At 33.4% G+C, this 72089-nt stretch overlaps 2 protein-coding genes and 1 non-coding gene across 7 annotated transcripts; 1 reads left to right on the top strand and 2 right to left on the bottom strand.

The window, feature by feature from the left end:
- Positions 1-2103: 2103 nt before the first annotated feature.
- Positions 2104-16510, bottom strand: LOC112754988 (histone-lysine N-methyltransferase, H3 lysine-9 specific SUVH4). Of its 2 annotated transcripts, XM_025802833.2 has the most exons (16): positions 16235-16510; positions 15500-16112; positions 15236-15310; positions 14629-14691; positions 14153-14207; positions 13858-13967; positions 13583-13756; positions 11436-11561; positions 8691-8789; positions 4823-4872; positions 4621-4709; positions 4126-4285; positions 3938-4043; positions 3661-3843; positions 3326-3559; positions 2104-2499 (listed from the first exon to the last, which is right to left on the bottom strand). In XM_025802833.2, exons 2-16 carry the CDS (start codon positions 16028-16030, stop codon positions 2386-2388), a joined length of 2169 nt encoding a protein of 722 aa, XP_025658618.1. In that variant the 5' UTR covers positions 16031-16112; positions 16235-16510; the 3' UTR covers positions 2104-2385. The 2 variants fall into 2 exon arrangements, with proteins under 2 accessions (XP_025658618.1, XP_072077310.1); XM_072221209.1 differs by lacking the exon at positions 11436-11561.
- A 40910-nt stretch (positions 16511-57420) lies between these two features.
- Positions 57421-67998, bottom strand: LOC112759082 (uncharacterized). Of its 4 annotated transcripts, none has more exons than XM_072221207.1 (4): positions 67770-67998; positions 67523-67682; positions 62580-63574; positions 57421-57962 (listed from the first exon to the last, which is right to left on the bottom strand). In XM_072221207.1, the coding sequence occupies exons 3-4, from the start codon at positions 63469-63471 to the stop codon at positions 57889-57891; spliced, it is 966 nt and encodes a 321-aa protein (XP_072077308.1). In that variant the 5' UTR covers positions 63472-63574; positions 67523-67682; positions 67770-67998; the 3' UTR covers positions 57421-57888. The 4 variants fall into 4 exon arrangements, 3 of the variants coding, with proteins under 3 accessions (XP_072077308.1, XP_072077307.1, XP_072077309.1); XM_072221208.1 differs by lacking the exon at positions 57421-57962 and adding an exon at positions 61277-61470; XM_072221206.1 differs by having other exon boundaries at positions 57421-63574.
- On the top strand, positions 62936-63042 carry LOC112761364 (small nucleolar RNA R71). The gene has a single exon (XR_003181762.1). It is a non-coding gene; the product is annotated as a small nucleolar RNA R71 (small nucleolar RNA).
- Positions 67999-72089: the final 4091 nt, after the last annotated feature.

Raw genomic sequence — 72089 nt, 5'->3', positions numbered from 1 at the left:
TTTTCCTTCCTTCTTGGTTGAGAAGCTCTTCCCCTTATCTCCCCCACCTTTAGCAGAACTAGGCTTGGAGGAAGACTTGGGTTTAGAGTCTCCCCTATGATACTCAATGAGTGATTCGACCACCACGATGGCCTCATCGACATCCTTAACATTCCTTCTTTGTAGTTCTTGCTTTGCCCAAGGTTGGAGTCCATCAATGAAGAAGAACAATGCATCCTCTGATGCTAAGTTGGGAATTTGAAGCGTGAGAGTAGTAAAGTCCTTTACGTAGTCGCTAATCGTACTCTTGTGCTTCAACTCCCTCAACTTCTTCCTTGCTTCATAAACCACATTCTCAGGGAAGAATTGTCTTTTAAATTCCCTTTTGAAATCTTCCCATGTGGCTATGTTGCAAGTACCCTTTTCCATATCTACGCACTTTCTCCTCCACCACAAAGTAGCATTATCAGAAAGGTAGAGAGCTGCAGTGCGTACCTTTATTGCTTCTTCGACCACCCCTTGGCCTTCGAAGTACCTCTCCATTTGCCATAGGAAGTTCTCCACCTCGCAAGCGTCCCTTACGCCCTTGAACTCCTTTGGCTTGGGGAGATCAATCTTTGTCGTCTCCCTTATAATGGTTGGTCGAGATTTTGCCTCCTCGAACCAAACTCGAACTTCCTCAAATATCTTTAAGGAATTCTCAAGCTTCTCTTCGATTTGGAGCATGCTTTCTTTGAAACCATCTAGTTCTTCTAACACGTGAGCCTCGAGGGTCTCCTTGTCATGTTCGATCCTTTGGAAGCGTTCATCCATAGAGGATAGAACATTTTCCAACATAGAAACTCTTTCTTCTAAGAAGTTAGAGTCCTTACCTCTAGGCTCACTTGAAGAACGGACCTTCTTGCCTCCCCATTGAGAAAGAATAGTATCCCTTCCCCTTTGAGACTCAACATGCTCCATGGTGATACTAGAAGTCATTCCCACAAGCGACTTGTGCTCCCTCTCGAACCTTGCTCGGATACCAAATTGTCACGGCCTTGGACACACTCCAACGCTACCGTGATGGCACTCGGACTTACTCAACCTCTTGAGCTAAGACCAAGTCAACCTAACCCTCAATACTTAGCAATAAAGCTAAGAATACAAGAGAACACAAGAGAAAGGAAGCTTTGGTGGAAGAACACTTTATTGCTCAAGTGTGGTTACAAATGATTCACACACACCCAAACTCTAACTCTCACCCCTATTTATAGCCATCCACCTCCTCAATGGATGGTTAGGATTAAATCTAATCAACGGTCCAAATTAATCATTCAGAACCTTCTTTACAAATATCTATCCTACCACAACTCTCTAAATGTTTCTAGATTATTCCATACCACTCTTTATACTTCTATATACATCTACACTCTTCTAGAATATTCTATGACCTTCCAGAGTCTTCTAGAACCTTCTAGAGTATTCCGGGACCTTCTAGGACATTCTAAAACGTTCCGGAACCATCTAGAGCATTCTCAAACACTCCAGAAAACTATACAAACGCTGTTAAATTTAACCTTCTAAAATTTACCGTGACACAAGGTTAGGTTGGACTAAAGTTAACTACAAGGGATAGGGGCTGAACCTGCCACCGTTTTTGAGTTTGAGTTGTGTCTTCAAGAATGTCGCTATATCTTCTTGGAGGTTCCACAAGAGGTAGTCAACCCAAGTTATGTGCCAACTTCTTTGACCTCTTGGAACCCACTCAACATTTTTATTTCATATTTATCTTAGTCTCATCAGATAACCCACATTTTTCTGCTTGATGATGACCTGATGCTTCCAAAAATATCGAAATGAAGGAAGGAAACAAAAAAGACTTGCATTTGACTTTCACTAGCTTTCATGAATAACAACATTAAGTCATCCAACCGATTTTTCCTAATGAAATCTGCCAGTGTACAGCATTAAGTATGAACACGGAAACCAAAGACCTAAATGCAAATTGCTATAAAATCTCAATTAAGCCCTATCATATCCCTTTACAAGATCAATCTTGAAGGCCGCCATATTTTTCACCAAAGATTGCAGTTGATTTTGAACTTTTGAAGCTTAAATCTTGAGATTTTATGTTCTGAAACTACATTTTACAATCATGAATGTAATTTTCCCTTTGATTCCTATTACTTGTAATATCCAGGCAGTACAATCAGAGCCTCAATGTCATTTACTGGGCCTGGGATTTACATAAAAAAATTTACACTGCCGTTGTCATTTTGCTACAATTTGAATCCGATTTTTCCTAATGAAATCTGGCAGCCCAGGTTTTGGGAGCCAGTTACACAAACATATATGGCATCCACACTAGTTTTTCAAAATATACCAACATACAACATTTTAGCACAACGGAGCATAAGCATACTAGCTTTAGAATAATCGCTTCCTGCAACCTGGAGCTCCACAATAGCATGTCACTTGTTTGACCTTTCCATCGGGACCCAATACACTATCAAGCTCATAACCATAGTCATACGTCAGCTCCTGCAACCAATTGGAGATTAAAAAATATGTCATTAATGGTACCAATTTGAACAGACTAGAATAATTTAAACTGCAGTATTGAATCTCCAACATCCATGTCGTCAAACTGAATGGTTCTGATAAACACAATTTACACATTGAAAAATAAGACATCCTTTTAGATGCTATCTCTGCTGACTATGGCTGGGGTAACTATGGGTAATTATGGTAGTGATGGTCCAAATGCTAGGATGAAGATGCCAAGCCTGGTCACTATTTTCCTTCTCAACTCTTTCACAGCTTCAGTATTCACAGTCCAATAGCATAATTGTTGTCATCTTTAATAACATGGATAAAATCACTCACAATACCCTCACAATACCCTCACAATAAACTTCAGATTATTACCGTTATCTGTTTTAACTACAACCAAAACTGACAACAATCATACTCAAATATGGATATAATTACTCACAATACCCTCATAGTAAACTTCAGATTAATACCATTATCAGTTCTAATAAAAACAATCAACAACTCGTGGTTAACATAGAACTGATTTTATAATAACTATAGTAAAACAATGTTTATGATTAATGTGGAACAGTTTTAGCTTCATACTAAAATAAATGAATGAAACATAAAAGTTAACAATTTTAACAATATAAAGTGTTTATCTAAATTGACCTGATTGTGTACAGTAGGGATATCATAAAATAATATCAGCTATCACCATTGTTATCAAGTTATTAAATAACAAGAAAAGCTACACCAGCATGCGGGCCGAAAAATCTTGGCAGGCGTGTGTTGGAAATAAGTTTGTAAAAATGGAGGAAAATGAATTTACCTGCAGTGGGGGTATGTTGTCAGCAGCAAACAGCACTACCCTTGCAAATTTCAAGTTATGGTGGGTGCTCAAGACACATTGAACAAACAAATTAGGCTCACAACAGTGGTTTATAAACCTGGCAATATTTCCAGTAGGTCCAGCATCGATACAGTATTCTGGTGCACCATCTGAACCATGGTCATCATATTTATCCAAAAGATTTGATGGAAATGTACCACTTTGCGATCGCCTCTGTCAAATTAAAAGTAGGCAAGAAGATAAGATCATAATACAGCTTAAGTGTCTGGAAAGTATAATTACATTAAAAGGTTCCATAGGATTCAATTTCCTACCTCTCTTCCACCAAGACCCTTGATTGTCTGTAAGCAATCTATCTCAAAAATATAATTATTCTCTAATACACTGTCCATATCTTCAGTCCTAGCAAGTATTCCTGTGTACTCACAAACTGGTGCACCAGCTGGTATAAAATCCCATGATCTAACAGCCCACCCTTTCTTTGCAGTACGGAAAACCTATTTGATGATTTGTTGAATGCACATATAAGAAGACCAGTACTTTAACAATTAATCATATCAAAGGATTAAGGAAACTAAAACAATATGCAACCTCCAGACGATATCGAATCCCTTTCTGCGAAGTCCGGTTCACACAAGTCTCATCACAGCCACAGTTGGGACCACATTCAAAGACAACATCTTTAGCTTCAACTAACCTGTCAGTCCAAATCAAAAGAAATAGATTCATATATAACACCAAACATAATTTAATTTGCATTTCACCGGTCTGGTACAAACCTGCCACCATTTTGAGCTACGTAGGGAAATTCAGAGCCATTACGCAATGCACATTCACATGTCGTAGAATCAATGCAGACACCCTTGCACTTGCATCCAGTGGCAGCCTTGGGAAACTTCACATTTTTTGCAACCTTAACAGAGTTGCAATACGTAAAACCTAGAGTATAAAAAAGTCAATTAAATTGTCATGAAGCAAAACCGAGCACTGAAAATGCTTATTTGCAGTCTGCAATGATGAATACTTGATAGAATTTTAGATAATTAACATATAAATTAGTTTCAGAGCATACTAAAATAAGATAAGAGGCAAGAAATTTTCAACAATATATACAGTTATACTTAAATACAAATAGGCATGACTAAAATTTCAAAGCAGAAGAATCATCCGATTGTGTCTGCCAAAATATATTCTCAACGTAAAATAAAGCAAAGAAAAAAATGTGTATAAGCATCAATTTGATAACCAAAAAATAAAAATTGATCTCGACTTGCCCGTTGGTGCAACAGGGGGATCATCAACCAAATTTGTAGCAGGAATTGGAATATTTTCTTGACCTCCAGTTATATCCTCACATACCAACCTAAGCAATGTATAAGTTGTTATATTATAAACAAGAATTCCATAACAAATCCCTTGCAAAATTGAAATAAAAAAGGCACAAAAAATATGTACTCAGTTTTCTCCTTAAATTACCCTCGTATTTCTGCAGTAGACTGTGGTACACGTCCACGAGTGAAATAAACCTAACATTGCACAGAAAAATATTGCTAAGGAGATATATTGTTAAGGAGATATATCCATTGCTAACATATTGCACAGAAAAAATGTACTCAGTTAAATACCAATGCTAAGGAGTTTACTAACATTGCACAGAAAAATATGTAGGCAGTTTAACTCTAAGGAGATAAATGTCAATACCAATCTATCCATTGCTAAGGAGTTTACTAAATACCTTCAGAAGGTCAACTTCCATGACGCACCAATAGAAACTTCCTGAAGAGCTAAGTAAAACAATCAAAATCAAGTACCTCAGTCCATACTGCAAATAGCCTGGTAAATTTACCATACTTTAAAAGGTGACCTTTTTCATTAATGTGTCTATAAAGGTGACTTATTTCATCAGGGTATAAAGAGAGCCAATCAAAGCTTCTAGCAAATATCTAGAGTGGTTATCCTCCAAATTCAGCCTTCCCCTTTTCCAATTTTCGTTAATTAAACTTTTCCTCATTCTCCGGATTGAACCTCAAGAAAAGGTTTAGAATATCAAACGCCAACCATGGCCCACTTGAGCTTGTTCTTTGTCTCTAAGAGTCTAACTAAATTTTCTCTTTAGGTGTTCGTGTCGCACTCAATTGGTCTTACCTCTGAATTATTACTATTCACTTCTTATTGCTGTTCCATATTCCAAAGGAGTGTCAAACACCATTGAAAGGATTGAGGGAATTTCTTTCGTGTGGAGCTTGGGATGCGGCGTTGGATCACGTGGAAAATTGGAAATTTTGTTGTCCTAAGATTGACGGTGGCATGGGTCATTGTCGGTAACGATATTACTTTGGTGGCAAAATGACTACAGTATGTTCCCGTAAAAATGCAATGTCTTTGGTATCAAGTTATCAAGAGCAAATATGGTACGAACAAGAGTAGGTAATGCTAATGTTGATACCCATTCTAGTCAATGGAAATTCATTTCACAAGGTTACACTACTTTTAGAAAGTTCTTTGCTTTATGGTAGGAGTCTAATTTTTAGACCATTTGATAGGAGAAACGTCTTGAAGCCTAGCCTTTCCTCGTCTCAATCATCTATCTTTATTGCATAATTCTCCTATTCAGTCCGTTTGCATTACACACGGTTTCTCTTTCCCTTGAGACATTCATTTCTTTCGTAACCTTAATGATAGGGAATGCTTTGAACCTTTGCCTCACTTACATCTCCTTGATATTTTTGTCCTCTAACCCTGACAAAAAGGCATGGTATCTTGACTCCTCTGATACCTTTAGTTGTAAATTCTTCTTCAAATTTCTTATGCATTCCTCAACACTCGTTTACATCTGGACAAACCCATTTGGAAGTTCAAACCTCCTCTAAAGTCAAATCTTTTATATGGACAATTCTGCTCAAGTGTTTGGGGTGGCGCTAGAAAGAGAGCCTAAGATTGAAAAACAAAGACTAGGAGACAAAGACCAAATTAAGTCTCTGCACTATGTTTGGTGTAAAGTGTATAAAATTGAATTATCTCTCAATATCCTTTTTTATTTAAGATAAATACAGAAACTGAAACAAACAAAATTAGTTAAATATCCCTTTTCCCTCTTCTTTCCTTTTTCCCATTCCCCAAGTTGCATCAACATCTCCTACACGGGAAAGGGTAGATGGCCTTGTAAATACTAACAGCTAAAACATCAATAAGCCTCTTGGTGATGCAACTCCCAAAACAGAAGCTGAACATTTTGGTTTATAGGTATGGAGCTACTTATTGATGCTTGCTGTCTTTCCATCTTCAATACTATCATGAGTATTTAAACTTCATCTAACATAATTAGGTAAAGTATTATTTCAAATAGAAAATAAAAAAATAATTTCTTTCTCTTGCTTCTATTTTTGATGACATGGTATATTGAATTTGCTTACAAATTCTTTTAGCATGAGCTTGAAAATTATAAGCAAGGACTTGTTCCACCCTTAATCCAATAGTTGCCACAATTTATTTTATCCTAATTTTCTAACTTTTAAGAGCTTCAAATGTTATTGCTGGATTAGAGTCAACTTGTTTCTTTGTGTAACCTATATTGATCTTGAAGAATTAAAAGAGCTAGGTTCTGGAACCTTTGGAATTGTTTATCTTGGAAAGTGGAGGGGAACTGAGGTTACAATTAAGAGGAATAAAAAAAGTAGTTGCATCTCCAATAGATTATCCAAGCAAAGAACGGATGGTAAGAGGATCTCTTCTCTGACTTGTCTTCCATGGCTAGGTCTGACCAACGTCTTGTCTCTCTTCACTGCCTTTGTCTCTATTAATTTTGTCTATCACGGCTACGGTATTGGTGGTGGCGGTGGTGGAGATGGAGGTTGCAAGAAAGGGAGGCATGGTTTGCGAGGAAAAGGAAAGGTGGGGTTATACTTGGAATTTGAAAAGTTGGATCAGGGTAATTTTAGAAATAAACATTATTAAAGTTTCAGTCTCCGTCGCCAAAAATTTGTCCCATGTGTCCTCACTTTCTAGAGGAACTGAAGGGAGTGAAATTTTGTCCCGGGACTAAAATTTTAACTCCAGACTCTGACTACCAAACAAAGTAATGAGTCTTAGTCCTCCAATCCCACTCCCAGTACCTCAAAACAAACGCTACCTAACAGAATTAATACTAATGAATTGTTGCAAGTTCAACAGCCACATAAGGATATCTACTTTGATGTGTTTGTTACACAAACGAGTAGCTTGGTGCACAAGCATCCCCATTAATGCAAGGTCCAAAGAAGGGCTGCATCAAAAAGGTGAAATGTATGCAACCTAACCTGAAATTACATCATTGCCCATTGGGTGTTCCCACAGCTTGAACCCGACATTGAGATCACTCAGAGACAACTCAACTCCTGATGTGTTTGTTATGTGTGGGGGAAATTCAAAGTCAAATTCACATCAATTTTTGCATTTCCCAAAAGCTGTATTCTTATAGAACAATTTGTTTAGCATAGCTGATGCATGTTGAGTGTGCCCTGGAGCCATAGAACAATTTCTTGTGTCTATTTTTTTAGGGTGTGGTAGAGAAAAGTGGCAAAATTTGTGTCAATCTGAAAATTTTGCCATAATTTGGACTTATTTGGTTGGAGTGAAATGCACGCACCTTCAATGGAAAAATTTTTACAAACATGATGTATGGGATAGAATTAGACGCCTAGTTTCTGGTTGGTGTAAAGATCATGATATTTAAAGGGGAAAGCAAGTAGAAAGATTGGAAAGCTATGCTTTATAGATAAATCTTGTGTTTTTTGCTTTTGCTTTGGTATAGGGGAAACCTTATCTCCCAGATTGTATAATCCTTCTCATCTTACTGAAATTATATATATAGCACACACAAAAAAAAAGTACACTAGAATTACAATTTACAACTAAAAAGATTGGGTCGTGACAATACTCTGCAAAAGGTATTCAAGCTACTAAAAAAGGAAAATAAACTAACTTGACTTTGGTGAAAATGAAATGAATAATGCACATGATATACATCAGCCGCAGAAAATTGCTAACTTGACTTTTAGCATTTTCTTTGCATGGAACATTGCAGGAAATAGTTGATCATGAAACCTCCAAGATGACAAGTTAGATATATTTTGCTAGTTGCTACACATTTTCAAGTTAGTTGCAAGTTGCACTAGATTATTAAATGATTAACTAAATGTCAATCTTCATAATGTATTTTAATGAATAGATTATGCTCATACAACACTATAAAAGATTCCGCAACCTACTTTATGTTTAATTGGCAGCATGCTCACAAAAACCACATCTTCAACCAAACCAAGAGATGTATCAAGTATCATGGCAAATGAGCAGAAAATAGTAGAACCTGATTTGTGGTCATTAATGGCTGCCCTTCAATTCTCTTAAGTTGAAATTTGTAGACTGTAAATCCAGATATTCCCTTCTCTGCCCAATACTTGATCACCTGACACAACAGGGCAGAAATTTTAAATTTCACCTATAAAATAGAATGCTAATTGATCTCCATCTTTCATGTCTCACTAGTTAAAATAATCAATTAATAGGCATATGTAAATGCCATTTAATTTAATACAATCATAAAAGTAAAGCATACAAGACATAAATTAGAAACTTTGAAATATGGCAAATATCAGAAGAATTTTAAAAAGGATGCACTCCTCTTGAAACTAAAGTTGCTTACAGATTAACTTAAAAATAAATTATGTAAAGAAAACAATTTTAAGAGATTTTCTTGGTAGGTTACTATTTAAATCTTATAGTATATAATTTATTTATCCAGTTGTTATATGGATCTTTCCTAAAGTATGGGCAATACAACAAATCATGTATATTATATGCACCTTATGATTTTACTCAATCTCAAATATAGTCTCTTTCCAACATGGCAAACCTGATTGGAACTAAAGTTTGTAGGTTCAAAGACCATATAAAGCTATCTCCCCTGATATGCATGTTAGGAGTGGGGCAAAATAAAAATCAAATCCAAATCAACTCTTACATTGTCATTTGTTTGTGTTTCTATTTAAAACCTCTTCTTGTATATTTTGAAGAATGTTAGGCCTGTCCTACAACCATGGTTAACTTCATCCTCTTGACTAGGTGTGATTATTTTTTGAAGTAGGAAACAGGAAAATTCATTCTGGCACTATATAACATACACTGTTTGAACTATTTGGTTGATGCACATTGCACACACCTTCAATGGCAAATTTTCTAACAACCAAGTTTTATTGGATAGGACTAGGCATCTAACATCTACTTTGGATAAAGCTCATGATCATTATAAAGGACTTGACCATTAAAATTTGTTAAGAAATCAGAAAGCTACGATTTATAAATTACTCTGTTAGTTGCCTTTTGCTCCCGTATAACAAAAACTCACCTCCTTCCTATACATTATTCTCTCCATCTTAACAAAATTATTCGTTTATAAAAAATAAAGGAATTTTTTGTGGTAAGTGGTAAGATGTGAAATTTAACTGCTTTTCGAAATTTCATTGATGTGTGCGGACTCATAAAATATATGAAACTGGTGCCCCCTAGATGTCCAATTATAGTTAAGTATATGGTTTTAAAAAATCATTTAAAACAACTTGATTTTGGATAAACCAAATTGATTCTACCCTTATTAACACTTACAATTAGTAGTGGGGGGAAAAACCCTAATACCATGTTTTTTGGAACTTACATTCACAATTTGAAAACGTCAGACATAAGTCAAAACACATTAGGATTGATGAATCAAGCAAGTGAAAAGATCAACAAAGCTTCTTGCCACAAAAACATTTCTAACAGTCAAAATGCACAAGATATCTACTATGCCAGAAAAAAAAAGCAAAGTATATATTTTGTTCCAAAGGTTTTCAGCATTTTTAAAATTTCCCTTAACATTTAATTTGATTCAATTTTATCCTTACCGTCATTTTTTCGACAGTTAACTCTGATCTAATATTTTCTTTTCCAATTTTACCTTCTTAAATCTAATCCTAAACCATAATCCCAATTCCCCCAAGACAGAACCATTCAACCTCCATAGCTCGACCTTCCATCCTCACCAACTGTTGCACCCTTCACCTCACCTCACCATTGCCATCGCAGCTGCTTCAACTCACTAGTCAACACTGCCATCACAACACCACCACCACCCGCACTCATCACTGCACCCATCATCATCGTCGTCTTCATCAACACCCCTCCCCACCCATCATCAGCGCCTCCTTCACTCTCGCTCACTGCCGCCTCTCCTCCCCAACCCAACAACTACCACCACTCATGCCTCACAACCTGACCCCACAAATACAACCACAACAACATTTATATCACCACCATCTCTCCCACCACCACCAACAGCAACAACATAACAGAACCAGAATCAAAATCAGTGACAAAAAATAAGAGATCAAAGACAGACTCCAAGCAGGGCAAAGATAAAGAGGGATAGAGAAAGCGGCAAATGGCGGCAAAGCAAACGCAGAGGCGAACATTGCTGGAGAAGACAAAGACACGAAAGTTGCAGCAGAGTCTAACTTTGTCGGAGGCAGTAGAGTCAAACAGAGGCAGAAGGCCAGAAGCTAGGTGAACAGTGTATGCAGAGGCAAATGACAGAGGTAGAAGCATTGGGAAGCTCGCCGTCATTTGTGCGACGGTGACAGAGGGGAGGAGAGGAAGTGATATGTTTATAGATATTTTAGTTCCTGAAATTTTAATAACATATAAGAGACTTGATCGTGGACGGTGCCTAATGGATAAGACTTTGTTGTTGTTGTTGTTGTTGTAGTTGTTTAAGGGATTTGATTATAAGAATTTTAAACTAAATGGAATTCAGTTGAAAAATATCTGTAAAATGTAAGAATTAAAATACCAATCATTATGTTTTAATTATAAGAACCTAATTGAACTTGAAATTCTTGCTAAATCTCAGGACAAACAAAGTTCGAGTGAAATTATACACCATTATATGTAATTAAACTTCTTAATATTTAAAGATGAGGTCATGAGGAACCAATATAATAGGCATGCTACATAAATGTTCACCAAAATAGTGACAAATTCTTACTCAAACAAATTAGTGAGATTCTTTAAGAGTTACCTTGTACAAGCCATCATATGTATAGATTTTAGTAGCACCATTTGAAGATTTACCGTTTGAAGATTTACCATTTGAAGATTTATGACCACGGATCACTCTAACAGGCACATCTTGCTCTATACAATTCTACAATGAAATACAAAAAAAAATGTCAACTTCGCATGAAAAGAACAATATAAACAAGAACAATGCAAATGATAACACACCACATACCACTCAACACACACACACAAAAGCAACCTAATGCATGAAGCTTCAACTTAGTGGGATTACACAAAGAGGATATCATCTATCCCCATATCCAATTTACCCATTGTGGTTGGAGGCTTTGCAATACTATTGGACGATAACTACGATGAACCCATCTTCGGGAGAAAAGAGCACCTTACCTCACAAGTTAAGGGGTATGTTCAATTATGAACTTTAGTCTTCATTTTCGAAAAAACAAACTCCTATACCTTCCCAGATGTGCAATTCAACCCACCTATTATTTTTACGACTAAATGATAAGGAAACTAGATTGCATTTAATATAATTTACATATCAGGGTGCACATGATTTAAATGAATTGTTAGGAAGTCCAAAGCATCAATTAATACCATTCTTTAAATTCAAAGGCAGAAGTGCACATAGCTTATAAGTCAACGGCTGAAGTGGCTTCTTCCCTTGAACTTCTACTAACATTCAGAATTCAAAATAGGGGAGGGGAGGGGGGGAAGAAATATGCAATATTGTTTAACTACCGGTCCCACCTAATGAGATTAGGATAGTTAAACCATGTGATTGTGGTATGGTATTGTTTTTGTTTTTCACCCTTGTTCTAAAATAAGGGCTCCCTTGCATCGCTAAAATTTTATAGTGTATTATACACAAGCATTGTTGCTTATACTAAAAGGCAGACTAGTGCAAAGCACCCTACATTATGCAGGGTCCGTGGAAAGGTCACACCCAAATCTAAAGGGTCTATACATGTAGCCACACCTGATACAAGCATCAATGATTGATTCCACAACTTGAACCTATGACCTTGAAAAAACTCAACTCTTGTTCCAAAGTTTCCTTCCAAAGTAGTCATAATGGAATGGACAAAAATAAAGAACAAAGTCATGAGGGAGAAATTTAGAGTAGAACCTATGGTTGAAAAGATGGTGGAATTTCACCTTTGATGATTGAGTTTGGAAAGTTTTGGAGAATAACAACAGAGCATCTAATCAAGAGGAGGATGGATGAGTTGGAACTTGGAATGGGTTGAGTTCAGACATGATTCATGATAAGGTGCATAAACGTTATTGAACCATGTAACCAATCCCACTTAGTAAAATAAGGCTTTGTAGTTGTTTCTATACAAATGCAATGAGCTTTCAATTTTCTAACTTCCCATTTATTTCCCAATAATGATAGACGAACAATTAAAAGAGTATAGTTAGGTAGCATTTGTTTGCAGAGATTGGGACTGTGGGACTGGAACTCAATATTGTGTTTGCTAGTCAAAGATTGAAACTAAAATTTCAATCTTGGGACATAAAATTTTAGTCCCTTCATTACTTCCAAAAAATAAGGACACAGGAAACTGAAACTTTTTTGAATAAACACTAAAACTTTAATAACATTTCTTCTCAAAAATACCCCAATTAACCTTTAAAATTCCAAATCTACCTTTAATTACCATATTTATCTTAAATTAAATATAATACTAAGACATAACTCAGTCTAGTAAATTTTACACCAAACACTACAGAAAATTAATTTAGTCTCTGTCTCTCAGTCTCAATCTTCTTTCCAAACGCAGCCTTATAGACACGGAGAAAAAGGTATCCGTGTGGGACATCCTTATCTGTTGGAGCTGTTTTTTTTTTATTTATTTATATTTTACTGTAGTGCTGGTTGATGTTTCCTTCAATTCCTTTCTTTTTTAGGGTAAAGGAGTAATTTCATTAAGTCGAGTAGGATAAAACCAACTGGGGATAAGAGTTCCCCTATACAAAAGCAAAGCAAACAAAACATTTATACAAGGTATAGCCTTCCATACCCTTCCTCTAACAAAGCCAAATAAAATAAATAAAATAATCAAATCAACCACATAGAAGAAACAAGAAATTACCATGGGTTAAATGTTCCAAGAGATTTTAAAAAAAAAAAAAGCACACCTTGAGTGCTAAGTTACCCCGCTCCAACTTTTGGTCTTTGATTTGGCGCTTATCACCTGTCAAGTTATGCCCACCTTGACCAGTATACACAACATCATCAGCATTATCAACATCATCTTCATACTGGCCCGACAAAACAATGGCCACGGCAATAGGGTATTCATAAATGCTGTTCTGTGGCAACCAAGAGGTGAAAACAAAACAAAACATAAGGTGTGTGTAACCTTCATATTCTACACACAAACAAAGAGAACAGCACAATGAAAATAAAGTACCACTTTGTCATGGGATTTGCCCATATAATCAATGCCATTTAACCAATGACTATGAAAACCAACAGCAACCATTTCACCTCGAGAAAAGAACTGATGTCCAGCTTCAATACCTGACATTAATAGAAAAGTTCAACCCATATCAAAATAAGGAAGTAATCACAATAGGAAATTATGATAATCAATGGCTTATAAGAAATAACTCCTGCCTGGTTTGATACATAGAAAATAAAAAATAACACTGTTATTATGGTAAATGACAAAAGACATGAAAACACAAGAAGACAAAGCCACAAACCTGGAAGGTCACCAATTCTTTTCTCAGGGTACAAAATCTCATTATTCGTCATCATCTGCCAAAAATCCCAATTTTCAAGGTAATGTCAAAAAATAAGATGTAGGATTGCACAGTAAAATGTAATCAATATCGTTTAATCATAACCAAGCATCGCTCCAACTTAGTAATAAAACCCAACATGATAAATCACTTGGAGAAAGGAAACAACTTTTGGCATCTATAATGCAGAAAGGGGGAAGAGGCACTAGAAATAAAAGAACTGGAACCATATAAGGCAACAATTTAAATAAAATGAAAAAACAAGAAACACAACTACTACAAACAAGAGACGTATAAAAGCTAACTCTAATGCCATGTTATTGATGAAATTAGGAAGGCATAATCTTATACTAGATCATCATGTTTCAATATAATGTCATTATACTTATAATTAAGATGTCAATAAAAAACAATCAAGTCACTGAATTCTGACTTACCATGGATAGTGCCTTTAGATCAGGTCGTTGATGAGTTTTCTTAACTTCAAGTGGTCCCCCTTTCTATACAGATAAACATGTCAAATTTATCACAATAAAAGAATTCAGTAAAGCATTCAGATTTAATTAAGTATACCAGGAATAGGACAATGATAAAGTAAACCCTCAAATTGATCCATGGAATTCTGATGTTTAAAAAATTACCATTCTCATTTTAGTGAGCGACACTTTATTTTGGTCAAATAAGTTTATTCCTGTTAGAAAAATCAGTCACTAGTATCATATTCAAATTATTCTCTAACATATTGAATTTAACTTAGAAAAATGCTAGGGGACCATCAGAAATTATTGTTTTTTTGCCATCACTTAGTCATCAACTCAATCCCTTTAGTCTAGTAATTCAACAACATATTTTATCCCATACTTTTAAACATTGATGGCTAATTAATGGCCAAAAACAATAAATTCTACTATCCCTCTAGCATTCCTCTTTAACTTAAAGGACTATTGTTATCATTGTTTGCAAACAACCTATGTCCGCCATGAAACCAGGGACTCAGATAGATAAGAGAATCCACAAGTAACAAGTGATTAACGAGAGTCCAACCTTCGATTTTGAAGACTTTGACTTCTTAGCAGCTTCAGATTCAGCCTTCGCTTTCCCACACCTCTTCTCTTCCTCCTGTAAATACCAAACAGATGCTCAAACAAGAGCTATTACCACTGACTATTCCTCTAACAAACTAAAATGAAAGCAGCTACAAGCAAATTATAATATTTCTACCGGAATTCACCATTTCCCACACAAATGCAAACAACAGAGAAGCAACAAAATCAGCAGCAGCAAAAATTCAGAACCAATAGAACTAACCTGAACAAAATGAAGGTAATGCTTGTTGTAGACCCTAATAGTCTCCTTCACCCTTAAGGCAGCTCCTTTATTTTCAGCAGAATTAGCCACAGCATTCTCAGAATCCCCTACTCCATTTTGATCCTGCATAAACGGCCGCCTCTTCGGCTTCTTCGCCGAGGAAGGAGCAACACCTCCCTCTCCCTCGCCAACACCCTCCTCGTTTCCGCTGTCATTGTTCCCCTTCTTTGGGGAAGCACCACCAACAACAACCTCTCCCTCTCCCAAGTACTCCCCATTCCTCACGCGCTTCTTGCTCCACTTCTTCGCCACTTTCACACGTTTCTCCTCTTTTTCTTTCTCTTCTTCTACTACCACCGCTCCACGGCGAGCTTGAAGCTCCTCCTCTGCCTTCTGCTTCGCCGCTTGGATTCTCGCACTGGCTCTGCGCTGCACCGACATGTCCTTCGCCACGTTCTTCTTCTCTCCCGTTTCGTCACTGTTCCTCGCCGGCATTTCAAAATCAGAGCTCTTTTCCGTCTTCGGAACCATCGAATATTGAGAATCAACGCCGCCGAGCACGATTGAGTTCTGAATAAGCGCAACTGCACCTTCAACCTGCAAGCATGCAAATCTGCAAGACAGAAATGAAAACGAGAAAAACTAAAATCAATACCGAAATGCAAGAAACTCAGAGCAGTGATCGAGAAGATAAACACCGAAACCATTGAAGATTTTACGAAATGAGCGAAAAACCTCGAAGTGTAGCTTGGATTAGAAGCTCCTAGGGTTTGGGGAGAAGGAAAGAGAGAATGCAGAGAGAGTGCTGTGAAGAGAGAGAGAAAACGAGAAGACGCAATGTTTCGTCCCGTGTTTTTAATAATAGGCTCCACTGTCCGAGAACTAGAGTGGACTGTGGACTCTTGAAATTCTTTTTGAAATTAATTTTATTTGTTTTTTTTTTTTTCTTTTGCTTATTTTTCTTTTGGATTCCCGCTTCGGACTTTGATTTCCCTCCTCGTAAGCGCACACGAATGGCAACGCGTGTTTGCAATATAGGATTCGGAAATAATAAGACAAAATGATTCAATATTTATTATTGTTATTGTTATATTTTTTGTTATTACAATATTACTTATTACTTTTTTTTTTTACCAAAAATAGGAGATTCAAATTCGCAACCTCTTAGAGCCCGTTTGGAAAGTAGCAGAAGCTACTTTTTTTGACTTTTAGATTATAAGAAGTCACAATCTGCATGTTTGGCACCATTTTAAAAAAAGCTTTTAGCTTCTCGAAAAGTTAATTTACAGCTTTTCAAAGAAGTAGAAATATATAACTTCTCTACTTCTTGATAAGTCATTCTATCACTTCCTTAAAAAAAATTAATTTCAAAACAAAAAAAATCTACTTTCCTTCTTGACTCTGTGAAAAATACTGACCCTTCATCACCACCATTTTCACGCAATGTCTGCTAGAAAGCACTGGCCTTCTACCATCATTCTCACACAATGTTCCAAACGTCCCCTTTTTCACCTAATGATTCATCTAATGGAAGTATTGATCCTCTACCACCATTTTCAGACAATATTGCATCTGAACAACTTACTGCATATATTCCTTCTAAATATTTTTTTTATCATTTTATCACTCTATTTTTTATTATTAAATTTGTATTTAACTGTGGTATGAAATTTTAGTTTTAATTTTATTTTTTTCGTGATTTTATAACTTGCTATTATTTTCATAGTTAATTATAGCAAGTTCTTGACCTTAATAAAGGAGAAGGGAGTTCTAATAGGAGTAAAATAAAAAATAAAAAACAGCAACAAAATATACATTGACACACATTTTATATTTATTTTTTTCACCTACCATATCATACACAATATCAGTGATTAGATTATGTAAAATCAACATTCAATATTGGAAAGTATTTGTTATCATAGTTATTTTAATATTTATTCTCTTATGTAAAAAAAAATATTTTTGAATTATTTATCCAAACGCTACAACTTTAAAATAAGTACTTTTATAACTAAAAATCCAAACACAAAATAACTTATTTATAAGCTGCTATTAATAAAAGTCTTTATGCTTTAACCTCTTTTTTTCAAAAGAACTTATTTAAGTTATTTACCCAAACTGGGCCTTAATTGAGTATGAAAATACTATACCATTTGAGCTATTACTTATTACATTTAGCGTAAAATAACAAAAATGCATCAGAATTATTTTATCACCGATAAAAATATTTTAAATTTTATTATTGGTAAAATTATTCGTAAATAATTTAAAAATATGCAAATATTCAGTCATGGTCAAAGACATGCTCTTTTAATAAAAAAAAATGTGACTGACTAACAGAACATTTTATATAATAAATGAGATTCTGATATTCTCTAATTGACACATTATTCTTTTTTTATTAATATAAAATATTTCAGTTTATAAAAGTGTATTTTTATTATATTTTTAAATAATTAAAGATATTTTTATTAATAAAAAATTTTAAAAATATTTTTGTTAATAACAAAATAATTCAAGTAAATTTTTATTAGTTTACCCTATTATATTATAGTAATCTTTTAGTTACTCCAATGTTCTTAGAAAATTATTGAAAATTTTGTTTTTTATATATTATTAGATAATAAAATTAATTGTACAAGCATTTAGCATATGAATAAACTTTTTTAAATATTTTATTTGAAAATATCGCATTTGAAATATACTTTAGATATTCATCTTTCTATCAAAAATATATTAATCTTAAATCATAAAATTAAATACATATTATTTGTTAAAAGTAAAAAAAATACATTAATCAACTTTCTTTATATGTTTCAATCTTAGAGATATTTATCCTTTTATTTTTATATTTTTAAAATATCAAAAAGTTATTTATTATTAATATTAGATATTTCTCTTTCTTCTTCTAAAATGAGAAAATTAATCAAATAAAAAAGTGAGAATTATCCTTAAACTAAGATAGTAAAACTCACATATGATAAAAATTATAAATTTAATAGTAATTAACTACTTATTTTAATATTTTACAATTCTTCTCATGTTAGAAAAATTTTTTTCTCTTTTTTTATATGTATGTCAGTATGTCACCAAACATTATTCAACCACACATTTTGCATTTGATTATGAAATTAACTTTTTCTGATCAAAACTAATTTTAATAGGAGAAACACTCATAAATAAATAATATACTTTACTATTTCAACAAATTGTTGAGATATTTTACTAATCTCTTTTATGATTTAGAATTGATTATTAAAATACATATATAATACAAAATTCTTAATTTGACTATCAGATATCAAAATTGAGAAAAAGAAAATTTACATGAATAAAATTCAACTAAGTGAATCAATTTTTTCTTATCAAATGCAGAAAATAAATTATTTGAATTTAAATAAGTTATACAAAAAAATAACTCAGCATTTATTTCTGTGAAATAGTTGTTAAACTCTTAAAATTATTTAAGAACCACTTGATAAAATAACTTAATTTAAAAACGGTACAAATTTGAGATTTTTTTATCAATTTTATATCTTAATCTTCTTTGTATTATAAATATATTATCTGTATTTAAAACATAAATATTGTAATGACTATCAGAAAATAATAAAATTTCGTTGAGCAAAAGAGGTCAACCAGCACAAAGTTAGGCCATATTTGAAGGTGGTCAAATCTTATGCGAAGAAAAAAAAAATAGTCAGGGTGAGAAAAGACTATTAAAAAGTATGTTTGAGTAATTAAATTATTTTAAATTTTTTTCAAAATGTGTTGTTAAAAAACTTCTGTATATACTATATAACCTTTGTATAATATGCACTGATATATGGCAAATTAAAAAAATATAATAATAAAAAAACTTGTGCTTAAAATATTTTTTACTTATAAACTAACTTAATTTTTATTTTAAAAATAAATAAGAGTCTCATTCAAATTAAAAACTAACCAATAAAATTTGAAAAGAGAAGCATTTTAGGAATTTTTTTTTTTTTTGGAGTAATTAACCTCCAACCCCTTTATTTTCAATACCTTTAATTAAAAATGTCTATATATTTATTAATGAATTAAAAATTTGATAGGGGAGGCAACAGTTTAAAAGAATAACCAAATTCTTGGAGGTAATATTTAATTTTGTCTCTAAATTTATATATGAGCTTCAACTTAATTTTTAAAATTTTAATTATTTTTATTTAATCTTCAAACTTTACGAATATGACTTATGTTAATTTTTAAAACATTTTTTAATATATAGACATTAACAGAATATTATTGTAAATAGTCAGATGTCACACTAGATTCTATAAAATAATGTCGTTTTAATTTTGACACTTAAATAATTTAAAAATAACACCTAAATAGTATTTATTGAAATTTTAATTATCTAATAAAATAAGTGATACCACGTCATGTTTAGATTATTTAAATATCAAAATTAAAACTATATTTTTACAAATTTTAACATAATATCTAACTATATATATCGCTTCATTAATGTTTTGTACTAAAAATCATCTCAAAAATTAATATCAGGTATATTTACAAAATTTAAAAACTATATAAAGATAATTAAAATCTTAAAAACTAAATTAAAGTTCATATGCAAATTCAGGAACTGAATATTAACTCCAAATTTTCATAATTAATTAAAATTTTGGGGGAGGCCACCGCTGTTTTACCAACACATAGTTTTGTCCATGATGTCAACTATCATTTATACTTTGTAATTATTACTTGGCCACTTTAATCAACGTCATGACATTTATAATTTATTGCTCACTTCTTTATGATAGTTGAGACAATTTAATAGCAATTCTCAATATATTTTTCATCACATATAAATTAAATATAAATTCAAAATATATCAAACCAAACAACATTAAATTTTTAAATAGAAATTCATGATATGCTTGCAGAAAATCTTTAGTTGATAACTCTTTTTTTAAATAAGTTTGTCTAATTTTATCTTCATTATCTATCTATTTTATCTATCTATTCTATTATATAAAAATCGAATTTTTACATTTAATGATGGAGTTGATGTGGCATGCTTTTGAGAGTGTTTTTCGATTTATTTCTTTTAACTTATTAAATACAAGTTATTACGATAAACTAACTATATTAATTAATTAATTTGATTAGATATTTAAATATCATTTAATTTATTATAATTTATGTTAATTTGATTTGGTAGTATTTTTTAATTTATTTATTTTAATATTCTGTTAATATTTTTTAATTTATTTCTTTTAATTTATTAAACCAAATTTATTGTGTGTACTAATTAATTAATTTGATTAATTTATTAGTCATTAAAATAATAAATCTATGAATAAAATAGGCAATTGAAATATTTTCAATTAATAATTGAATCAAATCAAATCATATCATATATATTGAGCTAAATTCAAATTATGTGAATTAAGGACTAAATTAAAATGAGATAATTTCTTACTTATTCAAGTTGAGTGCAATAAATATAAATTAATTTTGTTAGATAATCATAGTTGTCTAGTCTACTATATATAGATGGCCACACAAAATTATAAGAATCGTTATTTTTATCGCTCTTACTATTTCAACTCTTATTTTCTTCTTTTTTTTTTTCCTTTATGTATAATTTCTTTTATGTATAAATGTACCCAAAATGAGAAAGTACGGATGAGTATTTTATTGATTGTTTGTTTGATTAATATATCTCAATTTAGGCATTCTACTACTGTGGATGGAAGTTGACCTGTAGCAATTCAAAATGGCCAATGTATTTTTTTATAGTATTAGATAAAAGAATATTTGTTAAAATGAATATACCCATTGTAATGAATTTTTTTCAATTGTTATATTTTTAGGTCAGTCGTGTAAATTCTTTGAAGGCACAAAATAATAAAATAGGTTGACTTTAATATCATTAGAAGCTAAATTTAATAGTTCAAATAAGCACCACTAATTATGTTAAAAAGGTAATTTTATAATAATAATATGATTTACATATTAATTTTTTCGAGTAAATTCATTTCAAAATTAAATGTAGAAGTTAGACTCGATTACGCTAAAATTTTAAGGGTAATATAGAATTTGACAACAAAATTAACATTCATTAAGGAAATAAATTTATTTATGGCTATTTTCTAATTATAAATAATAACAAGACTTATGAACAAATATTAATGTCATCATTTTTATTAATTAAATCATAATATTAGGTAGTTGATAGTTTCATAGGCAGAAATTATTAAGTAATTACGTAAAAATTAGCAACGAATAAGCAATAAGGATAAAAAAAATCGATTATATAATACCGATTTCATAATTAAAATATGTCACATATCATATTCTCATATATTCTATTTATTATCTATTTTATTATATAAAAATTAGGTTTCTGCACTTAATGATGGAGTTAACGTGACATGCTTATAAGAATATTTAGCGATTTGTTTCTTTTAACTCATTAAATACAATTTATTATGATAAATTAACTATGTCAACTAACTGATTTGATTAGATATTTAAATATCACATAATTTATTATAATTTATATCAATTTAATTTGGTAGTATTTTTTAATTTATTTCTTTGAATGTTCTATTTGTATTTTTTAATTTATTAAATCAAATTAATTATACTAATTATCTGTATTAATTAACTAATTAGATTAATTAATTAATCATTAAAATAATAAATCTATGAATAAAATAGGTTCTCGAGATATTTTTTACTAATAATTAAATCAAATCAAATTATATTTATTGAGCTAAATTTAAATCATGTGAATTAAGGACTAAACTAAAATAAGATTATTTTTTACTCATTCAAATTGAACGCAATAAATAAAATTAATTTTGTTAGATAATCAAGGTCTTTTGGTCTTCTATATATAGATAGCCACACAAAATTATAAAAATCATCATATTTTTTAAGTTACTACACAAATATTATATTTTAGGTAATTGTATATTTTATATGTTATTTTGAAAATTATTATATAATTTTAAGATCATTTAATTATGTTTATTTTTTTAAAAGTATTGTTATTATTGGAGAGTAACTAATGTTTGTGATAGTCTAAAATTAAAAAATATAAATACAAAATATTAATATACTGAGTTTTTAAAGTATAAATCTTGAAGTAAATATATGTGATTATAATTAATGATCGTAATTAAAAGTCTTTATTTTATTTCAATTTGTTCAGGACGTGTTTATCTTAAATTTTATTTTTTTATTAATTAATATTTTTTTTACATTATTTAATTATCATTAATTTATATAAATTAAAATGTATAACTTTAAAAAATAGATACGTGTCTAAAAAATAAAAAAATATATTTTTTTTTTAGTAAAAAATTTATGTTGCTTTATTTTTTTTTGGCATCATATCTTACATTTTTACTATAATTAAAAGTTAGAGGTAAATTATTAAATATAAATTAGCAAAAAAATATAATACTTAATAAATTATCATAATCACATTTAAAGATATTTAAGTTATTTTCATATAATAAAAGTGATATGCTTCAAAAAATATTTGTATATAATTTACTAACAAATATATGAGATATTTATCATAATTTTTATTTTTAATAAAAATATCATTGTATTAAAGTGATACATTTTAAAGATGTATAAATGAGATTTTTATTAAAAAAATTTACAAGATAGTAAATACAATTTTATTTTAATTTTATCCTTAATATTTAGTTTTAATTTTTACCTTTAGAGTTTTAATATGTTTCAATTATACCATTAGAGTGAACAACATTAATTATAACTAATCAATTATATTATCCGATTTGACTAAAATTAAATAAATATTAAATTATTTAATAAATAATAAATAGAAAAATAAAATAAATGATTTAATTTGAATTATTTTTTTATTATTTTCTATATCTAGAAATCTTAATGTGCTTTTATGTGTTTTGATTAATAGTTCTCAAAGGAATTACTATTTTATTTACTAATATTTTAAATTTTTTATAATATTTTCATAAAATTTGATTAATAGGTTCTTCTTCACAATATTTTTCTTGAATTTTTTAACAAAAATATATCTTAATTTTTGTCTTTCATCGTTTGTATTTATTTATTATACTAATTTTTTTATAGAGTATTTTTATCAACTACATACATTATTTTTAGTCATTTTTTACTTTTTTTTAAATTATTTTATTACTTTATTTTAATTATTTATTTTATTTTCACTTCTCATATATTTATTGTATTTCACTTCATTTTAGTTTTAATTTCATAGTTAACTTTCAATTATATAAAAGTCAATAGTTTCTTTCAAAACATGGTTAAATATATTATCTATTATATACAATCATTGGGATAAACAAACAAATATAAATTGAATATATAATTTAATTTTAATTTAAACTAAAAACCAAATGAATTGTCAGAAAAATAGCAACTAATTTTATTTTTAATTTCTCTATAATTTATTTAAATATAAAAATCTCTCTATAACCACTAACATCGCCGATAACAAAATTATAAGTCTCTGTAAAATAAAAAAGTATATAAAATAAATAACATATATATAATTTTAAAATTATTAATCATAGACTATGGACAAATTTTTTTTAAAAAAAATCTTATGGATTAACATGTAATTTTTTTATATATTTTTTTTTAATTTTTCAGACTTATCAACTTTTAAATTTTCTATACATCACTTCTTAAAATATTATGATTTCACAAAATATAATATGTGGGGTAAATCACCTTTATAAACTATTTGCATACCAATTTTACGTATATTCCCCAAATTAAAAAAGGCTACGTGCATGTCTCAATTTATATATCTATGTAAATCAAATTTATGAAGTTCGAATGATGTGTTTTCGTAGTAAATCGAATCTATAAGATTCGAATTACTTGGATGCTATCTATGCTACTAAATCGAATGAAGGAGATTCAATTTAAAATTAGCTGGATTGCTACTAAGTGAGTATAAATCGAACCTTATTACTTCGATTTAGCATGGACCACATAAATCGAAATTTATAGATTCGATTTAGTAGGGGATGACATAATTCGAATTCTTTGAATTCAATTTACTTTCGAATCACAACGTAAATTAACCTAATATGTGATATTAATTATTGTTATATATATGAAAAAACATGACTTATTTATGCATTGTTTGGATTAGAAGAATTTGTAGGGAAATAAAATGGTGGAGAAGAAAATGGATGAAAAAATCAATTTTTTATTGTTTAGATCAACAAAGAAATTAAATGAAAAACACAAAAGTGTATGTGGAGATCATGTACATTTTTTCTCTTCAAAATTGTGAAGAAAACTGATACAGAAGTGCAAACATGGGTAAAAATACAGAGTTACCATTTGAATTATAATTTATATATAATATATAAAAATATTAATAAAATTTTACTCTATTATAATTTTTTCTCTTCTTACTTTTTCTTCTATCCAAGCAAAAGAAATTTTTTTCTCTATTTTCTTTTCATTTATTTTTGCTTTATCTAAACAACACACAAAAAAATATATTTTTTTATTTTCTTTCTTTCCATTTTTTTTCCTCTTATTTTTCATCTCATATCCAAACAATAGCTTAGTGTTTATCCATTTATCTTCTATTAATATTGTTATAACAGGGATACATATGACTTTATAAAAAATGATATAACCTAAACTCTGATTATCACAAAAACAGTCAAAATAGATATTTGCAGGGATCACTCGTGTTTTGGGATTAGATGTGGACTCGTGAAATCTTCACGACCTGCCACGCGAAAAAGGATAAGGACTAAGGATGGCAAACGGGCCGAAACCCGTCGGGGCTGGCCCGCATAACCCGCCAAAAAATGCGGGTTGGGCTAGAATTTTGAGACTGCCAAACTTAAAAAGCCCGCTTATCCCACACCGCTTAATCCATGGGTTTCGGCAGGGCAGAGACGGGGTGGGACAGGCTTTCCCGTTGGGCCAAGTTTTTATTTTATTAGGGCCATTTTTTTACAAATTTCTATGATGTTATTGATCTATGAGAGAATGAAGATGATAATTAAAAATGTTTTAAGTTATATCTTGGATTACGTTTTATGTTTGATTAATTATAAACTTGAAGATGTTTCATTATATATTTTGGATAATATTTATTTTGGTTTGAACAATGTTGATTTTATTATTTTGTTTCAAAAAAATTGGTTTATAATTATGTTTATTACATATTTATAATTATTAAAATTTTAATGTGTGTGAATTTAAAAATTATAATTTTTTTATGTGTTTAGAAATTATAAATTTATTGAAATTATTGTGAAATTATATATATTGTTTAATGTTTAATATTTAATGGTTTATAAAAAAAAGGAGATCCCGCCAACCCGTCCGCCTACCATTAGGCAGAATGGGGAAGAAATTCAAGACTGCCTTACTAGGTGGGGCGGGGATGGACCATCCCACTAGATGGCGGATTTTTTGGCGAGATAGGGCGGATTTTTCCATTTGCCACCCCTAATGAGGACACGGACATAAATACCCGCTCCATGAACCTATTAAATATACATAAATATAAAATTATTAATTTATCCTAATTTATATATACATAAATTCATTTCTTGAATTTAGTAACCCTAATTTCTGCTTCCAATTCAAATTTTTTCTTTTTCTTTCTGGCTCATTCTCAGCCTCGATCCTCTCTCTCTAGCTCACTTTCTCTGCCTCTTAAGTCCGTCACTACGTCGCTCAGTATCGTCTCAAAAAATTATGTTATGTTATTATGTTGGAACATATTTTTATGTTTTCTCCTTTTAAAATGTTATTTTTCATAACAAATATGTTATAAATTGTATTGAATTATATTAAATTGATTATTTTATGATTATTATATTATGTCTTTTTGTGTTATTTTTTTTTTTTAAGTTTTCAAAGAATATTCGTAGATACCCGAGAAGATCTGCGTTCCCTAAGGGATAATTAAACAGAAACTTGCAATGACGAAGAAGGAACGCGGATATTTTTTTTAAATATGAATGAGGGATGGGAAGTGGGCTTCTCACGCTCCCCTAAGTACTCATTATCATATCTAACTAGCAATGGAGATCCAATTTGAGTTGATTTAAGAGGGGACGCGTGGACTTTATCTACATTGGACCTTTAAGGTAATGAACTTAAGTTAGATTTGGGACCCTAACAATGGATTTTATTTGATCTTACTTGCATTGAGGTTTTACTAGGCCCAAATATATATTGAATTAATATTTTGAGTCATTTTTATAGTAAATACTATACTATTTAGCATTATAACACTTAGTATACATAAAAGTTGGATATATTTACAAGACATTTTTTAATTCAAATTAAAAAAATTAATTATCTCTTTTTTAGCTTTAAATATTATGTTCTAATGTAACGAAAAAACGAAAATAACAATAATTATTCGCATAATTAAAATAGATAATCTTAATATATACATGACACTATATATATCAAGGATTATTATATATGATATATAATTTTTTTTCTTTTCTATAACGACTATTTATATAATTTATTCAACAATTTTTTCATCTTAATATTTAATAAATTTAACATACAAAATATTATTTAACACACAAAATAAGTAATTTAAGTCATCATCTAAGACAATAAGTATAATAGTACAAATACTTATTTATTTATTAGTAGTAAAAAATATGTAAATAGTATAAATTGATATTTTTAGTATAAAAGCAATAATAAAAGTTAATTACATAATTAAAAAATTATGAAGAATTTCTTAAATGATAATAAAAAATAAGATCACTATTTTCATATATTACAAAGTTTATGAAAAAAATTTTGGATAATAAATTAATTCTCAATAATTATACATTAATTCTGTCAAAAAAATAAATAATCAATACATTGGATATTATTATTTACGTACTAATATAATATATATTATCGATTATTAAGTTTATAATTAATTTTTAACCCAATTTTTGGTAATTAAAATTTAAATGATTAAAATTATTAAATATTAAATATTTTGCATCTAACCAATTTATTTTTTTATTGAAATTAAAAAGAATGAGTTGTTAATCAATTCTAAATTTAAATTTAAATTTGAGTAAGAAAATAAAAAATATTTTAAATTTTATCTCGCCAACCAGAATTAATTTTAAGATAAGAAATTACTTTGTACATCGTATATATTATAGGGTAGTATGGTAATTTACTATTTTTTAATGATAAATAATGGTGTAAGAAATTAGAAGAAAATATATTTACAAGTTTAGGAAATATTAATTTATTTTTTAATAGATTAAATTATATATTGAATAACAAAAGTTATTATTGGTTTTTCTTCACACTAACTAATACTCAACGATGGTGTTTCGGTACACCATGTTACCAAGAAATATTAAATGATTTAATAACTTTTGAAAAATGATATAAGTTATGAATTTGAAAATTTAAAAATCATTTCATAAAATGTGAAGTTTTAACGAGTAACAATGTTGATCATATTGTTTGACTTCAAAAATGAATATGATACCAATGAATAAAATTGTCCCAAGTAAATTTTAATAAAGACAAAAGTTTATAAGTATTGCTATTAATAAAAAGTTAATCTATTTTAAAGAAAAATACAATTTTTTTCTATGGATTCCTAACTCGGCAAGTCGAGGACGACTAATCCACCACATATTGATGTTCTATTTATTAAGGGTCTGTCGCTAACTAATGAATTATTTATACACACAAGACAAGATTCAAACTCTAAATACTGACTTAACCGGACAAATAAGATGATCATTCAACCAATCCAAATTAATGAAAACAAATATTAATTATTTTTAATACTTTTAAGTTGTAAAATATTTATAATAATAATTACTATATATATTTTTTATTTACATTTTAATAAAAAAATTTATATAATTTTATGTATTATCCCATACAGAGTACGGGAATATACACTAGCTAGATCATAAATTAGAATCTTAGATCAGTCTCTAAGATTAGTTATTAAGATTTTTCTCTCTAAGATTAGTTATTAAGATTTTTCTATTGAATTCTAAGAATTTTTTATTGAAATAAACTAATCGAATGATCTCAAATTCTAATTGACACTTTTCTTTTAAAGTATTTTTTATTCTTATTTCTAAAAATAGTAAATATATCTAAATTAGTACATTGATCAAGTCATACTTAAAGTTCATAAGCAACATACTCCATAAAAATTAACACAAAAAGTGGAATTGCAGGTCTGGATTTATTCAATTTTAAGTGTATTAGAAGAATACAGAGTGTGTTGGGAAATGATTTTTATGAAGTGGAGGGATTCTTTGTGAATAGGTCTTCTTCCATTGAAGGCAAATACAACATGGGTGTCCCTAACTCATAAAGAAAGAGGGTCTAATGATGTGAAAGATTATCGTCCTATAAGTATGGTAAAATATAGTTTCATTAGTGCTATTTGGAGGAATTTTGTTTCGTTGAAAGTCGAATTGTTTTCTTGATTTGTTCTGAATGAGATGGTGAATACTAAAGAAAGACTTTGCAGATTAGGGGGTTATTAACCAGCTTAATAATTTGTGTGCTTTATGTCGTAAGTCTGTTGAGTATATTTTTCATTTGTTTTTTGGGTGTGAAATCACTTGGCAGGTATGGGGTGCTTGGCTATATGCTCTTGGAAGAAAGTACACTAAAGCAACATTTTGAGAACTGGACGACTGCTGCACAAAGAAAGGATGAGAGGAAGAGGTAGTTGATTGGATTTTTTGCTATAATCTGGACAATTTGGCTGAAAAAAATAATCGAGTATTTGAGAATAAAGACTAAGGAGTAGTGGAGATCACTAATAGGTCCTTTGTGCTCTCCAACGAGTGAATTGGTGGTGCATCATTTGATTGTTGATGGCAATACCGAAGATGACTAGGAATTGTTTTACCTTCTTTAGCTGCTAGTAAAATTTTATGTTCAGTTGTACTTATGCTTTTGGATTCTGTTTGCTCCATCTCGTGTGTTGAACTTTTTATTTCAAAAAAGAAAAAGTATGGTAAGATATTTTTATAAAATAATCTAAAAAATTCTTGCTAAAAGACTACAACTTTTGATGTTTGATTTAGTAGGAGAGGAGTGGATGGAGTATTAATAGCATGTGAGGTAATTCATTAAGTGAAAAAAAAAAAAAAAAGAATCCAGCATGGTTAATTAAGTTAGATTTTTAAAAAGCATATAACAAAATTGGATAAATTTTTGTGGAGCTTATCCTAAAGAATATGGGATATAGGGGTAAATGGAAGCATTGAATAATAATATGTCTGTCTACGATTTCCATGTCTATCTTGATAAATGAGATTACAACTAGACCGTTCAAGTTGCAAAATAAGTTAAGATAGGAAGGGCGAGTGTTAAATAGCTTGTTTGGGAGGTTATTAGATTTAGAAAGGGTGAGATCCTTGGAAGTAGTGGGTTAAGCTTACTTATTTATAGTTCATGGACGACGCTATTCTCCTTTGTCCATGTGATTTGGTATCGACTGTGAATTATAAGAGGATTCTGAGTGGGTTTAAATATCAACTATGATAAATCTGTGATAATTGGTTTGAACTATAGCGGAAAACAATCAAATCAATGTTTTGTATTATATTAGGGTGAGACAACAAATTTGGTATTTAGGTATCCGTTGGGTGCCCATTCGAAAAGAGTGAAAACTTTGGGAGCCAATCATAAAGAAAGTAGAGGAGAGATCAAAGAATAGAAAGGAAGGCACTTGTCTAGGGTTGAAAATATTGGTACTGATTATAACAATGCTCAATAATATTCCAATGTACTATTTGAATATGTTTAAGATTTCAAAGGTTGTGGCAGTAAATGTAAAACCCGCGAAATTAATAAATAATTAGTCAATAAATAATTTATTATTTTAAAAAATAAAATTTATAATTTAATGAAGTAGAAATAATTAAAATATCAATTTTTAATACTAATTTTAAATGTTTTAACTTAAAATTAGATTAAACGGACCAAATCGGTTGAATCAAATTCATATTGGGCCCAAACTCAACTGATGAGCAGATATTTTATATATTTTTTGGTGATATTTTCATGTAGTTTTTAGTATGTTTTAGTTACTTTTTATTATATTTTTATTAGTTTTTATGCAAAAATTACATTTCTGGACTTTACTATGAGTTTGTGTGTTTTTTTGTAATTTCAGGTATTTTCTGGTTGAAATTGAGGGACTTGAGCAAAAATCTGATTCAGAGGCTGAGAAAGGACTGCAGATGCTGTTGGATTCTAACCTCCCTGCACTCGAAATGAATTTTCTGGAGCTACAGAAGTCCAATTGACGCACTCTTAATTGCGTTGGAAAGTAGACATCTTGGGCTTTCCAGCAATATATAATAATTCATACTTGACCCGAGATTTGATAGCGCAAACTGGCGTTTAAACGCCAGCTCCTTACCCTTTTTTGGCGTTAAACGCCAGAACTGGCATAAAAGTTGGAGTTAAACGCCCAAACTGGCACAAAAGCTGGAGTTCAACGCCAAGAATAGCCTATGCACGTGAAAGCTTCAGTGCTCAACCCAAACACACACCAAGTAGGTATCGGAAGTGGATTTCTGCACTATCTATCTTAGCTTACTCATTTTCTGTAAACCTAGGTTACTAGTTGAGTATAAAAACTACTTTTAGAGATTTATTTTGAACATCATGACATTTTTATCATCTGAATTTTGTATCTTCTACGGCATGAATCTCTAAACTCCATGGTTGGGGGTGAGGAGCTCTGCTGTGTCTCGATGGATTAATGAAATTACTACTGTTTTCCATTCAATCACACTTGTTTCTATTCTAAGATATTCACTCGCACTTCAACATGATGAATGTGATGATCCGTGACACTCATCACCATTCTCAACCTATGAACGCGTGCCTGACAACCACTTCCGTTCTACCTTATATTGCGTGTGTATCTCTTTGGTTCCTGGTTCACGAGTTTGATTGCCTTTCCTGACAACAGAGCATTCAAATCTGTGAGATCAGAGTCTTCGTGGTATAAGCTAGAATCAATTGGCAACATTCTTGAGATCCGGAAAGTCTAAACCTTGTCTGTGGTATTTCGAGTAAGATCCGGGAAGGGATGACTGTGACGAGCTTCAAACTCACAGATGTTAGGTGCAGTGACAGTGTGCAAAAGGATCAATGGATCTTATTCCAACACTAGTGAGAACCGACAGATGATTAGCCCTACAAAACCCGTAGTTGGACCATTTTCACTGAGAGGACGGATGGTAGCCATTGACAACGGTGATCCACCAACATACAGCTTGCCATGGAAGGAGCCTTGCGTGCGTGAAGAAGAAGACAGTACGAAAGCAGAGATTCAGAAGACAAAGCATCTCCAAAAACCTCAACCTGTTCTCTATTACTGCATAACAAGTATTATTTAATCCATGTTCTTTTACTCGTTCCAATTAAAACTGAGAATTATTTTTGATATCCTGACTAAGAGTTACAAGATAACTATAACTTGCTTCAAGCTGACAATCTCTATGGGATCGACCCTTACTCACATAAGGTATATTGGACGACCCAGTGCACTTGCTGGTTAGTTGTGCGGAATTGCAAAAGTGTGATTGTGATTTCGTGCACCAAGTTTTTGGCGCCGTTGCCAGGGATTGTTCGAGTTTAGACAACTGACGGTTTATTTTGTTGCTTAGATTAGGAAAAATTTTTCTTTTTGGTTTAGAGTCTTCTATTATTGTTTTTGGTTAAAATTTTAAAATCTTTATTTTATTTTTCTAAATTATTTTCGAAAATTTTCAAAACCAATAACTTCATAATTTAGTCTTCTGTTTGAGTTTAGTTTCATATTTTAAGTTTGGTGTCAATTACATAAGTTTATTTTTCTTTCATTTTTTTCGAATTATTAGTACTCAGAGTACAAAAATTTTTAAGTTTGGTGTCCTTTGTGTTTCTGTTTTCTTAAAATTTTTTCAAAAGTTGCTCTCAGTGTTCATCTTGATATTCAAAGTTTTCCTGTTTATTTTCTTTGTTTTGATCTAAAAATTCTAAGTTTGGTGTCATTTTATTGTTTTTCTCTTTCCTCATTAAATTCAAAATCCCTTTCAAAAATCATATCCAAAGTTTTTCAAATCTTCTTAATTAAGTAATTATTTTAGTTTTCGAATTTATTTTTTCTTTTTCACTTAGTTTTCAAAATTTATATTTTAATTTCTAATTATTTTATTTTGACTTATTTCTTTTTTTATTTATTCGGTTTGTTTTTTAATTAAATAAAATAAAAATAAAAATATATTTTATTTGCAATTCACATCAATTCTCCTTTATCCATCATGGACCTAAGTGGAAATGAACAATCCAGAAGGACTCTGGGGTCATATGCTAACCCCATTACGACTGCATATGGGAGTAGCATCTGTATACCTCCCATCAAAGCAAGCAGTTTTGAGCTAAATCCTCAGCTCATTATCATGGTGCAGCAAAATTGCTAGTATTCCGGTCTTCCACAGGAAGAACCTACTGAGTTTCTGGCACATTTCTTACAAATTGCTGACACAGTACGTGATAAAGAAGTGGATCAGGATGTCTATAGATTATTACTGTTTCCATTTGCTGTAAAAGATCAAGCTAAGAGGTGGTTAAATAACCAACCCACAGCAAGTATAAGAACATGGAAACAGTTGTCAGACAAATTCCTGAATCAATATTTCCCTCCAAAAAGGATGACACAGCTAAGGCTAGACATCCAAAGCTTTAAACAAGAGGATAATAAATCTCTTTACAATGCCTAGGAGAGGTACAGGGGGATGCTAAGGAAATGCCCCTCTGAAATATTTTTAGAGTGGGTGCAGTTAGACATCTTTTACTATGGGCTTATAGAAAAAGCTCAAATATCTCTAGATCACTCAGCTGATGGATCTATACACATGAGAAAGACAATTGAAGAGGCTCAAGAGCTCATTGATACAATTGTTAGAAATCAGCATCTGTACTTAAGCAGTGAGTCCTCCCTGAAAGAAAAGGCTAAAGCAGTATCCACTGAACTTAGTCCTCAAGAACAAGTTGCTGAACTCAATCAGCAGTTGCTTATTATAACAAAACAGTTCGCAGAATTCAAGGAGATGCTCCAAGACACTAAAAATGCTAACTAGAATATGGAAGCACAATTGGATCAAACAAGACAGCAGCTATCTAAACAGATAACAGAAGAATATCAAGCTATTCAATTAAGGAGTGGGAAGACATTAAATGTCTTAACTCAAGGCAACAGAAAGTCAAGGAAGGAACAACTGACAGAGGATGAACAGATCACTGTCTAAAATCCCTCTGAGGACAATAAGAGCCCAGAGAGGAATAATTCTGGCATTCAAACGCCAGAAAAGAGTGAAAAACTGGCGTTAAACGCCCAATCCATGTCCAGTTCTGGCATTCAAACGCCAGAAAAAGGTAGGAATCTAGCGTTAACTGCCCAATCCAGGTCCAGTTCTGGCATTCAAACGCCAAAAAAGGGTAGGAATCTGGCGTTAAACGCCCATCCATCTCCCTATCCTGGCGTTCAAACGTTAATGAGGGATCAGACACCTGCAAGTGCTGATAATAACTCCCTCAAGAAGGCTTCTCAACCTGCCTCTGTATGAAATAAACCTGCAGCAACTAAGGTTGAAGAATATAAAGCCAAAATGCCTTATCCTCAGAAACTCCGCCAAGCGAAACAAGATAAATAATTTGCCCACTTTGCAGACTATCTCAGGACTCTTGAAATAAAGATTCCATTTGCAGAGGCACTTGAGCAAATACCCTCTTATGCTAAGTTCATGAAAGAGATTTTAAGTCATAAGAAGGATTTGAGAGAAACTGAAAAAGTTTTTCTCACTGAAGAATGCAGTGCAGTCATTCTAACAAGCTTACCAAAGAAGCTTAAGGATCCCAGAAGCTTTATGATACCATGCACATTAGAGGGTATTTGTACCAAGACTGTGACATTGGGGCAAGTATCAACCTAATCCCTGCATCCACTATCAGAAAGCTTGGCTTGACTGAAGAGGTCAAACCAACCCGGATATGTCTTCTACTTGCTGATGGCTCCATTAAATATCCATCAGGCATAATTGAGGACATGATTGTCAAGGTTGGGCCATTTGCCTTTTCCACTGACTTTGTAGTGCTGGAGATGGAGGAGCACAAGAGTGCAACTTTCATTCTAGAAGACCCTTCCTAGCAACTGGACGAACTCTCATTGATGTCCAAAAAGGGGAAGTGACCCTGAGAGTCAATGAGAATGAGTTCAAGTTAAATGCTATCAAAGCTATGCAGCATCCAGACACATCAAATGATTGTATGAGCATTGATATTATTGACTCATTGGTGGAAGAGATCAATATGACTGAGAGTCTCGAATCAGAGTTAGAGGACATCTTTAAAGATGTTCAGCCTGATCTGGAGGAACCAGAGGAAGCAGAAAAGCCTCTGAAAACTCTTCAGGAAGAGGATAAGCCTCCTAAACCCGAGCTCAAACCACTACCACCATCCCTGAAATATGTATTTCTGGGACAGGATGACACTTTTCCTGTGATCATAAGCTCTGCCTTAGAGCCACAGGAAGAAAAAGCACTACTTTAGGTGCTAAGGACACACAAGACAGCTCTTTGGTGGTCCATAAGTGACCTTAAGGGAATCAGCCAAGCCAGATGCATGCACAAGATCCTATTAGAGGATGATGCTAAGCCAGTGGTCCAACCACAAAGGCGGCTGAATCCATCCATGAAGGAGGTGGTACAGAAAGAGATCACTAAATTACTAGAGGCTGAGATTATTTATCCTATTTCTGATAGCCACTGGGTGAGCCCTGTCCAAGTTGTACCCAAAAAGGGAGGCATGACAGTGGTTTACAATGAAAAGAATGAACTGGTTCCTACAAGAACAGTTACAGGGTGGCGTATGTGTATTGACTACAGAAGGCTCAATACAGCCACCAGAAAGGATCATTTTCCTTTACCATTCATAGACCAGATGCTAGAAAGACTAGCAGGTCATGACTGTTACTGCTTTTTGGATGGCTATTCAGGTTATAATCAAATTGCAGTAGATCCTCAGGATCAAGAGAAAACAGCATTCACATGTCCATCTGGAGTATTTGCCTATAAAAGGATGCCTTTTGGTTTGTGCAATGCACCTGCAACCATTCAGAGATGCATGCTCTCTATTTTCTCTGATATGGTGGAAAAATTTCTGGAAGTCTTCATGGATGACTTCTCAGTATTTGGAGACTCATTCAGCTCCTGTCTTGATCATCTAGCACTTGTTCTGAAAAGGTGCCAAGAGACTAACCTGGTTTTAAACTGGAAAAAATGTCACTTTATAGTGACTGAAGGAATTGTCCTTGGGCATAAAATTTCGAACAAAGGAATAGAAGTGGATCAAGTTAAGGTAGAGGTAATTGAAAAATTACCACCTCCCACCAATGTTAAGGCAAACAGAAGCTTTCTGGGACATGCAGGATTCTACAGGAGGTTTATAAAGGATTTTTCAAGAATCACAAAACTTCTGAGTTATCTGCTAGCTGCTGATACACCATTTGTCTTTGACACAGAGTGTTTGCAGGCCTTTGAGACTCTGAAGGCTAAGTTGGTCACAGCACCTGTTATTTCTGCACCAGACTGGACATTACCATTCGAATTAATGCGTGATGCTAGTGACCATGCTATTGGTGCAGTATTGGGACAAAGGCATAACAAGCTTCTGCACGTCATTTACTATGCCAGTCGTGTTCTAAATGACGCACAGAAGAATTACACAACCACAGAAAAAGAGCTGCTTGCAGTGGTTTATGCCATTGACAAGTTTAGATCCTATTTAGTAGGATCAAAAGTGATTATCTACACTGACCATGCTACTCTTAAATATCTACTCACAAAGCAGGATTCAAAATCTAGGCTCATAAGATGGGTGTTTCTTCTGCAAGAGTTTGATATAGAAATAAGAGACAGAAAAGGGACGGAGAACCAGGTCGCTGATCACCTGTCCTGTATAGAACCAGTAGCAGGGGCGTCCCTCCCTCCTACTGAGATCTCTGAGACCTTTCCGGATGAGCAACTCTTTGCCATTCAGGAAATACCATGGTTTGCAGACATTACAAACTATAAGACTGTGAGATTCATACCCAAAGAGTACAGTCGACAGCAAACGAAAAAATTAATTTTTGATGCAAAGTACTACTTGTGGGATGAACCATATCTCTTTAAGAGATGTGCAGACGGAATGATCCGCATATGCGTGCCTAGAGAAGAGGCACAGAAGATCCTATGGCATTGCCATGAATCACAATATGGAGAACATTTCGGAGGTGAGCGAACAGCCACAAAAGTTCTCCAATGTGGCTTCTACTAGCCTACCCTCTATAGAGACTCCCGAGAGTTTGTACGTAACTGTGACAGTTACCAGAGAGCTGGTAATCTGCCTCATGGTTACGCCATGCCTCAGCAAGAGATCTTAGAGATTGAGTTGTTTGATGTATGGGGTATTGACTTCATGGGGCCTTTCCCACCATCATACTCAAACACTTACATTCTGGTGGTAGTAGACTATGTATCTAAATGGGTAGAGGCAATTGCTACACCCACTAATGATACTAAGACAGTGCTGAAGTTCCTCCAGAAGTATATATTCAGCAGATTTGGTGTCCCTAGAATACTAATCAGTGATGGAGGGACTCGTTTCTGCAATAAACAGCTTGACTCTGCTCTGATCCGATATGGAATTAACCACAAAGTGGCAACTCCATATCATCCACAGACAAATGGACAGGCTGAAGTCTCAAATAGAGAACTAAAACGAATCCTGGAATGAACTGTAAGTACCCGTAGAAAGGATTGGGCAAGGAGTCTGGATGATGCTCTATGGGCATACAGAACTACATTCAAAACTCCTATAGGGACCTCTCCATACCAGCTTGTGTATGGAAAAGCCTGTCACCTGCCAGTGGAACTGGAACACAAGGCCTACTGGGCAACCAGATTCCTAAACCTTGATGCCAAGTTAGCTGGAGAGAAAAGATTGCTCCAGTTGAATGAGCTAGAGGAATTCAGACTCAATGCTTTCGAAAATGCAAAAATTTACAAGGAAAAAGAAAAAAGGTGGCATGACAAGAAACTGTCATCCAGAGTCTTTGAGCCAGGACAGAAGGTTCTGCTGTTTAACTCTAGGCTCAGATTATTCCCTGGAAAATTAAAATCCCAGTGGAGGGGACCATATGTGATTACAAGTGTATCACCATATGGATATGTAGAGCTTCAGGATGCTGACTCTGACAAAAAGTTCATTGTTAATGGACAGAGAGTCAAACATTATCTTGAAAGCAATGTTGAGCAAGAGTGCTCAAAACTGAGACTAGACTAAAGCTCAGTAAAGGTCCAACTAAAGACAATAAAGAAGCGCTTGCTGGGAGGCAACCCAGTCATTAGCAAAGGTTCTTATTATTTAAATAATAATTATAGAAGTTTGATATAAATTATGTTTAAGGTTATTTGTCCAAATGCAGAAGTTTACAGAGTTACAGAAGGATTCAGAGCACAAAGCAGAGAAAAAGAGCTCACTGGTTCAAAAACGCCAGTAAGAGGTATTTTGGGCGTTAAACGCCAGAATGGGTATCATTCTGGGCATTTAACGCCTGTAAAGATACCTTCCTGGGCGTTTAACGCCAGAGTTGCAGCATCCTGGGCGTTTAGAAAAATGCCCAGTGATAAAAGATTTCTGGCGTTTAACGCCGGCCAGGGTACCTGGCTGGGCGTTAAACGCCCACAATGGCCAACATATGGGCGTTAAACGCCAGAAGAGGCAGGTGGAGGAGATTTTGTTTCCACTTCAAATTTTTTTCAAACTTTCATGTTTTAATTCATAATTTTCTGCATAAACATGTTACAAATTTTCATCACTCACACTCAATCTTCAAAAATTCAATAATCTTCTAAATCCCTTTTCAAATTTCTTTCAAATCCTTTCCAATTTTTTTTTCAAAAACTCATTTATCTTTTCAATTCCTTTCCAAATCTTTTCCAACTCATCATATCTTCTTTTAATTCTTAGATGTATCAACAAATTTTTAGATTTAACTTTTTTATATCTTTTTCATATCTTTTGAATTTTAAAATCTCATATTTTTCATATCATTATTTATTTTTTTTACTAATCATATCTTCCTATCATATCTTTTTCAAAATTTTCGAAACCCCACCCCTCCACTTTTAAATACACGTTCGGCCACCCCTTCTCCTCCACAACTCGAATTTGACTCTCCTCCTATTCCTCTCTTTTCCTTTCTTTTGCTTGAGGATAAGCAAACCTCTAAGTTTGGTGTATTTTTCCGTGATCACCGAGCTAAGACTCATTAAGATCATGGCTCCTAAGGGAAAACAAACCACTTCAAGAGGCAAGAAAGAGAATGCTCCAAAGCCACTTTGGAATCAAGAGAGATTCTTAACCAAAGAACATGCAGACCATTACCACAAAATAATGGGTCTGAGGTAAGTGATCCCGAAAGTTAAATTTGATCTGAAGGAAGATGAATATCCAGAGATCTAAGAGCAGATTTGAAATAGAGGCTGGGAAATTCTAGCTAATCCTGAGACAAAGGTGGGAAGAAACATAGTTCAGGAATTTTACTCAAATCTGTGGCTGACAGATAAGCAGAGAATGACTGGAAGTGCCTTCCATACCTTTCGAACTATGGTCAGAGGAAATATTATTTACTTCCACCTTGACAAAATAAGAGAGGTCTTCAAGCTGCCTCAACTGCAAGATGATCCAGAATCCTTTAATAAGAGAATGGTGAGAATAGATAAACAATTGGACCAAGTTCTAGAGGACATATGCCTCCCTGGAGCCAAGTGGATAACCAACTCAAAAGGTGTCCCAAACCAACTCAAGAGAGGAGATCTCAAACCAGTCACTAGGGGATGGCTGGACTTCATTGGGCATTCTATACTGCCCACTAGCAACCGCTCTGAGGTCACTGTCAAAAGAGCAGTGATGATCCATTGTATTATGCTGGGAAACGAAGTGGAGATTCATCATTTGATTTCTTGTGAGATTTACACAATTGCGAATAAGAACTCCACTGAAGCCAAATTGGCTTACCCAAGCTTAATCTCTCTGCTATGTAAAGATGCTGGGTAAAGATGGGAGTAGATGAGTTCATCCCAGTCGAGCACCCAATCACCAAAAAGTCAATGGAAGGACAACAAGTGCAAGATAACTCCATCAAAAGGAGGGCGCATGAGTTCCTCCCAGAAATCCCTCAAATTGACTACTGGACCCACCTAGAAGCATCTGTCACCAAGCTGCAAGAAGCTATGGATCAACTTAAGGAAGAACAGCAAAATCAAAATAGCATGCTCTGCAAACTGCTTAAGAAGTAAGAAAAGCAAGGGCATGAGCTACAGGAGCTGAAGTGCCAGAGGCTCTCTCTTGAGGGACCAGACACCCCACGGATTGAAGGAGCATCCATCTCCCAAAATAAATGTTGTTGAGTCCTAATCTTAACTCTGTGATAACTTTTATTATTAGAAACCTATCTTAAGAATTATATGAATATTAGTAATTAGGGTCTTTATTTTTAATTTTATTTTTATCTCCAAGTAAGCTATAATTTATTTTTTTCTTCATCATTAAACATGAATAAAATAGTAGATTCTTTGAGTAAAGATGCAATTATTTCGAGTTTTTAAGAGAAGAATTCAAAATTATTTATTTGTGGTGGCAATACTTTTTGTTTTTTGAATGAATGCTTGAACAGTGCATATTTTTGATAGTGAAGCTTATGAATGTTAAAATTGTTGGCTCTTGAAAGAATGATGAAAAAAGAGAAATATTATTGATAATCTGAAAAATCATGAGATTGATTCTTGAAGCAAGAGAAAGCAGTGAAGAACAAAGCCTGCGAAAAAAATGGCAAAAAAAAAGAAAAAGAAAAAGCAAGCAGAAAAAGCTAATAGCCCTTTAAACCAAAAGGAAAGGGTAAAAAGGATCCAAGGCTTTGAGCATTAATGGATAGGAGGGCCTAAAGGCATAAAATCCTGGCCTAAGCGGCTGAATCAAGCTGTCCCTAACCATGTGCTTGTGGCATGCAGGTCCAAGTGAAAAGCTTGAGACTGAGTGATTAAAGTCGTGATCCAAAGTAAAAAATTGAGTTTAAGAACTCTGGACACCTCTAACTGGGAACTTTAGCAAAGCTGAGTCACAATCTGAAAAGGTTCACCCAGTTATGTGTCTGTGGCATTTATGTATCCTGTAGTATTACTGGAAAACAAGATGCTTAGGGTCACAGCCAAGACTCATAAAGTAGCTGTGTTCAAGAATCAACATATTAAACTAGGATAATCAATAACACAATCTGAATTCTGAGTTCCTATAGATGCCAATTATTCTGAACTTCAAAGGATAAAGTGAGATGCCAAAACTGTTCAGAAGCAAAAAGCTACTAGCCCCGCTCATCTGATTAGAATTTGAGCTTCACTTAAAACACTGGGATTCTATTGCAACTTGATCCTCTTTTTATTCTATTTTATTTATCTAGTTGCTTGAGGACAAGCAACAGTTTAAGTTTGGTGTTGTGATGAGCGGATATTTTATACGCTTTTTGGTGATATTTTCATGTAGTTTTTAGTATGTTTTAGTTACTTTTTATTATATTTTTATTAGTTTTTATGCAAAAATCACATTTCTAGACTTTACTATGAGTTTGTGTGTTTTTCTATAATTTCAGGTATTTTCTGGTTGAAATTGAGGGACCTGAGCAAAAATCTTATTCAGAGGCTGAAAAAGGACTGCAGATGCTGTTGGATTCTGACCTCCCTACACTCGAAATGGATTTTCTGGAGCTATAGAAGTCCAATTGACGCGCTCTTAATTGCGTTAGAAAGTAGACATCTTGGGCTTTCCAGCAATATAGAATAGTTCATTGGCCCGAGATTTGGTAGCACAAACTGGCGTTTAAACGCCAGCTCCTTACCCTTTTCTGGCGTTAAACGCCAGAACTGGCATAAAAGTTGGAGTTAAACGCCCAAACTGGCACAAAAGCTGAAGTTCAACGCCAAGAATAGCCTATGCACGTGAAAGCTTCAGTGCTCAGCCCAAACACACACCAAGTGGGTCCCGGAAGTAGATTTCTGCACTATCTATCTTAGCTTACTCATTTTTTGTAAACCTAGGTTACTAGTTGAGTATAAAAACTACTTTTAGAGATTTATTTTGAACATCATGACATTTTTATCATTTGAATTTTGTATCTTCTACAGCATGAGTCTCTAAACTCCATGGTTGGGGGTGAGGAGCTCTGCTGTGTCTCGATGGATTAATGAAATTACTACTGTTTTCCATTCAATCACGCTTGTTTCTATTCTAAGATATTAACTCACACTTCAACATGATGAATGTGATGATCCATGACACTCATCACCATTCTCAACCTATGAATGCGTGCCTGACAACCACTTCCGTTCTACCTTAGATTGAGTGTGTATCTCTTTGGTTCCTGGTTCACGAGTTTGATTGCCTCTCCTGACAATAGAGCATTCAAATCTGTGAGATTAGAGTCTTCGTGGTATAAGCTAGAATCAATTGGCAGCATTCTTGAGATCTGAAAAGTCTAAACCTTGTCTGTGGTATTCCGAGTAGGATCCGGGAAGAGATAACTGTGACGAGCTTCAAACTCACAAATGTCGGGCGCAGTGACAGTGTGCAAAAGGATCAATGGATCTTATTCCAACACTAGTGAGAACCGACAAATGATTAGCCCTACGAAACTCGTAGATGGACCATTTTCACTGAGAGGACGGATGGTAGCCATTGACAACGGTGATCTACCAATATACAGCTTGCCATGGAAGGAGCCTTGCGTGCGTGAAGAAGAAGACAGTAGGAAAGCAGAGATTCAAAAGACAGAGCATCTCCAAAAACCTCAACCTGTTCTCTATTACTGCATAACAAGTATTATTTAATCCATGTTCTTTTACTCGTTCCAATTAAAACTGAGAATTATTTTTTATATCCTGACTAAGAGTTACAAGATAACCATAGCTTGCTTCAAGCCGACAATATCCGTGGGATCGACCTTTACTCACGTAAGGTATTACTTGGACGACCCAGTGCACTTGCTAGTTAGTTGTGCAGAATTACAAAAGTGTGATTGTAATTTCATACACCAAGTTTTTGGTAATTTTACGTACGAGAGCATGGTCTCGCGTATGCGAATTTGTAATCTCGCGTACGCGGGCAGTATATGCGATGCAAGCACTCCCCATTGTTTTGCAATCTCGCGTATGCGGACACAGTCTCGCATACACAAGCCCCTTGTTTTAGCCAAAAATGAGATTTTTGAATGTTAAGTCAATGCTTTATCTTTTTGAACCTCGCTTACACTTGTTTAAGGTTCGTTAGTAAGTTTTTAAGCCTTAGAATGATGATGAGTTTGTTAAATACGAAGGAGGAAACATTTGGAAGAGTTTTGTGAAGTGTTAACTGAACTAATGAAGGGTTGGTTGATTGAGGAAGTGCGGAATATTGAGACTATTATGAATGAAGGCTAACTTGACGATGATTGATTAATATTGAATGAATATGATAAATGGGACATGATTGAGGATGAGCATGTTTATGTTTTCTCTCTGTTTGTAAGGTGTGTTGGACACTATATTCTATGAGTGTGTAGGATACTATATCCCAAGAATGTGATGGACACTATATCCTAAGAGTGTGGGAGTATTTTACCCTGGGAAGTGTGTTAGGGACTATATCCCATGAGTATGGCCAGCATTATATTCCAAGAGCATGGTGGGCGCTATCCCAAGAGTGTAGGAACACTTTATCCCGGAAAATGCGACGGACACTATATCCCATGAATGTGTCATGCACTATATTCCGAAAGTGTGACGGGCACTATATCCTAAGAGTGTGGAGGCATGTTAGAGAAACGATATCCGAGTTAGCTACCGAGTGTGTCGGATTCTGACAAGTAATTGACACGTGATATATTTTAATTAACTAATTTTAAAGTTACTTTGTGCAGCTGAACTTTATATGGGACATGGAGCATGATCTCATCATCAGGAAGATATATAACCATCGTATGGGTAGGCGGTTGCAACAGATGCTGGAGGATGTACATGTGTTATACAGGAGTCCTATACATAGAGACTAGAGACCGCGACTTAGCAATCTTAGCAAAGTGGGGGAGGACGCCAATGACTCTGCTGCTTCAGTCATCGATCCCGATGCAGTTTAGCGTGAGACCCCTCATCAGCGCCGTATAAGAAACACGTATATGGGCTGGGGTTGTTCCTCATCCGCAGCCTCCACACCTCTACATTGAGGACATTGTCTGCCTTTGCCACCAGTTGAGCCATTAATCCTGAGGAAGGTATTGATTTCAGACTGCAGGTGCAGGAGCTCACTCGCAGCCTTCACGAACAGGCTCAAGAGCTGATCGAGACTCGGGAGAGGTATCAAGAGATCCTCACACACGTGATGGCCATGGATGAGCTCAGGCTGGAGTGGAGGGAGCAGCTGGAGTAGCTTTAGCGGATGGATGCTCAAATAGAAGTGTACCTAGCTCAGATGCACGCCACTGGCATCAGACCTGCTGGTTGGACACAGACATCACCGCCTTCTTTGCCGCTTCAGCAAGATCACGGGAATGACGATGACGATGACTTTCAGAATCTTTAGGGATTAAGGCTTTGTTTTACTGGTTCATTGTATTTATTTGATTTGTTTGACTTTTAATTTTATTTGAATATTTGATATTTAATATTATATAAATGGTCTCTATTATTTATAAATTAAGCATTAATTGTGTGAAAAAAATTAAATTAAAAGTAAAATTAAAATTAAAAAAATCGCATCACAAAATTATTTAAAAAAAAAAAGTAAATTGAGATTACCGTCGGATTTATGAGGGAATAATCTTACGGTAATAGTGCAAAAAATAAGATACTATGGCACCAACGTTACCATTGGAAAAATCAACCGGAAACCAAATAGTTTTTCAGGTAGATAATCCGTCGCACTACCATTGGACAAAAAAATCCGACGGTAAATGATTACCGTCAGATTTTATTCGTTTTTTCGATGATAAATCTAACGGTACTTAACATTTTTCTTGTAGTGTACTCTAATTTATTAGATATATTTTAATAAAAATTAAAGACAATAATTCTAAATGCAATGAATATAAATACATTCACACATATATTTAATGACTATAAATGCATTATTGGAATACTATTTATTAGGTACATTTAATCTTAATCGTTTAAATTAATTTAAAGGTTATAAATGCGTTCTCACATTTTCGTATAAGAATTTTCTATATATAAATTCTAATAATCTTCTTTTCTAAAATCTAATATTTAATAATATTTAAAGATACATCTTGATAATATGATTATATATGATGCTATATTTTTAATTAAATTAGTCAAATATTATAAAATAAAAATAAATACATAATAATACTATGTGTTTTTCTTTAAATAATAATAAAAATATCCTTAAACAAAATATATTTATAATGAATCAAAATTCAAAAATATTAGGATGATTATTATTTTGAATATTTATAAATCTCACAATAAAATGAACATATCCATATCAAACTATGAATGAGACCATTTAGAATTTACAATTAATAAATTACGAAAAATTAAAATATTATATTCAATATAAGTATCTTCTACTTAAAATTATTATCAATAAACCATATCTGTCAATAAATTATTATAATAACTATCTTAATTTTCATTAACATCCTCAAGATTATCCTGTATAATTATATAAAAAAATAATTATAACGTGTAAGCAAGTCTGATTATAATTAATCCATATATAACTAAATTCTCTTTTTACTATTTTAGCTATCACAGTTATTTATGAGTTATATATTATGTCCAATTAACAATAACATTATTTTTTACTGTTTTCACTATATGAATTTTTTTTTCCAATATAATATGTCCAAAGTCTAGTTTTTCCACATCAATACTAACCTGAATAGCATTAGATTGCATTTAAATTAGAATATGCATAGATTAGAGATGATGCTTATGTAGAAATCACTCATAATTCTAGCAAACTAATATGTTATTGGTCAGGGCTTTAATGTAAACCAAAAGAGCATAAATCTTTTACATTCACATATTATGAAAAACTAGAGTAAAGAATTTGGTTCACAATACTATCATAATAAAAAGGGAATATATCTTATGAAAATGAGATTCATAAAAAAAATCTTTTAAAATAACAGTGTTAATAAAATGATAAAATGATGTTTTAATTATTTTTAAATTTATAATAATTATTATTTATGAATTCTCACTATCTTAATCAAAGGTGATTAATTATATACATTAACTCACTTTTTTCTCTAAAATAACTAAATAGCTTTACAAGAGTCAGATCCCATATATGAGAATATGAGAATGTATTTATAGTCATTGGATTGATTTAAATAGATGAGATTAAATATAGCTAATAAATAATATACAAGTAATATATTTAATATAATCATTGAATTCATGAAAAAAAGTGCATTTAATAGCCATTGTGTTTGATTTTCAATAAAATAGGTCTAATAAATAAACTAAAATATTTAGAATCCACATGAGATATATTAGACCATGCAAATGATATTTAAGTTGTGGTTAGTTTTTAAATTAAAAAAATATTCTAAGAAATTATTATAAAAAATATTATGTTCAGAAATATATTATACTCAATTATTATAATTTTTTTCGTTTATTTAGTGTTATAAATGAATATAAATTATTTCTAATATTTTCAATAATAATTTAGTATACGTATATTTTACTGTATATACTCCTAAAATTAAATTTTTAATTTCTAAAATAACATCAATACCAACAAAAAAAGAACTCTTTGAAGAAAACATAATAATTAAAGTATACCATATATATAATTAAAATATATCTAAAATTAAATTAAAATCATTAGATTTTACATCATTCTCAAATGAGATTTTTTCTTCAATCATTTTGTTTTATTTTTTACAAGACGTGTATATCCAAATAAAATTGTTTTTTAATATACATGATGTTAAATATATATACAATTAGCTAATATTATTTTTATTCATTTTCCATAGATAATAAGAATATTTTATTGTACCAAATAAATCCAATATAAACTAAGGGGCAGAAGTCCGAAAAGAAATAAAAGGAGATTATATTCTTAGCAACAGTAAGTATAAATTAGTTTTCTATTTCAAAAAAAAAAAAGAACTGTTCAAAATAAAAGAGAAGGACAGAGGTATTTCAAACAATTTTGGAATAAATAACACGCAGTTATTGATGAACAATGGTACATTTTAACAATTTGAATTTTTTCTATCTTCTATCTAATTACTCTAATTTATTAGGTATATTTTAATAAAATTTAAAGACAATATTTCTAAATGCAATGAATATAAATACATTCACACATGCATTCAATGGCTATAAATGTATTGTTTGAATATTATTTATTAGGTATATTTAATTTTAATAATTTAAATTAATCTAAACGCTATAAATACATTTTCATATTCTCATATAAGAATTATATATATATAAATTCTAATAATTTTTTTATCTAATATTTAATAATATTTAAAGATACATATTAGTAATATGATCATACATATGATGCTTCATTTTAAATTAAATTGGTCAAATATTATAAAATAGAAATAAATATATAATAATACTATACATTATTCTTTAAATAATAAAAACAATATCTTCAAACAAAATATATTTATAATGAACCAAAAGTATTAGAATGATCATCATTTTTTTGAATATTCATAAATCTTACACTAAAATAAACATATCCATATAAAAATATTCATGAGAACATTTATGATTTATTACTAATAAACTACGAAAAATTTAAATATTGTATCCTACATAAGTATCTTCTACTTAAAATCATTGTCAATAAAATCATCTTTACTAATAAACCATTATGATAAGCATTTTAATCTTCATAAACATTCTCAAAATTATCTTACATAATTATATAAAAAAATAATTAGAAAAATAATTATAAGGGTTAAGTACTGAAATCGTCCCTAAGGTCTGGGGTGAAAATCAAAATCGTCTCCGACCTTTTTTTGTTATTAAAATCATCCTCAACATTACAAAACGTTATAAAATTGTCCTTTTCTACTTTAATTTTATTTTTTTTACCATATTACCCTTACCCTTCATTATTAATAAAAATAATTAAAATTAAAAATAATATTAAACCCCCTCCCATCCCCTCCCTCCGTAACTCACTCCCTCACCCCACCCTCCCCTCCCTTCCCTCCATAACTCACCCTCTCACCCCACTCCCTCATTCACCCCCACACCCCGCACCCCTTACCCCATTTCTGACTCCCCACTCCCTTACCTCCCTTACCCCGTCACCCCACTCCCGTAACCCCCATTCCCTTCCTCATGCCCCTCTCTTCAAAATTCCAACCCCAATTTCAACTTCAATTTTTCTTCTCACCACCGCCGCCGCTCTACTTATTTGTTTCTGGGGTTCGCTGCCGCTGCCGCCGCCGCGTGGTCATCGGGAGGGGGATCTCACCGGCGTTGCTTCTTCTTTTGTGACTGCTTGAACTTCTGCTTCTGCTTGTTTTGCTTCTTCTTCTGCTTCTGCTCTGCTTCTGCTTGAACTTCTGTGGTCATCTGTGACTGCTTCTGTTGTTTTGCTGTTTTTGGATATGAAAATTGAAATTGTAATTGATGATTATCGAATTATTATTTATTAAAATTGTTATGATTATTGAAATTGTTATGGTTCTTCTGCCTCTGATTTTTTTTTGTTGATTTATTTTGTTTTATAAATGTTGCTGTTAATTTGTTTTATTTTGTTATGAGTAATGAATGGCTATGGTGGCAGTGGTTTTGGTGGTGAGGAAAGGAAGAGTGAGAAGAGGAAGGAGATTGGGGAAGAGTGAGAAGAGGAAGGGGAAGAGGAGAGGGTGAGGGAGTGGCGGTGAGGGGTTTACGGGAGGGTGAGTGATGGAGTGGGGTGGGAGAGATACGCGAGGGGTGGGGTGAGGGTGGGGGGGGTGGGTTTTGTTTTAATTTTTTAATATTTTTTAATTTTAATTATTTTTATTAATAATGAAAGGTAAGGGTAATATGGTAAAAAAAATAAAATTAAAGTAGAAAAGGACGATTTTATAACGTTTTGTAACGTTGAGGATGATTTTAATAACAAAAAAAGGTCGAGGACAATTTTGATTTTCACCCCAGACCTTAGGGACGATTTCAGTACTTAACCCTAATTATAACATTAGCTATCATAATTATTTATGAGTTATGTATTATGTCCAATTAACAATAATATTTTTCTTGACCATATGTTTTGACTATATGAATTTTTTCTAACACAAATATGTCCACAGTCTAGTATCTCCATGTGTAACATTCTACCACCCAAAATTTTACGCCTAGAACGTAAATTAAAGATGGTGAGGCGCTATGACCACTAAAAGTAAAAGTACATAATATAATATAATTAAAGGAAATCGTAACTAGGAGCCTTGAAAAAGAAGTTAATAAAAAATGAAACAAAAATCGCATCACTCACAGTCGAATAAATGTGGAAAGGTAGGTAAGATCAAGCGAAAAAAAATAATGTATATATAAGATTAGAATTCTAAAGATACAAATAACAAGCTCTTAGCCCGGCTTGCGAAGCAAAGGCCAACCAAAGTATACATATACATATATATAACCTAAAAGAGTAACCCAAAATATATGACAAAACACCTATTTCTCCAAGTCCGCCTCTAAGAGGGGCAAAACATAATATATACATGGTGGAGAATCTATATACATATATACAAAACATAAGAAAAATACAATAATTCCAGAATAACCAACTTCGCTTGTAGAGGGAACTTCAGACGCTCACCGAAACGCATCTCGACCTGCATCTGAAAAATAACAATATATATATATATATATATATATATATTTTGAGAACCAGAGGTTCTCAACATGATAATGGTGCCCACATAAATAATATATAAGGTCCCGAAAAAGCCAAAGAAAATCCTAGAACCCGACATTCAGAGTTAAACTAAGAAATAAACTAAACCAAAAATTAGGTAACTGTCTAAGGTTCACAAGTTCTGAATCTAATCCTAACTCTACTATTCACTTTCTGTTTCATTAAATTCTAACCCTACAATTCACTTTCTGTCTCCTACAGCCCTCCGAAACATCGGTGGAACAACCTTCAGCGTTACCTCCGCCAGCATAAGGGATCTCTCAGTTGCTCAGACAAACAATACAAGCAAAGAAAGCACAAAATAGGATGTAGTTACAATAGGTAAAACATATAGCAAGTAGACATAGTAATTCAAATAGGTAAACCCAAGTAATGCACAATCAAACAAAACAAACAAATACATATGATGAATGCTTGCCCTATGGCTAATGAGTATCATCTGTCGGTTATAAAGCCAACCCGACATGTCCGGTAGTTAACCCTAGACAGAACACCACAACATGGAATAGGTATATTATTAGTCTCCCCATGCTGGTGTTTTATCCAACCCAGAATAGGTATTACTCATCTACTCAGGTAGGTGCCTCAAACCACAACCCGAGTAGGGATTACTCGTCTATCCTCAGGCTATGACTTAGATAGGAATTACTCGTCTACCCTTGGATAGGAATTACTCATCTACCCTCAAAATTGCATCTCGGATAGGAATTACTCATCTATCCACAAAATCATAACTCGGATAGGAATTAATCATCTATCCCTAAAGCCATTCCTCAATATCTCATTAACATTATAATTCATTCATATTCATTCAAAGTTCATAATTAATTCAGTTCTCCTTATAATTAAATGTACATGTTTAAGTCTATCCGGTACTACGTATGAGAAAAGTAAAAATATAGGATAGATCAGAAAAATATTTAGGATACAAACCAAAACACTTATCTTAAAGATTTTGGCCCTAGGTGGGGTTAAGGAGAAAAAATTACAAAATTGTCCCTCATTTAAGGGGTAAAGGGCGTGACTCACCCTCCCCATTTCACAAAATTTCAATTCAATTCACCAAAGGGAGAGAAAGCCACGAAGGGAGAAGAAAGGAAAGAACCCTAACCCAATTTTACTATTCACCATCCCACTCAAATCCAATTTTCTCACAAATCGTAGCTCTAATTGAAAACTCGTTTGCAGCCACACATTCATCTCATCATCGTATTCGATTCTATATAACTTTTGCAGTGAGTACTCACAAGAACTCTGACTCATTTTTTGTTTTTTTTTCCTTGATTTTGCATTTTGGTAGTTTGGGATATTGAACATTATGATTTTGATGCTTTAGGAGAAGCTCAAGCACAATCTCTAGCGGGATTTTGACCCAAGATCATGTAAAACAAGGTAAGTGAACTCTTTCTCCCTATTTTCCCCAATTGCGTGTAAAAATCTTGTATAAACAATTGAGAATTTGATGTAATTATATTGAATAGAGTAGCCTGAATGCTTGGTTTGATTTGATGTAAATTGAGTGCTTGGTTGGATTGGTGAGAAGTTGGTGGAGGCTTGAATTGGCCGGAAGGAAAGGTTCACGAGGTTGAAAACCACCATCAATGAAGGTACGCGTTTTAGTTTCGGGTAAATATTATGTAATGCTATGTGAAAACCTAGGTTAGAGGACCTTAGAATAGTGTTGAATTGGCATGTTTGATGTTATGGATTGAAGTTGACTTAGTTGAATAATTTATGTGGAATAATTGTTGAAATGGATATTGTTGAGTGATTTGTTGGTGACTGTTTATGGATAATGTAGTATGATTGTGTAGCTTGATTTGCTATTGATGGTTGATATGAAAAATTAGGTTGGAGGCCGTGATTAGGTAAGTTGCATCCTTGGTAAGTATAGCGGAATTGGTTTGAGCAATATGGATTGTGGAATTGTGTGAATTGGATTGATTAATAGTTTTTGAATGGAATTGATGTAAATCGGAAATAGTTAATCGATGGGAATTAGTTGTTTTAGGTCTTGAATGGCTAGAATGTGATTTGGGATTGATGATTGAGTGGCGAGGATGTATAAGAATTGGTTTAGGTTGGTTTTAAAAGAGCAAATTTGGGAAAAAGATGAAATTGAGTTATGCAGAATTTCGGGTAAAAAGTGATTTTTAACCAACTTCGACAGGTTATAACTTGGCGCTCAAAGTTTAAAATTGAATGGAATTTATCTTGAATTAAATATGGGAAAGCATAGTTTAAAACCGTCAAAGAATGAAGGAAAGATGAATTTTGTAGCAAAAGTTATAGAGGTTTAAAAATCTGTGTTAAAAACTAAAAATTACAGATTTTACAGTACACCAAAAAACTTTCTGATGTGTGTGCACACAGACACTCAAAATGAACTTGTGCATATGCACAGGATGGTGCGTGTGTACCATTCTGGCAAGCTTGCTGATTTGTGCGTGCGCACACGACCTGTTTTTTGCAAAATATTTTTTTACTGTTTAGCCTTCCCGGCAAGCTTGTGACCCCATGTAGCATCCATATGACACCCAATAATCAATTTTTAAGCTTTAAATATAGAATGGATATATCTAATGAATTGAATTGATAAATTCTCGAATAAACACTTAGTTAACCGGATAAAAAGTTGTGGGAATGGTGGTTCATCCTGCCTACAATAAGGACAGTTATTTAGTCTTGCTCACGAGATAATGACATTGATTTATTGATAGATGAATGGGGTTATAATTGGTTGAGATTATAATTATGGTTGAGTAAAATTTGATTAGAGACTTATGTCAAAAAGTGAGGGTCATATGCAGTGACGAATTTAGAAAATTTTGATAATGGGGGCGAAATATATATAACATGATAATAATCTTTACAATTCCACTAGGTAACCAACAGGAAATTTAACCAACAACAAGCCAACAAACATTTTTGAATTATACTCCATACTAATTAATTGTTATTAATTAGTAATTATTTAAATTTTATTTTTTAAAAATATAAAATTAATGATCATTAATTGCAGTTATTTAAAGTTGGTTGGTTAGGCGTTGTTTACCTATACTTTTCCTAATTTTTATAATAAAAATATTATGTTTACATAAAAAATTAGCTATCAAATTATCTACTATAAAATTTTGTATTTAAAAATTTGTTTAACTTATTTTCAATGTGTATTTTGTATTTCAAAATTTGTATTTTAAGATTTATTCTGTACAAGTGATTATTTTATATATACGTAGCATAATTGTTGTTATAATTATATTTTGTTATTATAAAATATGATTAGGTTTCAAATATCTAATTACAAATTAAAATACTAAAATAATAATTTAAATAATAACATATAATTTAAAATTTAATTTTTTATATTTTATATTTTAAAATCTTGACAATATAATCAAAATATCTTTTATATATATATATATATTGTTAAACAATTATTTAAAACTCAACTTTCATACAATTAGCTCTTGATGATATTCATAGTTAAAAAGTTAATTCAATTAGTGTAGTTATTTTGAAAAAAATTAAAGCTAATTTCTAAAGAAGAAACACAAATGGATAAATAATATTCTTTCGAGTCGATTTTTAAGAAAGAACACCAATCTTATTTAAATTTGAAAATTGATCATTATAATGGATATCTAATATGAAGTTCTCAAATTTACTATCAAGTATCAAAAGTTAAATAAAAAATGATTGTGAGGTCAAATTTAATAATTTAGTGGAACAAATAAATATTATTATTATATACTACTCAATAAAATTTCAAATTGTAGTGAGGCGCTTGCCCCCACATCCATAAGAGTATATCCGTCCCTGGTTATATGAGGCTTATGATAAAAACTATGAATGAGATATATATACTAGGGATTAATATCAATGGTGAATTTGTTGAGGATAATGGATTTGGTTGATAAGGATTATATTTGTTTTTGGGGGTAGATACGATGAATTTTAATGAATAATTCCCCGATAAAGACTTAATTTATGAGACATCTTCACCTGGTATATGCAAGGACGTGAATTTTGTCCCGCTTGTTCAGTGTTGTGGTGTAGTTGTGGGGATGGTGGTTCGTCTTGCCCACGGTGAGGACAGTGGTTTTATCCCACTCATGGCCTTAGGATAAGTATCCTTGTGATCAATGTGAAGATAATGAATTATGATTTTGATTGATAATTTTGGTTTTGATTAGGATAGGCATGCATTATGTGCATTTGTTTGCTATTATTTGAGTGTGCATATTTTTTTTTGGTTTGCCTAACTGTATATTTCTATTTGATTGCTAATTGAAATACTTGCCATACTTGCTCTCTAATTGTGTTTTTCTTGTATTGCTATTATTTGTGATTGAAATTACTGAACTGAGGAATTAGATATTGGGAGTAAAGATGAGATTATATTGGAAATGATTGAGACCAGAGGCAGTTATGGAGCTGAGACTTAGTGACTTGACCCTATTGGGGATTAGTTAAAACCCTAGGCTTGAACGTCCGTGAAGTTGGAGCTTTTAGGATTGCCTAGTGGTGCGGAAATTCTATAACCACAAACTAACCGGCAAGTGCATCGGGTCGTACCAAGTAATACCTCAGGTGAGTGAGGGTCGATCCCACGAGGATTGATGGATCAAGCAACAATGATTGAGTGATTGGCTTAGTTAGGCAAATAGAAAATAGTGTTTGAGAGTTCAAAAGCATTAAACAATATAAAGAATATTAAAAGAGCAAGTAAATAAGTTGGGAATAAAGTATGGAGAAACAGTTAAGACTTCAGAGTTATCTATTTTTCGGATTGACTTTTCTTATTAATTTATTTTAATCATGCAAGATTTAATTCATGACAAACTATATGTGATTAGACCCTAATTCCTTAGACCTTTCTAGTCTCCTTTAAAATTCATCAACCGCCAATTCCTTGGTCAATTAATTCCAATTAGGGGGTGAAGTTTAATTCTAGTTTATGTGCCACAGAAACTCTAATTACCCAAATATAAAAGGATTATATGTCACGTATCCCGTTAAATCCAGATAATTAAAAGTTTAGGAGAAATTGTTTTCAAGTTGTTGTTCAAGTAAAGAGCTTTTCCAAGTTATACAAAAACTCAATTAGAAAGAGGGTCATACTTCCGTTCCACCCAAATTCATAAGATAAAGAACGAAAACAATTCTTGAAATAGAAATCAAGATATGAATTAAAATAAAAAAATAATAAAATCAATCTATACAATAGACAGAGCTCCTAACCTTAACAGTGAAGGTTTAATTAGGTCGAAACTTTAAGAAAGGAGACAACCAAAATACTCCATCTTACCTTATAAAATCTGGTATGAAAATGAATAGAAAAATGAGAAGAATACTTTAATTAGGTTAGATTTTTTGACGGAGTTTTAGAGCTCAAGAAACCGAACCTTAAAGCTTGGAGGATCTATGGAGTTTCTAGCTTTTTTTCTCAAGAGTTCTAGACCAAGGAAGAAGGAGAAATGAAGCTGGTGGGGTCACTTTGGGGGACGAGGCTGTGGCCTTTGTTGCATAGTCACCAAGAAATTAAGTTAAAATATCTTCTAGGAGATAATTACTAAAATTATATGTATTAGAATACAAGTAATTACAGTCCTAGAGATAAACAAGAAGAAATATGTGGCTGAGAACTTGTGGACCATGAGAGTTATACGGTGTTTTATCCAAAATTTAATAATAAAATATCATTCGAGAAATAATTACTAAAACTAGGTGTAATAGATTACTTGTAATTACACTCCTAGAGCTAAATATATGAGCTATTAGTATAAATAATACTAGTAACATGATTATCTTGGAGATAAAAAATCTATGATAATACATTAGCATAGCTAAATTTATCGGAGAATGCTGGCATTATACTGTGCCTGTAGATTTTGGATTCGGTTAAAATAATATTATAATAAAATATTATTTATTTGTTTTCCTGCGTATTTGAAATTGGCTCGTTAAACAGAATCTAACAGTGTATTCAAATTTTCGAAATTTCTAGCCAAAGCGGCTCCAAAATGCAGTTTTTCACTAGTTTAATAATTGATGATATGGCGAGGTGCTTGATGATGCACTAGATAGGTGTTTGATGATGTAGTGCTTGTGCAGTAGAGGTGCCTGCTTCACTGAACTTTCGGAAAAAATTGTTTCTTAAGGAAAAGGTTTCGTTTCGCTAAAAACTTGGACATTACATTTCACCATCCTTAAAAAAAAACTTGCCTTTAAAATTTGATTGAAGTGCAAGAAATTGCGAAAGATCCATTTTCAAGTGATCTATTTTCTTCAAGCCATCTTAATGAGGAGAACAGTCTGTTTCGCATAGCAACCATATCTCACATAGCCATAGCCACGGAGATCATAACAGCCATGAAGATAGTTGTGCCTTATACCAATTTGTCTTTCAGAATTCCTTATTCGATTAAACTATGCATATTCGCAGCCATTGAAGTCTTATCCATCTGTGTTAATATCTCAAGTTAAGCACAATAGTTTTTAAAATGAGCGCTCATAGACATTTATGCCAAATGTATCTAAAAAATACCCTAACCGCATGAGACAAATAAGCAGAACATGCAGTGAAGCATGGTTCAGTCCATTTCCCAAGTTCTACTGAGAACGAATTCCTTTGATACCAAATTGTAATGAGTTAACTTATAGCATGTCATGATTATACTAGAAGCTAAGCGTTACTAACTCGTCTCCCTAATAATTAACTGTTATTTAATATATGAGCCTGATTTGTTGTTAAAACGTAGTTATTTTGCGGGGTATTTTTATCTAAAAATGTTTGGGTTGACAAGCAGAAATATTCACAGATAAAATCACAAATAATAATAGACAGAATAGTTATAAGCAACCACACAAATATATACATCTCGTGTGAGTTAATAGTACTCAGTCATCCAGCCGTTAGCAGTGTTTAGATCTCAGTTAAGACACCCCAAGAAGTAGTTAGATAATAAATACACACGCACACACAACATCTTAGGCCCTAACATGTTCAAGAAGTCCTTAAGTTGGTACCCAAGCTGGCCTAGACTTTATACTCACTTAATCCCTGTATATAGACTACAAAAGCGAGAGAAAATACGTTCTAGGTCTTCAAAACTCGGACCAAGCTGGATGTTGTCAAAAGGCAAACATTGTCCTCTGCACCTCCAGTAGCTTAAGGAAAAGAACTCATGTCTCCATCTGTAGGAAAGAGTTGGGGTAAGAACTTGGGATTATTGGTGCAAAATTTATAACCCACAAACTAACCGGCAAGTGCACCGAGTCGTACCAAGTAATACCTCAGGTGAGTGAGGGTTGATCCCACGAGGATTGAAGGACTAAGCAATAATGGTTGATTAATTTACTTAGTTAGGCAAATAGAAAATAGTGTTTGAGAGTTCAAAAAGCATTAAACAGAAGACAAGCAAATAAATAAGTTGGGAATAAATTATGGAGAAGGCAGTTAAGGCTTCAGAGTCATCTATTTTTCCGGATTGACTTTTCTTATTAATTTATTTTAATCAAGCAAGATTTAATTCATAGCAAACTATATGTGACCAGACCCTAATTCCTTAGACCTTTCTAGTCTCCTATAATTCTCATCAACTGCCAATTCCTTGGTCAATTAATTCCAATCAGAGGGTAAAGTTTAATCCTAGTTTATGTGCCACAGAAACTCTAATTACCCAAATATAAAAGGATTATATGTCACGTATCCCATTAAATCCAGATAATTAGAATTTAGGAGAAATTGTTTTCAAGCTGTTGTTCAAGTAAAGAGCTTTTCCAAGTTATACAAGAACTCAATTAGAAAGAGGGTCATACTTCCGTTCCACCCAAATTCATAAGATAAATAACGAAAACAATTCTTGAATTATAAATCAGTACATGAATTAAAATAAAAAAAATAATAGAATCAATCCATACAAATAGACAGAGCTCCTAACCTTAACAGTGGAGGTTTAGTTGCTCATGGCAAGGGAGAAAAATAAGGATTCTGATAAAATGTATTTTGGTAGAGGTGGAATGGACTCCCCAGAAGGGAAGTTTCTTTTCCCTTTTATATCTAATTCTAATTAATTTAAAATCTATTTTATAAAACTAAAATAATATATTTTCCTATTTTAAAATAAAAATAAAGTCTAAATCAGAATTAATAGGAATTAGCGTTTTCTGCACTTCGCGCTTGTCACGCGTACGCGTCAGGTACGCGCACGCGTCGCCATAGAAAGCTCCAAATCACGCGTATGCGTCAGGCACGCGCACACATCACTACTCACTGTCATCTCCTTTAATTCTTGTGCTGATTCCATTTTTGCAAGCTTCCTCTTCATCCTCTAAGCCATTCCTGCTCGACATAGACTTCTTCTCTTTTTCTGCGGAAGCTCCATCAAATCCAACCAAATGCTACCTATAATAAACAGAATTGCACAAGACTCAAAGTGGCATCCATAGTGGCTAAAAGATAATTAATTCTTGATAAAACTTAACAAATTAAATGCAAATTCACTAGAAAAAGATAGGAAAGATGCTCACGCATCACAACACCAAACTTGAATTGTTGCTTGTCCTCAAGCAACCAAACTAATATAGGCTTAGGATATGAATTTTCTTGAGAATGAGAGTTCGATTAAGCTCATGTCTCTTCTTATAGTGGGGTTTACTCATTGTAACTCTAAACAGTTTTGGCATCTCACTCTCCTTTGAATCAGAGGGATGTCAGTGTCCTTTGGAATTAGAATCCGGATCATATTATGGATTCTCTGATCTTTTGTAACTCAATTTAACCCTTGAACACAACAATTTTTCTTTGATTCTCTTTTCTTTGGTGCTTTGCACCTTGAGCCTAGCCGTGACTTTAAATATTTTGTCTCAAGCTTCACTTGACACAGAAACACCACAAGCACTTAACTGGGGAACTCTTTTGAAGTTCTAATTTTTCTTTCAGCTACTCCCAAACAGTGGTGCTCAAAGCCTTTGGCATACTCTACTAATTGCAATTGATCTCGACTCTAAATGTTTTGTCTCAAGAATTACTTGACACAAGAACACCACAAGCATATGACTAGGGAAACAACTCTTTGAGCTTTTAATCATGTTTGACCTCCTTAGTCATTGATGCTCAGAGTCTTGGACCTTGCTTTTATAAATATATATATATATATATATATATATTTCTTTACTGTTTCTTTTGCTTCAAGGATTAAATTTTTGTTTATTTCAGAGAAGTCATAATAATTCTCTAAATCCCTGTTCTTTGTACATCAACATTCTTTTATTCAAATTTAAATATGCACTGTTCATGTCATGCATTCAAAATCACAGAGAACACCATCACATTTTATTAAATGAGACTAAAAATAAAAATTAAACTCAATTTCTCATGCATTACATCTCCTTTTCTTCGTTCTTTTTGATTTCAAGATCAGTGGGCAATACATGAGACACCTTTCAACATTAAAGCAATTAACAGAAAATTTCAAAATAACAGAACTAAACTCGAACCTAGGAATCTAACTAATAAAGGATCATGCAATAAACAAAGCAAAATAGCAGAAAGCCGGAATATGACATAGTAAGAGCGGGAAGGAATATAGAATGAAAAGAACTCAACCACCTCAGTTATGTTGGTGGCCATCTCATTCCTCCGGCTATGCTCCTTAGTGAAGATGATTTGCCTCCCTTTGGTCCCGTAGAAAAGCCATAAGCGAAGCGACAACACCAAACTTAAAGGTTTGCTTGTCCTCAAGCAAAGAATAACTGAAAACAGAGAGGGACATAAAAAAAATAGTATGATGAAAGAAGAATTAAAGGATAAAAGAACAAGAGAGAATTAGGATTGGGGGGGTGGATGATTTGAAATCAGGCGCTGAGGGGTTTAATTTGGGCGTCGCATGCGACACGTACGCGTCTGGGATGCGTACGCGTGGATGGCCAGGATTGAAAAACGACGCGCACGCGTCAGGGACGTGTATGCGTGATGGGACTTGTGCTTCCAGCACCATTCCAGCCCCACACCATCATAACTCTCTGGCCATGCACCCATTTACGCCGTTTTTCAGGGTCACGCGTACGCGTCAGGGACGCGCACGCGTGGGTGGCGAAAAGCGCAAACGACGCGCGCGCGTCAGGGACACGTACGTATGATGCGGCTTGTGCTCACAGCACCATTCCAGCCCCACACCATCATAACTCTCTGTCCAATTTTATTTTTCATGCACACACATATGACGCGTACGCGTCAGTGATTCTTGCGCGTCGTGTGCTCGTTTTTTTTTTTTTTGTGTCGCCTGAAGTGTTCGGTTCCTGTTATAAAATAGCTGCATGATAAAAAAAAACAGTAAAAACTCAATAAAAATCAAATAAGTAAGAAAACTATTGCTACGAAAAATAACTAAGGATACGAAGTTATCGGGTTGCCTCCCGACAAGCGCTTCTTTACCGTCACTAGCTTGACGGTCAGCTCCTCTAAGGAGGAGGATCGTAGGGGCTCAGCTCTTCACCCCTTACTTTGAACTTCTTTCCCGTGTCTCCATAAATTAGCTCAATATGCTCCAGAGAGAAGATTATGTTTGCTGTATAAATCCATACTGGATTCCTAGTCAACACCACCTTCATTCTTGGGGAGAAACCTTCAGTAGGGATCTTTTTGTTTCTTCATCCCCTGGGTATTTTCTTCTTTTGGGGAACCTCCTCCTTGGTGGATGATGCATTCCCGACACCAAACTTAGGTTTGATATCAGGAGGAATTTTATTGATTGTCATCAAAGGAGGTTTGAGCTGCAGATTCTGCTGTCCGTCATCAGGGGGTTCTTGAAGGTTTGGATCAATAAGCTCAGTTTGCATGCACCTCTCTTCTTTACCTGCTGAATGTATATCTTTGAAGACATGAAAGACCAGTTGCTCATTATGCACTCTGAGCACTAATTCACCTACTTCTACATCAATTAGAGCTCTCCCAGTGGCTAGGAAAGGTCTTCCTAGGATTATAGAGGCATTCTCATCCTCCCCTGTGTCAAGAATCACAAAATCTGCTGGGAGGAAGAACTTACCCACTTTAACCAAGATATTCTCCACTAATCCGTATGCAGGCTTCATAAATTTGTCTGCCATCTGTAATGCTATCCTTGTGGGTTGTGCCTCTTGGATTTTTAACTTCTTCATCACAGACAAGGGCATTAAGTTGATGCTTGCTCCAAGATCACATAATACTTTCTCAAAGGTTGTGCTCCCAATGGTGCATGGGATTCGGAAGCTCCCTGGATCTGGCATCTTCCTTAGCAAGTTATTCTGAATGATGGCACTGCATTCTTTAATCAGGACCACTGTCTCATCTCCCTTTAAAGGCTTCTTCTTTGACAACAACTACTTCATGAACTTGACATAGAGAGGCATTTGCTCCAAAACTTTAGCAAAAGGAATATTGATTTGCAACTTTCTGAAGACTTCCAAGAACATTGAAAACTGCATGTCCTTGGTCTCCTTTTGAAGTCTCTGAGGATATGGCATTTTACGCTTGTACTCAGGAGTCTTTGGCAATGTAGGATAAGTGTCAAGAGATTCTGGGAATGGGTTGTCTGCACGCTTTGGAGGGACGTGCTCTACTTCTTCCTTCTTCTCATCTGAAGCTTCTTTTTTAACTAACTCTTCATTGACCTTGGTTTCAGAGCCAGCTACTTTACCACTTCTCAATTGAATAACCTTGCAATCTTCTTTTTCAACTGGCTCCTCATTAACTTGTACTTCTGTACTTACCACTTGTCCACTTATCAATGTGATAGCCTTGTATTCCTCTCTTGGATTTGGAATTGTGTTACCGGGAAGCATAGTTATCAGAACCGAACTGGTGATCGAACCGGTCAGGTTACTGGGTCATTGGTTCAACCGGTGGATCACTGGTTGAACCGATTGATCCGGTCCTATATAAATAAAAAACAAAATATAGTCAAAAATTTATAATTAAAAATTTAAAATACATATTTTTACTAATATTTTAAAAATATCTAGCTATTCTAAACAATATAGAACAGAAACAATAAGTATTTTATTAATTTTACTCTATCATAAATTTTTTTATTTTATTTTTATATTAAAATAACTATTATTTCGAATTTTAATAATTTATTAATTAGCTTATATCTATTATATTATTATATACTACAAGTATTTATTGAAAAATAATATTAATAGATATTATATAATTATGAAAAGAAAATAATAAGTGACTTTATAATTACTATTAAATAAAAATAAAATTAATTTAAGAATGAGTGAACTTATAATTAAAATTAAAATAATTTAAATAGAAATAAATTATTTGCTTAAAGATATCAATATATATTTTAATTTGTATATATATTGGTAACAAGCAAGTTGGCCTGGTGGTTAATGCCACTGTCCATAACCTTGAGGGAGGAGGTTTGAACCCCAGCTATTTCATTTTAAAAAAATTTTGAAATTGAAACGGTTCGGTCGGACCGGTCTTCATCGAGTTTGACCGGTTTCTATCGGTTCACTACGGGTTTGACCGATTTGCACCGGTTTCTTATCTTGTGCGGTCCAATTATCGGACCGGACCCGTAGAGAGTCCGGTTCATCGGTTTTTTGGTCGAACCGGCTGGTCGCCGGGAAGGCTATTAGTGGTCCTCTGATCAATTTCATTAACTTTTGTGGCTAGTTGACCCATCTGAATCTCCAAGTTCTTGATGGATGCTCTGGTTTCCTGTCTGAAACTTGTCAATATTGCTTCCAAATCATTGTTCTGCTGGGCTGAGAAGTTGGTTGCTGAGATGACTGAAACTGGTGGTTATTAAAATTTTTCTGTTGAAAACCACCCTGAGAATTATTATTAAATTCTGTTGCCTCTGAGGTTGCTCTCTCTACCCAAAATTTGGGTGATTTCTACACCTCTGATTGTAGGTCTGAGAATACGGATCATTATTGGGGTTTCTAGGAGCACTCCCCATGTAATTAACCTGTTCAGAAGAGGATTGAGCATAACCATAATTATCATTTTGCACAAAATTACCTATCATGTCATAAGAGACCTCTTGAGGTAGATTTTGGGTGTTGATAGTTGAGACTTGCATGCCACCCATCTGCTGAGTAAGTAAATTTATTTGCTGAGACATAAGCTTGTTCTGAGCAAGAATAGCATTAACAGCTTCCATTTTCAACACACCTCTCTTCTGAGAAGTCTCTGAGTTCACAGGATTCCTATTAGATGAGTATAAATATTGGTTGCTAGCAACCAATTCAATCAGCTCAATAGTATCCTCCGGTGTCTTCTTCTTGTGCAATGAACCACCTGCAGAATTATCTAAGCACATCTTGGACATTTCACCCAAGCCTTCATAAAAGATATCTAGTTGGGTCCATTTGGAGAACATGTCCGGAGGGCATTGCCTAGTCAGTAGCTTGTACCTCTCCCAAGCTTCATAAAGGGTTTCACCATCCTTCTGCCTGAAGGTCTGAACCTCCACCCTAAGCTTAGTCAGCTTCTTTGGTGGGAAAAATTTAGTAAGAAACTCAGTAACAACCTTGTCCCAAGTATCCAAACTCTCCTTGGGTCGGAAATCTAGCCATAGCTTTGTTCCATCTCTCAGAGCAAACGGAAAGAGCATGAGTTTGTACACCTCTGGGTTCACTCCATTTGTCTTCATAGTATCACAAATCTGCAGAAAATTAGAAATAAATTGATTTGGGTCTTCGTGGGGAAGACCATGATACTGGCAGTTTTGTTGCACCAGGGTGACTAATTGTGGCTTCATCTCAAAGTTGTTCGCAGCTATAGGAGGTACCACAATGCTTTTTCCATAAAGATCTGCAGTAGGAGCAGAGTAAGAGCCAAGCATTCTCCTTTGTTGATCATCCCCATTCGGATTTGCCACATTGGCATTAACAGCATTGTTAGGATCCATAGTGGATTCTGCAGCCTTGTAAAGTCTTGCTTGTTGCAAACGTCGCCTGAGAGTCCTTTCAGGTTCAGGATCAAAGTCTAAGAGATGTTCCTTGTCTCTGTTCCTGCGCATAAACAAACAGAAGACAAGAAAAGATGAGATTCTCTACGTCAGAGTGCAGAGAAGTCCCTGTGAGGTAACCTGTGTAAAATAATAAAATAAAAATACTAAATAAAATAAATAAATAAATTTCAAAAATGATAACTGAAATCAGACAGAAAATTTCGAAAATTAACAGGGAAAATAAACAAGCAAAGTAAAATAAAATTAACTAGGTGACACCAAACTTAATTTCAGAAATTAAAGAAAAATATTAGTGCTATTTATTTCTTTTAATTTTTATTTTGAAAATACTAAGCAAAAATTAAAAAAATTAAAGCTAACACGCCTAATCTAAGCAATCAAACAACTGATAGTTGTTAATCATAATCAATCCCCGGCAACGGCGCCAAAAATTTGGTGCGGAATTTATAACCCACAAACTAACCGGAAAGTGCACCGGGTCGTACCAAGTAATACCTCAGGTGAGTGAGAGTCGATCCCACGAGGATTGAAGGACTAAGCAACAATGGTTGATTAATTTACTTATTTAGGCAAACAGAAAATAGTGTTTGAGAGTTCAAAAAGCATTAAACAGAAGACTGGCAAATAAATAAGTTGGGAATAAATTATGGAGAAGGTAGTTAAGGATTTAGAGTTATCTATTTTCTGGATTGACTTTTCTTATTAATTTATTTTAATCATGCAAGATTTAATTCATGGCAAACTATATGTGACCAGACCCTAATTTCTTAGACCTTTCTAGTCTCCTCTAATTCTCATCAACTGCCAATTCCTTGATCAATTAATTCCAATTAGAAGGTGAAGTTTAATCCTAGTTTATGTGCCACAGAAACTCTAATTACTCAAATATAAAAGGATTATATGTCACGTATCCTGTTAAATCCAGATAATTAGAATTTAGGAGAAATTATTTTCAAGCTGTTGTTCAAGTAAAGAGCTTTTTCAAGTTATACAAGAACTCAATTAGAAAGAGGGTCATACTTCCGTTCCACCCAAATTCATAAGATAAATAACGAAAACAATTCTTGAATTATAAATCAGTACATGAATTAAAATAAAGAAAACAATAGAATCAATCCATACAAATAGATAGAGCTCCTAACCTTAACAGTGGAGGTTTAGTTGCTCATGGCAAGGGGAAAAAATAAGGATTCTGATAAAATGTATTTTGGTAGAGGTGGAATGGACTCCCCAGAAGGAAAATTTCTTTTTCCTTTTATATCTAATCCTAATTAATTTAAAATCTATTTTCTAAAACTAAATAATATCTTTTTCTATTTTAAAATAAAAATAAAGTTTAAATCAGAATTAATAGGAATCAGCGTTTTCTGCACTTCGTGCTTGTCACGCGTACGCATCGATGGTTTTCTTCGCGTGTCACACGTAAGCATCTGGTACGTGCACGCGTCGCTGTGCAACTTCGCTTTTCACGCGTACGCGTCAGGTACGCGCACGCGTCGCTGTGCAACTTCGCTTTTCACGCGTACGCGTCAGGTACGTGCACGCGTCGTCATGGAAAGCTCCAAATCACGCGTACACGTTAGGCACGCGCACGCGTCGCTCCTCGTTGTCATCTCCTTTAATTCTTGTGCTGATTCCATTTTTGCAAGCTTCCTCTTCATCCTCTAAGCCATTCCTACTCTATATAGACTTCTTCTCTTTTTCTGCGGAGGCTCCATCAAATCCAACAACATGCTACCTATAATAAACAGATTTGCACAAGACTCAAAGTGGCATCCATAGTGGCTAAAAGATTTAGTTGCTCATGGCAAGGGAGAAAAATAAGGATTCTGATAAAATATATTTTGGTAGAGGTGGAATGGACTCCCCAGAAGGAAAGTTTCTTTTTCCTTTTATATCTAATCATAATTAATGTAAAATCTATTTTCTAAAACTAAAATAATATCTTTTCTATTTTAAAATAAAAATAAAGTTTAAATCAGAATTAATAGGAATCAGCATTTTCTGCACTTCGCGCTTGTCACGCGTACGCGTCGATGGTCTTCTTCGCGTCGCTGTGCAACTTCGCTTTTCACGCGTACGCGTCAGGTACGCGCACGCGTTGCCATGGAAAGCTCCAAATCACGCGTACGTGTCAGGCACGCGCACGCGTCATTCCTCGCTGTCATCTCCTTTAATTCTTGTGCTGATTCCATTTTTGCAAGCTTCCTCTTCATCCTCTAAGCCATTCCTGCTCTATATAGACTTCTTCTCTTTTTCTGTGGAGGCTCCATCAAATCCAACCACATGCTACCTATAATAAACAGATTTGCACAAGACTCAAAGTGGCATCCATAGTGGCTAAAAGATAATTAATTCTTGATAAAACTTAACAAATTAAATGTAAATTCACTAGAAAAAGATAGGAAAGATGCTCACGCATCAGTTCTTAGTAAGGTCTGGGTTACAGGTTAGGTTCGTTAATTCTTTGTTGTTTAACAGACAAATAGCAGAATACAAAAAAAGAGTAGACAAACAGAGAATACAGAAAAATATCACATAGAAAGAGAATACAAAGAACATAACATTCACACAGAATACAAATAGAAGAATATGCACAAACAAAGATGATACATGTCTATCCTATGGAGGCCACGAGCTCATGTGCCGGTTGACTACCTACAACCCAACATTACCTAGGAATAAGTCCTAAATATGGCTTTCTCATTGCATCACTTGCATACCAATCGTATGGTCGAAGCCTCATCAGTTAACTTTAAGTCGAATGGCCGAAACCACATCTGTTGACTTTAATATGCGTACCCCTAGAAAACAGTTCTCAGTTGTAGGCATTCCCACAATACATTTTAAATTTTCCCTTTTGTAAACCTTTTTCAGTTTCTTTCTCTGTTTATCTTCCTTATCCACTCCTTTCAGTTACTAATTCTCATTCTCTTTTTTTATATTTATTAGATGACTTTGTCCTTTTCTTTGTTCTCTTTTAATTTTTTAATTAATCTTTATACTCTTCTCTTATCTCACTTTTGGTTTTTTATGAAGAGAACCTCTAGATTATGGATTTCAAACAGTCTTTCTAAAACTTTTTAAAAAATTATTATTTTGTCTTCTATTATTATATTATCATTATTAGTATTTTAATATTATCAATAAAATAATATTATATAATATTTTATTACTAAAACTCGTTTAATATTATTTTATCTTTAAAGTTTTATAAATTGCAGTTTGATCCTAGAATTTTTATCTACTTATATTTTAATCTTAAATTTTTTTATATTTATATTTTTGTCCTAACATTTTTATATAATTATCAAAATAGCCCTGTATTTTTTTATAATGACTAAAATATTCCTATATATTTTATGAATTTTTATTTTTTCTTTAAATTTTTATTTAATATCCAAAATATCCCTAAACTTTTGAAATTACTATTTTAATTTCAATCTTTTATTTATTTACTATTGTATCCCTAAAATAAATCATGTTGCTGTTCTTACTTGATTAAAGACCGAATTTGTAACTATGATTCTTCATGATTTTTACCTTGATTCTTAATACATTTTTCAAGCTTTTCGGTAACCAATTTTTGTCATTTTCTTAACACCAACTCCATCCACCAAACCTTCATAAAAAACACATTAAACAAGCTTGAAACGAGCTCCATGAAGCACGGTTTCCCAGCAGCCATGGATCTTCATGAATCCAATGATTTGTAATAAGCTTGTTTCCCATATAAAAACATGATTAAAACATCACATAATCACTCAATTTCAAGTATCAAACAATCATATAATAATCGAGCATCAAGAACACAATTAATTTATAATTAATTTATCAAACTTTACCTCTTTAAAACAGCTCCAAAAATCGGTTTCTCTAGGTGATTTCTATCTCACTTTCTTCCAAATTTTCAATCAAAAACAACTTTTAATTAAAAAATACCATGAAGGCTGAACCTTCATCAAGAATTCAAGAAGAGTTTACTCACCTTTCTCAAGCTGAAATTGATGGTTTTTTGCTCCATAAGACTTTTAGATATGATTTCGCCACCAAGAACAACAATAACATCAAGTTTTTTCCATGGTTTCTCATGGCCGAAACTTCAAGGAAGGAGAACAGCCAAAATACTTCATCATACCTTATAAAATCTGGTATGAAAATAAAGAGGAAGATGAGAAGAACACTTTAATCGGTTTAGATTTTTTGTGGAAATTTTAGAGCTCAAGAAATCGAACCTTAAAGCTTGGAGGATCCATAGAGTTTCTAGCTTTTTTTCTCAGGAGTTCTAGACCAAGGAAGAAGGAGAAATGAAGCTGGTGGTGTCACTTTGGGGGAGGGGGTCATGGCTTTTGGAGCTTAGTCACCAAGAAATTAAGTTAAAATATTTTTTAGGATAGAATGACTAAAGTTAGATGTATTAAAACACAAGTAATTACACTCTTAGAGATAAATAAGAAGAAATATGTGGCTGAAAACTTGTGGACCATGGGAGTTATAAGGTGATTTATCCAAAAATTAATAATAAAATATTATTCGGGAGATAATTACTAAAGTTAGGTGTATTAGATCACTAGTAATTACACTCCTAGAGATAAATATATGAGCTACTAGTATAAATGATACTAGTAACATGATTATCTTGGAGATAAAAGATCTATGATAATACATTAGCATAGTTAAGTTCATCGGCGAGTGCCGGCAATATATCGTGCTAGTAGATTTTGGACAGGTTAAAATAATATTATAAAAAACATTATTTATTTTCCTGCATATTAGAAATTGGCTTGTTAAACAGAATCTAACCATGTCATTCGAATTTTCGAAATTTCCAGGCAAAGCTGGCTCTAAAACGTAGTTTTTCACTAGTTTGATAACTGTTGATATGGTGAGGTGCTTGATGATACAGTAGAGGTGCCTACTTCACTAAACTTTCGAAAAAATTATATTTCTTTAGAAAAATGCATCGTTTCTCTGAAAACTAGGTTATTACATATAAAATAGCTTGTTATACATGTAAATAGAAGCTATAATATGTTGCAAATTTATGTATGGGAGATAACACTACAAGAAAACACCTATTCAGGTACACTTGAAAAGTGTAGCCAAAAATAAAAAAAATTATGCTTTAGGTAAAGGTTATGCTTTTTAGGCTTTGTGTAAGACCCATAACTTTTGAAAAGTCTTATTATCATCAAGTTTCAAATCTTATAGTTATTTATAGGCTTAATTTCAGAAATTATTTTATTAAAGATAATTAAGGCAAGTTTTGATTTATTGAATTTGAGATGAGTTATGATTATTATCCAATTTTATAATTATTGGATTATTTTCTATATTTAAAGTATAAAGTTGATAGTTATGAAATAATAAGAATTTTATGTGATTTGAACTAAGTAATTAATATTTTAAATATTAATACTGCTATTTTGGAAAATGAAGAAATTAAGTATATTATTTCTAATTATTTGGTTGGGACATTTTATTGAAAATAATTTGTAAAATTGATGAGTAAATAGTATTTCTATACATTAATTTTGTTGGATTAAAATTTATTCCTAATTACTATGTTACCCCTACTTTTATTTGAAATTACAAAAGTACTCCTAACCCTAAGTTTCAAAAATGAAGCCCTAGCCCCCCAAACCCAAGCAGCCGCAGTTGCTACCCTCTCTACTCTAAACACACACACACCCAGCCACCAGAAGAGGGAAAGAACGAAACAGAAAGGGAAGTGGGGTGAGGGACACACAGAGAAGGAAGGAAGGAAGAGAGGAGGGAGGAGCGTCGCCGGCGCGTCGGGCTTCACCACCGCCGTCGCGTCGCCGTCGTCAGACCCGCGAGTCGTTACTGCGCCGCTGTCGTCCAGGGAGCCACCACCTCAGTTCGTCGCCGCCATTCATTCTCAGCCTCGTCGCGTTCTTGTTCGGCCGCCACTGCTTCCATGTCCTCCAACGGCACTACTGTTGTCACCGATAAAGCTGCCGCGAAGAAGAGGAGAGGGCGCTGCTTCACGCCTCGCCGCCGTCGCTGTTCTGAAAGGGGCTGTAGTCGCCGTCGAACATGATGAGTGAAGGAGAGGGAGAACTCACGTCTGAGGCTGGGAGGAGGTGTAATTTAGCCGCTGCTGGGGAAGAGAACACGTCTGGGAAAGGGAACCGAGGGAAACGGCGCACGAAGGGTGCTGTGACGGGAAAGGAATCCACCTGCGTCACCGCTGGAGAGAGGGAGATCGAAACGAGTAAGGAGGAGGAGGAGGGTTGTGTCCGCCACCATCTGAGCTCGCCGCTGCGGGTGATGGCAAGCTGAACTGCAGCCGAAAGAGTGTTCAGGCCGCCATAGGTGCCGCTGCCGGGCAAGGGAGTTGCGTCTCTGTGACACTAACTGCCGGGAGTGGTTCTGTGACTTCCGGGACCAACGCCGGAGCCTCTGGCTACTTCTGCCGTCGCCGGAAAACTCTACCGGTAAGGGCTTTGAATTTGATTTTCATTCGTTTAAGATTCCGGAAGCTTTATCGCCTCTGTATGTGGGTTTCAGTTACCAACGCCGGAGTCCGGTCGCCGCTGTCGCTTGAGGTGGCTGACGGGCTGCCGCCGAACCGGTTCAAGAGACCGCTGCTGTTCGGTTCAGCCGTTCCTTCTTCGGTAAGTAAGTATGTTTCGGAAAGCCTCGCGTTAGTATTTCGTTGTGTTTGGTTAATGAATATGAGTTTTGGTAACGTGGGGTCGAGTCCTGATTATTATATGTTGCGAATAGTGTTGATATGGTTATTGCGAAAGTGGCTGGGAGCTGAGGTTTTGGTTGCCGTCAATTCGGGTTGAGGCGAAAAGGACTTGATGAGGTGTTTGGGTTATGGATTTGTGTTTTGAGGTAGGGGCGCTTTCCAAAAACTATATTCTTATATATTGGAATTATTACATATGGATACTGATGTGAGAGAATGTGTATTTGGTGATTGTATCGGCCTTATGTATGGCTTGATTTGCCTTGGTTGATTATGAACGTCTGTTGGTTGAATTGTTGTGTGGTTTTGTGAAACGAAATGCTTTTCAAGTTGATTCTTTTAAAGCTTTGAGATCGAGTTTAATCCGTTGAGAATTGAATTGAGTTAATTTTATTGAGAATGTGAAAAATAGAATCCACTCTTGAATTCAGCCTGGCTTGCTTTAAATGATCTGGTTTTTTATGAATGATTGTTACTGAACCGTTTCTTTAAAACTTTAGAAATGAGTTTATTCGGCTGATAATGATTTGATTTTTGAAACGGTTTTCTTGAAATATGGTATTGAGATTAACTGTTGGATTTTGGCTTGCCTTTGAATTGATTTTGGATTCTGGGCTGTTGGAGAAAAAATTGTGGAATGGTTTTGTTGGGACCCGGACCGGGTGGCAAAGTCCAAGTTTTAGGGGAGATGCTGCCGAAATTTCTATAAAATCTGAGTCTTTATTGAAATATTGTCTGGGAAAAATGATGAGCTGAAGGCTTCTACTATTTTAGTTGAAATATCAAGAAAAGGATGATTCACGCTTTTGAAATGAATTATTAAAGAGGGAATTGTGATTTAGTCTTGCTTCTTAAGAAAGGCATTGTATCTTTTTCAGGAGAAAGTTATTTAGATGAAACTTATGTTTTAAATTTGTTTTAAATGTGACAAGGACAATGCCTTTGAATTTGACTTGAGGGTTTCAATTAGAGGAGTTTCAATGATGTTGAAAGAACCTAAATGTCTATTGACAAGTTTCATTTTGAAATGTTTTGGGAAAGGTTTTAAGTACTCTTTGAACTATGAATTCTTGCAAGATGGTGCACGAATTGTAAATCACACTTTTTACAACTCGTACCACTAACCAGCAAGTGCACTGGGTCGTCCAAGTAATACCTTACGTGAGTAAGGGTCGATCCCACGGAGATTGTTGGCTTGAAGCAATCTATGGTTATCTTGTAACTCTTAGTCAGGAAAACAATAAAATAATTCACTTATCAAATTTGATTGCAAGGAATAAAAGGGCAGAACACAAATTATACTTGTATGCAATGATGGAGAATATGTTGGAGTTTTGGAGATGCTTTGTCTTCTGAAACTCTGCTTTCCTCTTTTCTCTGATTCACGCATGCTGTTCCTCTTATGGCAAGCTGTGTGTAGGTGGATCACCGTTGTCAATGGCTACCATCCATCCTTCCAGTGAAAAGGGTCCAGATGCGCTGTCACCGCACGGCTAATCATCTGCAGGTTCTCAATTGTACCGGAATAGGATTTACTATCCTTTTGCGTCTGTCACTACGCCCAGCACTCGCGAGTTTGAAGCTCGTCACAGTCATTCAATCCCTAAATCCTACTCGGAATACCACAGACAAGGTTTAGACTTTCCGGATTCTCTTGAATGCTGCCATCAATCTAGCTTATACCACGAAGATTCTGATTAAGAAATCTAAGAGATATTCATTCATCCTACAGTGGAACGTAAGTGGTTGGCAGGCACGCGTTCGTGGAGGAATGATGATGATTGTCACGTTCATCACATTCATATTGAAGTGCGAATGGATATCTTAGATAGGA

This window comes from Arachis hypogaea, chromosome 16 (genome assembly GCF_003086295.3).
Source record: "Arachis hypogaea cultivar Tifrunner chromosome 16, arahy.Tifrunner.gnm2.J5K5, whole genome shotgun sequence".
Classification (NCBI taxonomy): domain Eukaryota; kingdom Viridiplantae; phylum Streptophyta; class Magnoliopsida; order Fabales; family Fabaceae; genus Arachis; species Arachis hypogaea.
The sequence above is the reverse complement of the archived record's forward strand: the minus strand, read 5'-3'. Positions and strand labels throughout refer to the sequence as shown.

Excerpts from the sequence above, each read along its gene's own strand:
- LOC112754988 (XM_025802833.2), bottom strand. The coding sequence starts at position 16,030 with ATGGTTCCGAAGACGGAAAAGAGCTCTGATTTTGAAATGCCGGCGAGG. Across the intron at positions 14,208-14,628 it reads ATCTAAAGGCACTATCCATG|ATGATGACGAATAATGAGAT; the intron begins GTAAGTCAGAAT and ends GATTTTTGGCAG. Across the intron at positions 11,562-13,582 it reads GGGGTAACTTAGCACTCAAG|AATTGTATAGAGCAAGATGT; the intron begins GTGTGCTTTTTT and ends ATTTCATTGTAG.
- LOC112759082 (XM_072221206.1), bottom strand. The coding sequence starts at position 63,471 with ATGGATCCTAACAATGCTGTTAATGCCAATGTGGCAAATCCGAATGGG.